At 41.5% G+C, this 72089-nt stretch overlaps 1 protein-coding gene across 2 annotated transcripts; it reads right to left on the bottom strand.

The window, feature by feature from the left end:
* Nucleotides 1–5125: 5125 nt before the first annotated feature.
* Nucleotides 5126–46190, bottom strand: BUB1B (BUB1 mitotic checkpoint serine/threonine kinase B). Of its 2 annotated transcripts, none has more exons than XM_089521967.1 (23): nt 46108–46190; nt 44837–45042; nt 43472–43531; nt 43240–43384; nt 41150–41346; nt 39052–39230; nt 38772–38968; nt 37380–37474; nt 35370–35596; nt 33801–33913; nt 30454–30596; nt 28367–28419; nt 25575–25659; nt 24925–25027; nt 22683–22957; nt 20161–20315; nt 18994–19128; nt 17704–17816; nt 15929–16090; nt 14978–15120; nt 13370–13541; nt 12786–12892; nt 5126–5685 (listed from the first exon to the last, which is right to left on the bottom strand). In XM_089521967.1, exons 2-23 carry the CDS (start codon nt 44974–44976, stop codon nt 5496–5498), a joined length of 3189 nt encoding a protein of 1062 aa, XP_089378093.1. In that variant the 5' UTR covers nt 44977–45042; nt 46108–46190; the 3' UTR covers nt 5126–5495. The 2 variants fall into 2 exon arrangements, with proteins under 2 accessions (XP_089378093.1, XP_089378094.1); XM_089521968.1 differs by lacking the exon at nt 46108–46190 and adding an exon at nt 45990–46083.
* Between the last annotated feature and the right edge of the window lie 25899 nt (nt 46191–72089).

Below are 72089 nucleotides of genomic sequence, written 5' to 3' on the forward strand. Positions count from 1 at the left end.
TCCACTTGATCTGATACAATCCACACAGACAGTATCAATACCAGTGTTAACTAAAATATGTTAATAAATATGGACGACAAAACACTGGCCAACAGACATTCAATATTCGTTCCCGTCCACAAAAAAGGGGACACAAAAGACTGCAGTGTCTATAGGACCATAGCATTAATGTCCTACACAAGCAAAATTATGCTTAAAATTCTGTAGCACAAGCTCCTGTCATATATGGAGAGAGAAATCCCAGAGGTGCAAGCAGGGTTTAGGAAAGACAGAGGTACAAGGGACCACATATTAAACATACGATGGCTAATGGAATTCCAAAAACAAACAAACAAACAAACAAATAAATAAATAAAATCAGCATGTGCTTTATAGACTATAGGAAAGCCTTTGACTGCATAAATCACAAAAAGCTGTTGAACGCTTCAAAGACATGGGAGTGCCACTACATTTGACAGTCCTGGTGGTAAATCTGTACTCAGGACAAGAGGATACTGTTAGAACAGAATATGAAGAAACAGACTGGTTTTCCATTGGCAAGGAGTTTGGCAGTTGGCAGTTCCACACTGTTCTAAAAATGTGTTGTTTCTTTCTGGTGTCATTTCTTTTCACTGTTTGCAGTGGTAATGTCAATCAACTCTCGCACCTGTGTCAAACTTACCTTTGTTGTTGTGGTTGCTGAATCTTAGTTGTTGTTTAGTTGCTTAGAACGCTGCATGGTTTAGCTCTGCCTTCGGTTTTGGAACCTCTCTTCCCAACATGGTGGCCAGAAGCAGTAATCTGTAGCTTCCGGCCCAAGTGAGCAGGTGACTCAGGCCTGAAACAGGCAGGCAAAATGACATGGCTTCAGGCTGTGTTGAGAGTGTGCCATTTATGTGATGCATGCCCTGAATGTGGCCTGAAGCTGCACTGAGGCTACGCCAACTAAAAAGAACCGAGCCAAAAAGGAGCAGATAGAACTCGTTCCTTCCAGTGGCCTGGTGCCACGTTCCCAGCATGAAAGGCACCAACATGGCCTCATACCGCTCCTTTGGGCCCATCTGTTTTGGGCATTAGATTTTAGTTTTAGTTGTAGTTTTCATTTTCTTTACCTTCTCAAAGGAAGTAAAAATCTGATTTGCGTAATCCTTTGTTTTCTTTTGTTTTGGAGGCATTGACAAAGAACCATAAGATTCACTATTGCTGGTTGAAATAAATATTCTTGTCAGTGTTGTTTCATTATTTCCTTCAGAAGCTTGCTGTGTTGTATCCATCGGAGCAGTATTAATTAGTTTTCCTGGACTGCGATCTGCTGGGGAGCAGTCAGCAGATCCATTTCTGGCTGTTTATTCTCTGTGCTTTTTTTCTTTTGGCAAAGATGTACCACCACTGTGAGATTCTTCATCATATGTTTCCCTTTTCGTCTCAATATTTTCCATTTTATTTTCTCTGCCTAACTGTAAGATGTTTGTGAGTGAAGGGCGATCATATCTTGCTGGCTAGGCAGAAAAATGAAAAACTCATGTGGAGGGAGAAGACACCAACATATGTATGTGGATTGTGTTGGGCTATTCCTTGCATGCCAGCGGATGAAGCTGGAGTCCAAGTTCTTTTCTGTTTGTGAACTGTGAGAGCCAGCATGGTGTCGTGTTTGAGTGTTGGACTATGACTCTGGAGACCAGGGTTCGAATCCTGGCTCAGCCATGCAGACCCACTGGGTGTTCTTGGGCAAGTCACACTCTTGGTCTCAGATGATGACAATGGCAATCTCCCTCTGAAGAAACTTGCAAAGAAAACACTATGAAAGAGTCTTAGGGTCACCATAGATTGGAAACAATTTGAAGGTGCACAACAACAAAATATGGATTGCTCCTCCATGCCATCCAGAGGATGAAGAAACTAAAAGTAGGGCAAAGTGTGCCTGCTCTAGTCTAATATCAGAAACTTCCAGAGACATGGAAATAGCAGTGCAAATCTCACTCACTATCATAAAGAGTGCATTTGTAATATAAATAACCCCTCAGTTGTCTACCTTAAAACTAAGGGATAAATTAGGTAGCAATTGGTGTTTGAGAGCTTCTTTAAGCTCTGGATCAGGACTGTGGAAGACTCAAAGGGTAAGGGGAAAACCTTATGGTTTTCATCAGGATTAATTGTCCCCTAGCTGCTATTTCATAGGCAAAAAGCAAACTATAAGGCAGAGTGACTAACATTAAATATAATTTGGCCCAAGGTACTCATTTCACCAACCTCAGAACTCTACAATTAGCAAAAAAGTTAGTACTGTTACTATATTGCTGTTCAAATAGGCTACTTTGAATTGTTTACACTCTCTACAGAGCCTGGCATGTTTTCAGTGGTTATTTATACTGAAGTACCTACTACTAAAGTATATGAAGACTCTAGTAAGCTAATTGTGGACACTGTTATTTCATTAGGTGAGATCACGCATGGTGATGAGTTTACAAGAATATGGCTAGGAAAATTTAAGATGCAATGATGTTCATGTAAGAGCTAGGACAGGTAAGCAAAAATGCAACAGCACTCCCAATAGGCTGTATTTGTTGCTGTGCCATTCCATGTGACATGATAGATCAAATATTTGAATACAAGTAGTTTAGTGCATGAAGCTTCTGGTCATTAGTTGCTTGTTCTATTATATCATAAAATTCAAGTGCAGAAGAGAGACTTCAGCTACATCTGAATTTGAATCCTCTCTAACTACAAGAAATAGGCTCCTTGCTGCTAGAAATATTTGCAGTTTGGATTTCATACGCTTACAGATAATAAAATAATAAAACTTTTATTTGTGTCCCGCTTTTCTGTGACAAGACAATCAAAGTGGCTCACAACACATTAAAATCCACATTTACAAATTACAAATACAGACTTGAAACCCTTAGGGTGTGTGCATCATCTAACAAATCAGGTCCTAAAGTAGTGTACAATAGTTTAACATTATCAGTGCAAAGTCATGTTAATGACTTGTTAAATGTCATTAATAACATGTTAAATGTTGTTTCCTTCAGTTGCAATTGGATTATAGATATGATCAGGTGATCTTAGAAACAATTGTTTGTACATGAGGTTATGTAGATATTGATACTGAACAACACCATCAACCCTTTAATGGCCATTTATTAGATATTAAATTTTCAACAGAGGTATATCTTGCGAGATGTAAAATCTTTGGAAATTATGAAGCCATTGGGGGGGGGGGGGAGGGGGGAGACCTGTTTTTCTTTTTTGAAAAGTTTTGGAAATTTTCAGAAAATTACTACCGTATTTGAAAGTTACTTGTTACATTAGAACATAAAACTCATTACATATAACTTTGGCTTAAAATATCATGTTTGCTTTATTAATATTGTAAAGTATAATCTAATTAAAAACCGAACTTTTAAATTTTAATTTTTTTGCTAAAAATCAAGCTAAAAAGTCTTGTACTGTAAGAAACACGTCTGCTGTAGGGAACCTATTTGGTTTTGCCAGTTTGAGGAACAAGCAACACTCCCCCTCTCGTAAAAAATGAAAACGTTATTTTGCCTCCATTAATTCTCTGTAGTGCCAAGCAGATATAAAACTGTTTCCATAAAAACAGATAAGGGAAAGAAACCAAGATGAGCAACGATCTGCTTCTGTACATAGTCTTCCTCTTATACATTTTTTAGAAATTATTTGAGCAATAAATATGAATACCTTGTCTTAAACATTTCATTTGTTGTTCTAAAAGAAAATATTCAATAATCCATTTTTCCCAGGCCTTTACATCTTTACTTGCTTCAGAACATGTTTGAAGGATAGTGTATACTTTATATACTCTGATTTAGTCCTTCACTAGATCAGATTAGAGTCTTTATCATGGTGAAAAAATACAGACATTTTCAAGTGGTGCTGGATTCTTACAACAGTTTGCATGCAGCTCATAATTTGATCCTGTCATTTCAACTGTTAATAACTTTGCAGACAACTGGATCCATCCCATCATCACTTAGCTTAGTATTAACCACACAAAGAGGCGTAATGATAAATCAGTTTCAATGAATCCAAGGGAGAGCCAAACAAACATTTCAGATCCATCACTGCAGAACAGCTTAAGTATCTGGTGTGGGAGAAGCTGGCAACAATAAATGAATTCCATTATATATATTGAGTTAGACTATGTATAATAGGTATAGTCTCCAAAACCAACTAGTTCCTTCTACCTACACTGAAAGTTATATAGCAACAGAAGCATATTGCAGAGTTATAACTGCAGTATAAATTGTTCAGAACAAACATGCACAGATTCATGCTGTTAAAATTGCCAGATGAATCATAAAGAGTCATGACCACTAATAGTCATGACCACTATGATGATGTGCTATAATCCAACTAAGTTACAGATATAGATCTGTATGATGCTGATGGAGACTGATGCACTCAATATGCATTTTCCCACTAATGCATGTCAGCTGAAACAGCTGCCACCTTAGGGCCAAATTACATAGTATGCACATAATTAGCAACAACATAGGTGGTTGCTGCATCTCAGCAGGGCAGTGAGGAGAAGGTGTAGATTGTCACCTCCTAGATGCTATTTGTAGTGTGTGTCAATATGAGCTCTTTGTTCTGTGCAACTAGTAACCACTGGAAGGACACATCTGGATCAGTACCGTGGTGGAGCAATACCCCCCCCCCCCCCCGGTTGCTGTGCTGTGCCTTCAAATTATTTCCAATTCATGATGGCTCTATCATAGGGTGGTGTTTTTTTCTTTTTCTTTTGCAAGATTTGTTAATGGGGGTTAGCTGAATGCATAATTCACTTGAAGTCACCCAGTGGGTTTCCATGACAGAGTGGATTCAAACCCTGGCCTCCAGAGCCACAATGCTTAAACCACTGCACCATGCTGGCTCTGCACCCTCAGGTTGCCTGCCACTTAAACCATACAGTTGCTAACTATGTAAACATTATCACATATAGTTTTGCCCCAGACATAAATCAGTTCTAATCTTTTCTTATATCATTTCTAAATAGTTTTAGTTGCTATGTCTATCAAAATAAAAATGGCAATCTAAATTGCTTCAAAAGCCATCAACAGCACCAGATCTTTGATTCAGCTATGTTCCCCAGAAAGAAGATAACAAATTGTGAAAACTAACTGAGATAATAGAGGTGGTTGCAAAACTTTTATTGAACAATGATTACAAGGAAGAGAAAACAGACAATAGGTTTATAACATAACACAGAACTCAGGTTATCACAAAATGATTGATACTGAACACAACTCAACAGCTTTGCACAAGGAAGCATTAATGGTACAGGGAGGTTTGCCAAAGAACAGAAACAGTATATATAGTTAAGGCATCAGCAAAAATTCTTTTAACAAGTCATGGACAAATTATGAACATTGTTCCAATTTTTTTATACACCTGGCAGTGAAAGAGAAGGAAACATTAATTTTTACTTGCCTCAGAATGGTGGTGGTCAGACAACTAGAAAATCCAGGATATACTAAAAAGATATTTTCTGCTGCTCAGAAGATATTTCCAACATCAAGAACGCCTTCCAGCTTTGTCAAGGAATTGCAGAGGCGTTCTGGGAAAGAACTGTCAAATGCACTACTCAGTTCCGCCCTCAGTTCTTTCAGCAGAGGCACAGTAAACTCACCATTTGCATTCAGAATTTTCTCAAAGAATTTACTCCATAAATCACTGTCAACAAACCTAAAAACAGAATGAAAAGCAGTTTATTGAATATATCACATACTGGAAGTGTCACAATTCTTGATGAAGTTTTAATCTCTATTGTCTTGGAACACAATATTTGAATTCCTAGTTAAATTGTTTAGTTAGCAAATTTCTGTCTCAATATTTAAGACAAATTCTCTTGGGTAAGTTATCAGTAACAAAAACATGACAAATGGTGGAGATATGAAAGGGAAGACCTGCTGAATTCTACAGGGCACACTGCAACTCCTAAAATATCTGCTGTAGTCAGAACTGTTACCAAGTTCACTTAAAGCTTTTAATGCCATTCATTCAGAGCAAATCTCTCTTAAAATGGGCAAGCTGCAAACTTTATGATCTACATGCTTACTTATAAGGATGAAATAGTTGTGGATTTAAAGGCAAAATTCAATTGTCAACAATGACTGGATATGCACATTTGGGAATTATGGTTTCCAAACAAAGAGTTGTCACCTTAAAAGGTGGAATGAATGACCTGAGCATATATGCACTATTTTATACAGCCAGTTAAAACTCTGAAGATTATCTAAGTACAGTGGACCCTTGTTATATGCTGGGGTTTGGTTCCAAGATCCCCCGTGGATAACAAAATCCATGGATGCTGAAGTCCTATTAAATATAATGACATAGCAAAATGGTGTCCCTTATAAAAAAGGGAAAATCAAGGTTTGATGTTTGAAATGTATACTTTTTTTGAACATTTTCAAACCGTGGATGCTTGAATCCGTGTATAAAAAATCCGTGTATAAGAAGGGCCAACTGTACTAAGAGCAAGCAAGTTTTCTGGAATAACTACAAAAGTTAGATGCTGAAGAATTTGCAAACTCTTCATTGTTTGCTTCAAATGCCATGCTGCCTCCTTTGATCTGTTCATCCAAATTATGTGACCTGCCAGATGTTGGGAATACAACAACCATCAACGCTGGAAACACTACTCTAACAAGATGCACAGAATAACATGAACCCTTTATTTTTCAATTCTCCTGACTCATAGTTTTTTGTGGGTTTTTTGGGCTATGTGGCCATGTTCTAGCAGAGTTTCTTTCTGATGTTTCGCCAGCATCTGTGGCTGGCATCTTCAGAGAAAGATGCTGGCGAAACGTCAGAAAGAAACTCTGCTAGAACATGGCCACATAGCCCGAAAAACTCACAAAAAACTATGGATGCCGGCCATGAAAGCCTTCGACTTCTCCTGACTCAAATTGATATTTAAGTGGTAACAATAAACATGGTATGTGTAATTTTATATGAAGTATTGCAACAAACTTCATGTTTCTTTAAAGGAATACATACATATTAATAAGAAATCTGAATTTTTACTCTAGTTACTGTATATACTCATGTATAAGTCGAGAAATCTGAGTCAAAAAATTGACCAATAAACTTAAAGCTGACTTATTCATGGGCCAGTGTAAGTACTATACATTAATTCCTATATAAAAAAAGGAAATGTCCTCTGGTAAAGGCAAGCGCGTAATCTGTCCTGGAAGCATTGCCAGCACCCTTTATTCTCTCATCCATCTGGCTTTTAGTATGAGCAGAGATAGTTATGCTTGCTGGAATTTTGTAAGTTGTTTTGCAATGTTTTCCTTTGCTTCATCCTTTAGATCAGGGGGAGGTAACCTGCGGCCCGGCGAGGCCTTGGGACTGGCCCCAGCCTGGTCCTGCCGCCGATTGCCGCCGGGGCCTTTGGGGGGCAATTGTCTATAGAAGCCTCAGAAACATGCATTTATATTAACATTTTTTTAAAAATCAGCAAATTTTTTCGCATGTCCTCCATTTTTTTTTTAAAAAGTGTCTTCCATTTGAAAATGTTGTCCTACATTTGTCCTGGTTTATTTATATATTTGATTTTTTAAAAAAATTATTTAATTATTTATTTTTTGGCTTCAGCCCCCCAGTTGTCTGAGGGACAGCAACCCGGTCCCCGGCTCAAAAAGGTTGCCTACCCCTCTGCTTTAGATTCTTTGTTTCATGCCCTTGACTTATCTATGGGTCATATCAAAATTTGAAATTTTGGCCCCCAAAACCTGCCCTTGACTTCTACATGAGATCGACTTTATAGTCGAGTATATACAGTTGGCCCTTCTTATACACGGATTTTTTTATCCACGAATTCAAGCATACACGGTTTGAAAATGTTCCAAAAAAGTATAAATTTACCTTGATGTTCCATTTTTTATTAGGGACACCATTTTGCTATGTCATTATACTTAATGGGACTTGAGCATACACGGATTTTGTTATACACGGGGGATCTTGGAACCAAACCCCAGCGTATAACAAGGATCCACTGTACAGCATTTGTATTCCAGAATGTGCGACAAACACACATGAGAAACTAATGAAGATTATAATGAGAGTTGCAAGGAATCGAGTTTAATTTATGCCTTAAGGCAATATACATTATATTTAAGTAGGAGCCTTCATTTCTAGTTTCAAGGATTGATTACCCCTTTTTAATACATAAAATACCATAGGTAATACTGAATTATTAGTCACTCTCAGCTTATTCAGCCCACAATACTTATATGTAAAGAAACTGCTCTTCCTACATGACAATACTGTATAAAGATTATATGAGCAGCACTGGAAATCTTAAAGCACCACATTCTGGTAAATAAGTGCACAGAAGATTCTACCCTGCTGTTTGGTTACTAGTCTGTGCCAGTGGTATCCTGAGGTTTGATGTCACCTGATGTGGCGGTGGGGTGGGGGTTCTGGCTGGAAGGGGCAGAACTTCTGCCCCTTCTTGTCATGGCTCGGTTTTCCATGGGAGAACCGGGCTGCAGCAAGGAGCCTGACCAGCTACACACTTCTCCCTGCCCCTCCTTGCAGCGGCCCAATTCTCCCAAGGAAAACTGGGATATGGCAAGGATGGACTAAAAGGCATGCATGCACATACTCAGCCCAGCCCCTTGTCATGGTGCCCCCCCCTCCTTGCTGCTGCTCATTTCCCCTCGGGGAAGAACTGGGTCACAGCAAGGAGGGGTGGGGCGCACTTGCTTGCTCAGCCTGGCTTCTTGCTGTGGCCCAGTTCTCCTGAAGCAAAGCAAGCCGTGACAAGGAGCCAGGCCAAGCGTGCAAGCCCCCTTGTCCCTACTTGCTGTGGCAAGGAGGGGTGCACAGTCCTGTTTCTTGCTGCGGCCCAGTTCTCTCAAAAAAACCTGAGCCACGGCAAGGGGGGACACACCAAGTGTCCCTCCTCAGGGGTGTCACCTGGTGCGGTTTACTGTCCCCCCCCCCCCACACACACCAGTGACGCTACTGGTCTGTGCACTGAAAAATAGCTAGCTCCTTCCTCCATTTAAGCAAGGAATACAGGATACAATGCACCCGTGCCATGCATGGATGCATTTTACACAGCTTCCAGCGTACGTGGAAGCCGCTTGGGGAGGGAGTGCGCGTACCCATGGCACACACGCACCACTCTGCCACATGCATGCACCCCATTATTTCCTATGGGGCTCGAGCACAGGCGGATTTTCCCTTACGTGAGGAGATCTGGAACGGATCCCCTGCATAAAGAGAGGGCCCACTGTACTAGCTTCAGCTCTTTTATCTCTTTAATGCCTTCCGCTAATAGGGCTGGTGAACAAGGCAGGTGTTTCCCTTCATGTACAGTCAATATGGACACAAGACTGATGAAGAGAGATCTATTTCTTCTCCATCAATCAATTCATTTGCCCTCACAATGTTCTTATCATCGACAGCTACAAGAAAAAATGTAAAACACACGTAGTGTTAGCATGAACTAGCAACTGTCATATAGAAAGAATTGGTCACGTTAACATGTTTGTTTGCTTTTTCTTTTGTCCACCTAAAGCATTCTGCCCACCAGCTGTCAAGGAAACCTCAGTTACCAGGCAAAGGATTAAACAAGTGGAAACAGAAAGCATAATAATTTTAATCTGTGTTAAACAAATAGATTTCATACTTTTATTTCTACAAGCCACTTAGCTAGGCAGAAGCAATTTCAACTAAAACACCTTAATCAATTTTGTCTGTTTAGCTCAGGGGTTGGCAACCTCCGGCCCATGGGCCGGATGTGGCCCGCGGAGGCCTTTCAGCCGGCCCCTGCGCACTCCTGCCGCCGCTGCCGATTGCAGCTTTTCCCTGCTCCGGGCGTCGCCATTTTGAGAAACAAAATGGCGGCGGCATAGAGGCAAAGTCTTGCCGACCACAGGAAAGGGTGCGCGAGACTTCGCCGCCATTGGGGGCTGCCTCTAGGAGGCCCGTTGCGGTCGCCGGGGCCCTGCTACAGGGCTCCGACGGCAGCAGCGGGCCTCTGGGAGGCCCGTTGCCATCACTGGGGCCCTCCAACAGGGCTCTGGCGGCGGCAGCAGGCCTCTGGGACTTTTTTGCTGGCCTCTGACGGGGTTTGGGGCCCCGTTAGGGGCTGGCAAAGAGGAGGAGGCCTCCAGCGCTGGCAGCCCCCACCAGGTTTTTTGCCGACCTCTGACGGGGCCTGGAGCCCCATCAGGGGCCGGCAAAGAGGAGGAGGCCTCCAGTGCTGGCGGCCCCCACCGGCTCTTTCCCGGCCTCTGACAGGGCCTGGGGCCCCTTCAGGGGCCGGCAAAGAGGAGGAGGCCTGGCCCCCAGAGGGTGGAAGCTCCGCCCCCCAGCATGCGGCTCCACCCCCCGGCTTCGGCCCCTCAGTTGTCTGAGGGACAGCAACCCGGCCCCCGGCTCAAAAAGGTTGCCTACCCCTGGTTTAGATAGTAGTCTTCCATTTGTGTAATCCATTAGCTAAGACAGAAACAATAGTTCCTACACACAACTGTTTTGGCCAAAGTATCCATTTTGCATTATTCTGAACATTTTAGTCACAAGCATACTTGCTCCTTGCAAACTCAGCACATCCACAGCATTAGCTAGTTTCATGAAGTGTAACTGTTACTGCAAATGATACATTTAAAGCCTTTCTGTGATAGCAAAGGGCTATAAAAAAGCACCTTCATTCTTGATCTCTCCTCTACAAACACACATATGCACACACATCCCTTTGTTTTCTGAAGAGCAGCTGATCATTCTTACTCTCAGTTTTCTATACTGGAATAGGCTTAACTCTTTCAAATATAAATTGTCAGAACAGCTGACAGCAAAAGAGCAGGAATCAACCTGAATCCAATAAATGTCTAAACATCACATTGATTCTACTAATAAAGGTGAAAAAAACAATAGCCTGTAAAATGTGAATATAGGAGAGCAACCATGTGGACCATCCTGTACAATTACAAGCGAAATTTGAGAAAAGATTGGTATAGTACTAATTTGAAACAGTTCACTAGAACAGTTAATTGTGGTAGTCTGCGCAGACAAAGGGTAAACTGAAACCAGTCTTATGCTGATAAGACTTTTAGAAACTAAATGGGATGGTTTTTTAATGTGTTAGTTTGTGGTTTGTAAGTAGCCTGTTAATGAATTTTAATGGCTTTAAGTAATTTTTATATTCATGTCTATGTAACTTTTATATTTCTACTTTTTCTTATTTTTTTTTAATAATTTTAATCTTTTCTGTTTCTAATAGTGGAAACTTAACCTCCTGAAATTCATGGTACAGTCACCCCTCCTTATCCACAGATTCAACAATCATCAGTTTGAAAATATTAATATATACATTCCAAAAAGCAAACCTTGACTTTACCATTTTATATAAGGAACACAATTTTCATTGTATTTAATGAGACTTGGGCATCCACAAATTTTGGTATCCACAGGGAGGTCTTGAAACCAAATCCCAGCAAATACCAAGGCCCCACTGTATATGTTTTCAGATGTTCATAACTGCAGTGCTTACACAGTTTGCAAATTATTTTAGTGTGTGTTTGTGTGTGTGCTCTCTCTTGTCTACATACAATACACTAGCCACTACATTATGTCAGCACAGAAATAGTATGTGACTCTCAAAGCACTTTTTCTTGAATAAATCCTTTGGAAATGGTGCAGCCTAAACTGCACAGTTTGCCCAAATGTTACAGATTCTATATCTGAACCAGACTATCACTCCCCACTTTTTAGTACTGGAATGGAGCAATATCCCCAAAGCCTTTGCAATGACAAGGTTTCAGAGAGATCTATCTACTTTGACACCTAGAGGAATGCCAGCAAGCTGGGAGGAAGGATGGATAAAAAGGGCATGGACTGATCACAGACTGGTCAGTCTAAGACTTCCTTCTCAGCTGGCACTCCATCTTGTATGCAATGAAGATTATTGCTGAGAGCTTCAACACAATTTTTGTAAGCACCAATGGTGTCATGGCTGATAGCATGTGGCTTCCAACAGCTTAGCTAGTGAAGATTCAATCCATCAGGCCAAAGTATTCAGCAGTTGTGTTTCTTTGGCATATCTGTTTTAATTGTCCATTGAACTACAGTGTGCATTGACTAAGAAAACAAAACATTAAAATGTGCTGAAATTTAGTTATACAACCACAACAGTATCCATTTCCTTTTGAAAAAGCCTGTCACCATTCGTTCACAACTTTGTAATTCTGAACAAGAAAGCATGAACTATAAATATGTTCCTAACACCTATGCTTCCTCCCACTTGCCAATCATTTTCTCCCAGATGTCTTTAAAAACTGGATTGTCAAGTTTAGAGGGATATATTTTGACATAACACACGGAAGAGGCAGGTGAAAAAAAAAAAGACAATGCTGTTGGTAAATTAGGCAGCATATTAGTTTTTTGTCATTGCTTCTGGAAATAAATTAGGTAACAGGGCAGTTTTACAGTGCTGAGAGGAGATACCAAGGTAAATAAAGAATGCTCATCAGACATGTTTTTATGCTATTCTCATGGCTTTCAGGATTACTGAAGGTACTTTTTTTAATCAATCACATCCCTTTTAACAAGTTCATCCATTAAAAATTTCAGATATTGAAATAATGTTCATATCAATATCACAAAATGCAACTATAATTGTAGGATAAAAGTGACTCCCACTTAATGCATATAGCCCTACTTTTATGTCATTTCTATTACCTAAAGATATCATCTCAATAGCTGTGAATGGAAACAAGGCAACAAACAGGTACAGCACTAGGATGCTTGCTTGTATGTGTAATACTCACTGGGACAGGTCTCTGTTAGTTTTCCAATAGCCTTTTTCCTGATGAACTTGCAGACTTTCCCCAAAAAGGATAATATGGACTGTGTCTGCAATGCCAAGTAAGTCAATCTGAAACCACAACAGCATCCATCAGTCTTGATACTGTCATCTCCTGAAGTATGACATGTTTTATCTTCCCAAGTCACACTGTAATTTTTCTTTTAATTTTTAAAGAAACATGACACCATATGATACCTCTTCTGGGACCTTCTAGTCAGTGATGTGAAAAAAACCAATTTGTTAAGAAATGTTTCTTTTAGATGTAAAAGTTAAAAAATAGAGAAGCAAGCAGAAACATTAGCACACTATCGAATGATAGCAATTAGATGCACTTGGGAATAAAACATCTAGAATTCAGGCAAAAAAAGAACACAGGCTAGAGTGAAGGGGTCTCTTTTCACCCCAAAAAAGACTGCATGATTTGCACCAGCAGCTCAACAAATTCAAACCATATGTTCACTGCAGAAAAAGTCAGCACAAATGTTTTACATGAAAGTAGGCAGTCTGAGGTCCTTCTGTTGTATATTTCTTATGGTATGTTTTCACCTGGTAAGGAGGAGATTTTTCATCAAGGATCTGTTGCCCATACTGCGTCTGAGCTATTGGAAAGCCTCTCAGTGAACTCACTCCTGATTGAAGCTTCAAGTCTAGGCTGTGAGAGAAATCCACTAATTTCAGAGCACTGGCAGCCTCTGCCATGGCAAATGGATTGCAGATTCTGAGGGAAAATGTGCAAACACACAGTTTTGATGTCTGAATTCAAACACATAGCCATATTAGTCTGAAATGCAAAGGGATCTTGTAGCATCTTTGAAACTAACAGAATGAAAGAAGCTGGTGGCATGAGCCTTTGTAGACCTGAGCCTACTTCCTCTCCAGGGATGTAGCCAGGATTTTAGGAAGGGAGGGGGTGCAGACTAAGTGCCACCATTATAATGAGGCTTGGGTGCACCGGCGCAGCAGCACACACCATTCATTTTTCTAATGGAAGGGGGGGGGGGTCCGGACCCCAAGAACCCCCCCCCCCCCCCTTGGCTACATCCCTGTCCTCTCTTACATTATATTCATACTTAGTCATATTACTGCCTCACTCTAGTATTTGCCTTAAGAAGTGGTGCAAACCTGTTTCAAAACAGCAGCTCTTAGAATTAGGAGATGAACACCCTTACCTAGAATTATAAAATTCTCACAATACTAACACATAGTATATTTGTTAGCCTTGAAAGAGCCATAAAAATTATTATAATTTTTGCCACAAGATAGAGGGGATGACAAGAGGCAGAAGCATGGAGGGTTATGTGGTAAAGCAATTATTTAAGTAGCTTTGTGAATTTACTTGATAATTACACTTCACTTATTTTTCTAACAAATTGTAAGCTACAAAATATTATGCATCTGAAAGAGCGTGTGTGCTTTTAAGTTCTTAAACATTGTTCATAGGTTTAATTTCACAGTGAAAATGACTTTATCTTTACATTTACAATATACTGTCAGTCCAACAGGGCCAGGAAATTAGTTCATTTTATATAGGTCAATAAAAAGTTGTTTCAGGCTATTTACTGCAAAAGTCTTCAACAATGGGATTCCATGCACTAACTTTGTGTGCACTTGCTGAATTTTTAGCACTAATTAGACTGCATTTTCAAAAATGATATTTCCTAGGAGCACATATACAGCAGTTCTGAATTAATGCATGGATGGGAGGAGGCTTAAGACAGGTTAATGTATCTGTTTCCAGGCTGCAGAGGCAATATTTATACACCGCAGTGTATTTCAAAGTATTCAGAGCTTTCAGATGGGCCCAACCTCAGCTACTGGGATTTTCAGCCAAAATAGCCATGAACAGCAAAGGAATGAATGGAAAAGTCAATACCAACTTACTATCTAACACTTTCCTTATACTATTTGTTCCAAAACTAGCAAAGAATTAGCTAAGAAGAAATATTTTTAAAGAATACGTTTTAAGAGATTTCCTTGTCAGCCTTTCTAATGGCAACTGCTGTTCTCTTCCTTTGTTTACACCCCACCCTTTCCTGAAGAGTTGGGGCTCAGGACAGCTCCCAAAATATGAGCTGGATCAATTCAAAACATTATTTACAAAAAATGTAAACCTAACAGCAAAAGATTTCAGACCATTGGAAACTGATAGCCAACCTGTCTCCTAAGAACAATGATGCTGGATGCAAATTTCCATGAACTATCTCCACTTCATGCAATTTCTGTACCACCTCTAGGAGATTGTCAACAATCAACATGACCACTTCTTGTGGGATAACATTACAGCGGCAGATTATATCCTGAAAAAAAGGAGAGTACCATAAGCAACTGTAGACGTTTACTACTTAGAACAATTGTTCGTACTTAGGGTCAGTCACAAAACACTAAAAGTCATATGTTTTAGGAGTAAGGGGTGAAACAGTTTGCATATCTCGACCTCAGCTAGCATTGGGCATACACTTGCAATTTGCCTGGGCAAAACTAAGAGGTCAGTCCTGGCCAAGAGTGTTCAAAAATATGTATGAGCCATCAAGCTTGGGAAATTGCAAGTTACAGAGATCTACACCAAGATAATTACTGACAAGTTAGGGCTAGTGCACAGATCCAAGCCCTCTTGGTGTTCTCTGTGCATAAACTGCAATTTACTGCATGAAGAGGTGAATGGTCAGCTGACTATCACCATCATCAGATACCATTCATGTACACAGGACTGAGAGAACGATTTCCTGTATTACTATATAAAGTTTATAGTCTAGAAACACATGCAAGAGAGAAAACATAAGAGGAGGGAAATCAAAGCAAAGATAAACAGGGGAAGAGTCTATTATTACTGCCATTTGTTTCTCCTGAAATAGAGGAGGGTATGAGGGCTACAAAGTCCTATAACAACTCAGCTGGTGAAACTGCAGAAAGCGGTTTCTAGCTTTGCCTATGCACTGCCTTTATTCCTTAGATAACAGCAAAAATACATAACACCATATAGCGTAGGTAACTGGAACAAAAACGATAGTCCCTTTCCAATAGCGTAGGTAACTGGAACAAAAACGATAGTCCCTTTCCAATATGCATCTCAGTTCTACCTTTGTACTTAAGATTGTTCATACTGACCTGGAGTGTAATGCAGTTTATCTCATTATGTAAAGTCACACATCCATTGTGGTATAAGAAACAAGTGCAGTTGCCACTGAAATTCTGATCAAACCCAGCACCTAGCCGCTCACGTAATTGCAGCAATATGTAAAAGTCCCATGGCACAGGTTCTGAGTGCACCTGCAAAAGAGAGGGGAAGGGATGCCTAATTATAGTTGTGACTTCCCCATTGCCCAAGTTTAAAATGTTAATTCACAAAGAATTAAAGGATTCGTCCAGTGCTGGCTGGCATCCTTTATGTAGCACGATTTATCTTGAGCTGACACGGAAAGCCTTAATACATTCAAAGACCATTCTGACACTAGAAAACTATCAAGATAACATCAGCATTCAGACTGCATTCTTGACTTATTGCCCATTAAAATTTTGGAGAAAGCTTGGATCTTCCCCATTACAGGTGGGATGTAGGGGTGTCTTAACATCTTAGAGAGGAGTTTTACAAGGCTTGAATGAGAAATAATGTTCTTCTTGAATAAGAGGACTCAAAATAGGGGAGAGGGAACAGTAGTAGGCTTACTTTTTTTATTCCCCCTCTATTTTATTTATTAAAACAACAAACTAGTATCATTCAAACAAATTTACAGATTTCCTAGTATTTTTTTCTTTGTATTTTTCTATATGTATATTTATATATATCTTCCTTGCTTTAGACATGAGGTTTATGTTTTGTACTCTGTCTTATGTTTACTGTATGATTTTTTTTGTATCTAATGCTCTTGTTGTAATCCACTTTGATTCTGTGAAGAAAAGGTAGAATAGAAATAAATCATTATATTATTATAGTAGCAGACTGGCTTATAAAGGAAGTCCTGAATTTTGCATTACAGATATACTTGAAGCTCCTGCCAAGTTTCATCAAGGAAAGTGCCTGCTTTGAGTCTTGCACAGGGAGTTTTGAGGTATAAATCAAATGAATGAATTCCTGCCAGAATGAGAAGTAGCATTAAGATCTATTGTACATTTAACTGAGCTGCTGATTTTCCTTACAGTGAATGCCTGAAACAAATTACTTGCACTACACACAAAGATTTCTCTGTTCCAAGCCTCACAAACTGCTCCAATAATGACTTACCTGACCTCCCAAATAGTGTTTAAAGCCAACACGCAGAATTCCTAACAGATAAGATGTGAGAAAAACTTTTTAAAAAAAATTAAATTGTCTTCTTTCACACAAAGAAGATGAGATAGAGAAAATAATGAAACAAGTGAAACACTAGGGAGGAAAAAACAGGCTCCAGCAGTGCTCTGCTCTGGACAGAGGCAGGGAATAAAACTTAAGAATGAAATTAGAATAATTGCCAATTACTGTAGGACATTAGTCATAGGATACATTGCCTCTCTGGTTGCTGACAAATCCCACACTTTGTAAATTCTGACACTGCACTAACTTATAAAAAAATTGTTACCAAGCTCTTAAATAAACAACAATTTTGGTTTTACATTGCTGTTCATTAGTTCATTGGTTTTTAACTATTTTAAACTAATCTAATGTTTTCTTTCTGCTTTTTGTAATGTACTCTAGTATTTCAAAATGCAGTGTTTTAATACTGTATACTCTTTGTTTTTACTTTGCAAGCCACTTTGGGATATTTGTAATTGTTACTTGTTCAGAACAATAACAAGAAGACCCCTGTGAAATAACAGATAAATGGAAAGGTTTGCAGAAGATACAATGAAGATGCTGTGGTAAACAGTAAACTAAAGGGTGGACCACAAAGACTACACTGATGTACCTTTATTAATAATGCTGTTGAGATCTCATGTGCAAAGTTGGCTGGCAAAGCAGAGAACATCTTGTCATCCTCAGTGATCGAATACTCACGAGTAATACAGTAAATGTCATTCCCTATTGAAACGGGATTAAATTGAAAAAGATTATGATTTAAAAAACACAGCAAAAACAATCTCTAGAAATAGTTTTATACTGCACAGCTATAACCTTAAGAAGGCTATTTTGCAAACTCTAAGGCAGGGGTAGGCAACCTTTTTGAGCCGGGGGCCGGGTTGCTGTCCCTCAGACAACTGGGGGGGCCAAAGCCAAAAAATAAATAATTATTTTTTTAAAAAAAATTAAATATATAAATAAACCAGGACAAATGTAAGACAAAATTTTCAAATTGAAGACACTTTTTTTAAAAAAATGGAGGACACGTGAAAAAATTTGCTGATTTTTTAAAAAAATGTTAATATAAATGTATGTTTCTGAGGCTTCTATAGACAATTGCCCCCCAAAGGCCCCGGCGGCAATCGGTGGCAGGACCGGGCTGGGGCCGGTCCCAAGGCCTCGCCGGGCTGCATCCGACCCACGGGCCATAGGTTGCCTACCCCTGCTCTAAGGTTTTCAAGACTGGTAAGGGAAAGGTATTTAGAAATTGTTCACTTTCAGTTACTAGGCTAGATCTAGTATTGCATGAGTGGGTGTGACTAACAAGATTTTCTCTTCCTCAGCACCCCTCAATATTTGCCCCAGCAGTTCCACCCAGTTGAGATATAATGAGGCATGGGAGATTTGTTCTATTAATAAATGCAGTTTTGGTTGTAGGCAGCAGTGATAGAATCCTTTTTTAAAATTAAAAAATCACAATCTCACCTGTTACTCGCTTCTAATACCATATGAAGACCTTGACAGTATTTCTTAAGACCAGCTAACTGAGATAAATAGTCATTTTAAAGTTTGGATGGACCAACTGCTGGAGCCCAAGGTCTATCCTGGTATTAATATTCCACTATTCCTCTTAAAATCCCTTTTAGACAACAGCAGCTATGTTGTCATGTTGCAAATGGCACTAGTCCAAGGGAAAGTGAAGTGTTCTACATTCAAGGGAGTACCAGATAGGTTCAAACAATCATGCTTGCCAACCACCATTCTACCATTCACACAGCAGCCATAACAAGCTTAAACATTATGAACTGGAGAGAGAAAAATAAAAATACTGTACTAGCTTAAGAAACATGGCAGGCAAATCAGCCTATAAGCACATTACAAAGAATTCCAGCATAATCAGACCCCTAATCATGCTTACCCAACTGGAGTTCTTTTTCCAGTTCCACCCAAGGCATTGGCTGCGTCTCCAATATAAAGTCAGGAGATTTTGTCAACAACTCCGGAAGAGGTTGCAAGAGCTGTTTGCACTGTTCCATACAGGTTGGAGAGTAATCTGAAGAAAAAGGTAACATATCTTCCAGGTACAATGTTTAACTTATTTTCTGTCCCAAACTATTATCACACTTCAATTTAATAATTAGAAATATTCCTTCCAGAACTGGTCAGATATGTATCAGCAAGGTATACTTTGTTGCCTTAGTATTTAAGATCACTGATCTGTTAACTTCTCTCTTTCCAACACTAGCTAGAGCTGGTTCCTTGCTGTCATTTGGTGATGCTATATGAAATACACTTCATCTTGCTTAACAGCTTTTAAGGTAAAAGAACTTTCAGGGCTTGCCTGAAGGAAGACTCCACCCTTCATAACTGTCATCTTCTGGCCTGCGAGGGACTTGACCAGGCAGACCCAGCTCCATCAGGGCTAGCCTGGAAGAAGAGAGTCCTCCCTCCATAATTGTCATCTTCCGTCCCGTGAGGGAGTTGACCAGGCAGGCCCAGCTCCATCAGGGCTAGCCTGGAAGAAGAGACTCCTTCCTCCATAATTGTCATCTTCCGGGCCTATGAGGGAGATGACTAGGCAGGCCCTGCTCCATCAGGGCTTGCCTGAAGGAAGAGACTCCTCCCTCCATAACTGTCATCTTCCGGCCCATGAGGGAGTTGACCAGGCAGACCCAGCTCCACCAGGGCTAGCCTGGAAGAAAAGACTCCTCCCTCTATAACTGTCATCTTCCGGCCTATGAGGGAGTTGACCAGGCAGGCCCAGCTCCATCAGGACTAGCCTGAAGAAGAAGAGCCCTCCCTCCAGTCCATCCGCCTTGGTCCAGGCCTCAGAGGGAGAGAAGAATGCTGGACCTGATCCCCTTCCCCACCACCATTCCCTTCTCCTTTTGTGTCGTGTCTTTTTAGATTGTAAGCCTGAGGGCAGGAAACCGTCTATTGTCCCTCTGTAAGCCGCCCAGATTCCCAGTGATTGGGTGGCATATAAATAAATCCTATTATTATTATTATTATCATTATTATTATGTTCATAGGACACATATAATGTGCATAGAGTAAGAAAGGAAATAATCAATTGCATACTCACTAGAACCATTTTCAGCATCACTGACAATTTCATCAATGGAGCTATGAGCTAACTCCAACTTCTCTGGGATTTTTTGAAATTTAATAGAGATTTGTGATGGGGAAGTTGAAGATGCAGAAGATCTCGTATCTTCCTGACTTGCCTCCATAATTGGGCTACAGATAATTGGGAAAGACAAATTAGGTTTTCATGTAATCTTCAGGCATCAATCAAGTAATTAACACAGACAAATGATTTCAAATCAAGTTCTTTTAGTAAACAGTTAAATTTCTTTTGTTTTTACAACAAGGAAAACATATTAATTCTATTTTTACAAAACCTCTCAACATATCTCAAAGTAATAACACCAAGTTATCAAATACAGAAGCTGTTCAGATGCTATTGCATCCAAGGATTCTATTCCTGGAGACTGGGAATGGATCTCAAGCAATATTCTATTTATTCTTTTCTTTAATCCATTTATGCTATGTTTTCCACCTCATTGCCTATAGAACTATATTGCTTGTAGAATTATGGGGTGGAAAGAACATCCAGACATTTACTCCATCACAACGTAAAACTTGTTATACAGTGCGCCCTTCCCTTACGTGGGGATCCATTCCAGACACCCCCCCCATTAGGGAAATACCGTGTATGCTTGGTCCCTATTGAAAGCAATGGGGCTTGTGCCTGCGGTGAGCGCACCATTGCATCTTCCAGTGCATCGATTTCAGCGTAAGATGAAAACCGCATATGGCGTGCCCACGTATGACACAGGTGCACTGTACATTTCTCCCTTACTGGTAAAATGCACAGGCTTAAATACAGTCATTAGTCTCAAATACAATAGGCCCAATAAATCAATGGGTACTTGGTAAATCAACACTTACATCAGTTCCATCAAGTCAATAGGTCTGCTCTAACTGGCGGTAGAAATTGGATTTGGGCATCACTTTCTAAAGCTTAAATCTATTTGCTAATCCCACCTAAAGTAGTCCCAGTGAATTAAATCCAACTATTAGTACCAGCTAGAGTAGATCCACTCAATCAATGAACTTATTTAAGTGTTGATCCAATAAATGACCATACATCCTGTGGGTTCTGTTCTAGTTGGACCTAACTGGATTTAACTGAATTAGATATTGTTGGACTACAATTCCACCATTCCTCATCATTTGGCTATGCAGGCTAGCACTGCCAGGAGCTGTAGTCTAACTACAACTGGAGGGATCCATGAGTCACATCCCTGGTCTAAATGAACTACCACCTTTCCAGAGGGTCTTGGAATAACTGCCTTGCTGCTTGTTCCTATTACAGCTCAGTAACATCTATATGCAACTAGCAGAGATGAGTCGGTTGCATCCCATTCAGTTGCCTTTCTGGCTCACTGGAGTCACTGAAGCTAGTAAAACTCAGTAGAATTCCCACAAATGGGGTATTGTCTGAATAACAGCAGATCAGCCTACTCTCTTCCTTCCTTCCTAAAAATGGATGACAATTCACGTTCAGCAACATGTACTAGTATTTTTAATTCTACAGAAACATTGTGAAATCAGGGTACCCAGTAACCAACAGAACCTCAGATCCTTTGACAGTGAGTTTCTTGTTCTAGTTCTCTCCATACCATCTTATTATCAGCACTCCCCTTTAATATATTTGTTGTTTGCTATATTCTCTCACACATTATTGCTTCCCTCCTTTCTCCAAGCAGCCAATGCTTGGGTAACTGGATTTCCCCTATCCTTGATTAAACCAAAGGTGAACAAGGTGTGGCCTTGAAATAGCATGCAACCCCCAAGGCTCTTTCTCCAGGCTTCAGATTGCCTTCTTTTTTATATAAAAAAGGGTGATTTGCCTTTCCTGGAAACCCCCAAGACCAGTTACTCAGCTCTTAATAGACTTAATAGAATAGGCAAAACGTCAGGAAGAAAATTTTCTAGAACATGGCCACATAGTCCGAAAAACCCACAAAAAACTCCACCCATGGATGCCAGCCATGAAAGCCTTCGACTCTTAATAGACTGTTTTTGGCAGTCTGTATAGCCTCAGATGGACTAGGGGCAGTAAATCAGCCAACAGACTTGGCAAATTTGCCCACTCTTGGCTTAAAGTACCCTAAGTGGTAAGTTAGGTTGACAGACAATGACTGGCCTAAGGTCTTACAGTGAGCCTCACAAGAGAATGCAGCTATGAACCTGTGTCTCTCTGGTTCATGTTCAACATTCTAACCATTAGACTACAAAAGATTATATATTTTGAAAGCTCTACATGTTAGCAGGCCACATCTCCATCCTGCTCATTTTGAACAGGTAAAGATTTTTCGACAATAACACGTAACTGCACACATATGGCGATGAGGATATTGAGTTCTCTTAACCTAACAAGTGTCAGCAAACTTTGGCAATTGCATGCATTGGTTTCAAACTGTGATGTAAATAGACAGAGCTGACTGAGGAATCACTGAGCCCATCAGTGGTTCAGTGATTCAATGTCCTACCCTAGATAAAAACACATGAACAATGCTGATCACTGATCTCAGTTACCTCAGCTTTTTCACAAAGAGGGCTTCAGCATACTGATCCTCATTCACAACTGTTTTCTCGCTAAGCAATGTAGTCTTAGATTCTGGACATTCTTCCTTTGGTTTGTCATCAAGCTGACTTCTCTGTTCTGTGATCCCATGGAAAGGAGTTGATGCCAAGTGAGCAGCCCTAACAAAGTCACAGGTATCTTCAGGATTAGGACAGAGGGTTTTGTTCTTGTATGAACCCATGAGTATTGCATCTTCAATCAAGGGTTCAGTTTCATGAAGTTGATCCTAGAGGTAGGAGATATTAGTATAACCATATGAGTTGTGTTCCCATTTGTAGCACAGGATGTATAGTTTATTTAGAAATATCAAGCTTTAGGTCAGAAAATAACAGTTATGATAATGTTTACTATAGTGACTACTTGTATATTCACAGCAGTTTGTTTTAAATACTTTAATTTGAAGGACAAAGTTGGATTTTGTCCTTCAGAATAAGATTAGAGTGAGAATTCCAAATTCCCAGATGGACAAACTCTTTATTATGACAAAAGGATCACAGAAGAATAAGCAAGCTCTTCAGTTTCCAGAAATTATCAGAGTATACCAAGATGGCCAAAATGTAGCCCTTTAGAGTTTTCAGGCTACAATTTCCATCATATCTCATTAATGGCTATACTGGCAAGGACAAACAGAAATGACACCATCTAGAAGATTACACTTTGCCATCTCAAGTTATGATAGTATGAAAAGCAAATAGTGCCCCCCCCCACACTTTCAAATTCCTCCACAGTAAGCAATCATAATAGGTCTGATTTTTTGTTTTATTTTATTTATTGTTCTCAGGAGCCTTTCTTCCAGACAACAGTCAAAAGGAGCCAGAAGTATAAAGCATCAGGCCGACCAGCTTATTTATACGTGATTGGACTATATATAATGGGTCAGATCTAACTTCACATGAGCAGACTTCCACTTAGATTATAAGACTTTTGCCCTCAACCCCAGCTCCCCAAAAATCTGCTTGAAATCATTCCTCTGGGACAGATTTTGAGGAGAGAAAGTTTCCATTCTGCTGACAGTAGCAGTTATATTAGCAGGGCCACACGATAAGGTGAACAATTACCTAACAGTAAGGGCTTTATCTTATGGATGAGCAGGACATCATACAAAACTGAAACAGAAAAACTGGCATTGGTATGAAACAGACAGCCCTAGAATGGCAGATTGGGGCCGCCCTGAAGCTGCTCGCCCTGGAACTACGGCAAGCACATGCCACAGCCCCAATCCGCCCCACTGCCAGCCCAAATAGGAGTGGAAAAGATCTGCTCCTATTTGGGCTGATAAAGGGCCGCCTTAGGCTGCCCTGGCACAACCCCAGGGTGGCTTGAAGCTGCTCCAGGAGCATACAGTGTCAAAATGCCATGCTCTTGGAGCGGATTGAGGCTGCCACGATCTCAATGGCATCCGGGAGTCTTGGGAGCATGCGGCATCAAAACACCATGCTCCCAAGCTACCTGGAAGCCAGCATTCCAGGCCATCTGTTAGGCCCCATTTAAAACATGAAGTCTCTTCTCCTGCAAATTTTGGAATCAACAGCTTCCCTACAAATGAAACTTTTGGCCGGACTTTACTTTGTACACTATGGGGACAAATATTTTTCAGCATCCATATTTACAAAAATTAAATATGCACAGATGGTAGGAAAACAATTCGCAGAGGCTCTCTGCCACTTGGTTCATATTTCTGATGAACATGTGATGTGATCCTTAGAGATAAGTTGGTTTCTATGCTCATACAAAAGAAACATAGGAGGGTCTCGAAAACCAAACTATACTGAACAAACTCAAGGAAAACCATACAAAGTGCCAAATATAATATTTTTAAAAGGAATAAAAAAGTAACTAAAGAACATACAGAGAATAACTGCTAATAATATAATGAACTAAAATCACATACTCCCCCCCCCAAAAAAAATCAAGATAGTAACTAATAATTATATAAATATGTACATTCCTGTATATGGTTATATCATTGTTAGTTACTTTCTTTTTTTGGTTTATGTAATTTGAGTTCATTATATTATTAGTAGTCACCCTCTTTATGTTCTTTAGTTATTTTTTGAAATATTGTATTTGGTATTTTGTATGGTTTCCCCCAAGTTTGTTACGTACAGGCATCTATGCATATTATCTTCATTGAAAAAGTAGAAGAGCATGCTATATACACATGTCCATAACAACATACTAGGAAAAACTTACAGAATTTTCAGGGGGTATATTTTCCTTTGCAACAATACTTTCTGAAGGTTTACGAACAGCAAGAGGGCATCTGGCATGCATCAATAAAGGGCCAGTAGAAAGTCTAAATGAACAAATAATACATACATAGATTTTTAATGACAACACATTTTTCCCCATTCAAAAATTTCCACAGCTTAGACCTGTATATCCTAAAGAAGACATGGGGGTGAAGAAGACAGCCACAATGGGACTGGGACCGCAACGACCACACAGCCCACTCTCAAAGTGGGCCACTGCCACAGTTACAAGCCATACAGGCTTTAGCCCCTGAACACGGCATTGGTGCAGTTTCTGGCCGCTTTGGGGGCATGCATCATGTAAACATCATGCACCCCCCAAAGGCCAGAATTTGCCTTATTTAGCCCATTGTGTTTCAGGCCAAAGAGACATCTCCTGAAGAAATGCCACTTAACAAGTACTTTTATAAAATAATAATAGTTTGAGCATTAGGAAAAAAATTAGGGACATATGAAACCAAATTTAAGAAATGGGACTACAAAAAGTTAGCCCTTGATCATGAAATTGATCTGACTGTTAAAAATTCTCTTCAATTAAATTTTTTCAATTAAAATTGAGAACACACACTCCCATGCTTCCTTTGTATTTACCTGGCACCCTCATATACGAAAGCAGATGACTCATCAAAAATAGAGAAAGGTATTGAAGCACTGAGTGCAGGAGGGATATCAGAATCTGGAAGAGAAAGACAACGAAGTATATTAGCCACCTGGGAAGAAAACTGAGGAGATATTTTGTACTGAATATAATAAGGAAAGTATATTCAAGAAGCCTATTTCAGGCTCTGATCTTCATAACTATTGCCCACTATCTACAGAGCCACCTCCTAAAAGTAGCAATGGCTGACGTGTAATTTTTATTATTAGAGCAAACATGAAAGCAGATAATGAGAAAAACACGGCAGTCACATTTTCAGTGTCACACTTATATAGAGCTGTTAGCGTCTCCCAGCACAAGATACCAATCTGGTTCAGTGCTTTACTTGCCAAAATACACAGGAACAGGGGAATCCACAAATTTATGCTTTTATTATGCTTAAATTTGACCCAGGCTAGATCAAAAGGGGATTTAGGTTTAGTACCATCAGTAAACTAACAATTCAGCTCTACACCTTATCATCAGAATCAGAAGATGATGTGCAGGTGCTGGAAATGGACTATATGCTATAATACTATAATGGACTGTATGAAGGCAAAGAAACTGAAGCTGCATTCTAATAAGGTGGAGGCTCTGTTGATTGGTGAAACTGCACTCCTCGTGAAGGAGCAGGTTTGTAGCTTTGGAAAACTCCTAGACCCATGATTGTCACCGGGGGCCCAGATGGACTCTGTACCTTAGAGTCAGGTTTGACTTGCTCGTGAGCTACAGGCTTTCCCAGACAGTAGTCTGGCAAGTTAGTGAAGCTGGTAACTTCCCAACTAGACTACTGCCATGCATTCTATCCAAATGAAAATGACCTGGAAGCTTTTATCTAATACAAAATGCAGTGCCTGAACAGCTGACTAGTACTCTACACCGAAACCATGTAACACCAGTTTTAAGCAAACAGTGCTGCCAATATGTCTCTTGTCTGCATTGAAAGTTCTGGTGAAAAATTTAAGGCTATAAAAAACCTAGAACCTCAATATTTGAAACATGGTCACTCCCTATATATGCCTACCCAAGAGCTGTGATCTGTTGCAGAGGCCTCCCTCTGTATTCCAGAAACTGGAGGAGAATACAATGTGGAGAGATGTGGGAGAGGGCTTTCTTTGCTGTGACATTCCAGTTACAGAATGTCCTCCCCTTATAGGCCTGACTGGCTCCAACATTCATATCATTCTAGTGCCAAATCAAAATATGGCTTTTTATCAAGGTTTTTTGGGCCTAACTGATTTTATCCAAATCTGTATGCGTTACGGTTTTAACAGGTTTAATGAGCCTTGTTTAAGTGTTAAATGGTTTAACGTGCTTTTAGCCTTTTAAATTATTCTGTTTTAAATTATTTTAAATTACAGTCGCCCCTCCTAACTTGCAGATCTGAGATGCATGACCTTGAATATCCATGGAGGGGCGCACCCCATTCAAGCCTAGGAGGCTTGAATATGTGCAGGTGTCCATTTTTGCAAGGGGGGGTCTGGAATGGATCCCCTGCGAAAATAGAGGGCAAACTGAATTTAAAATTATTTTATTGTATGTCACCCTGAGATCCTCAGATAAAGGGTAAACTATAAATATTTGAAGAAATAATTAAGTTTTTTAAAAATGCCAAGACGTACATTCAGTACAGGTAACAAACTAGTAAAAGGACTTAATGATAACATCAGGTTCAAAAAATTTATTATATTCTCTGTATTGTGCATAGTTTTTGCTGACTGATGTTGTTGACCTTCTGGTCAGTTTTTAACTTGTATGTTTTGTTTTGTTTTGTCTGTTTGTTTGCTTTTCAATTCTGCATTGGATTTAATACTTTTTAAGGAGGGGAGGGCACAAGGGATTTTATATGTGCTGTATTTTTAACTTTGTTAATCACCCCGATTGTTCTCAGAGGGGCGGGATACAAATAAAACTATTATTATTATTATTATTATTATTATTATTATTATTATTATTATTAGTTTTTATAACATTCATATTGTATTTTGTGCTTTAGCTTCAATGACTTGATTATTTTGGCTAGACTTTTCCAGACTTTTGACATTATACAACAGCCTTTTGATTTTGGCAGAACTGCAAGCGAATACAACATTTCAAATGTACCAGCACCATTAATATATAGAAAGTTTACAGTCCTGGGGTTTTCAGTACCTTTCCTAATACCGTAATTTCAAGCACAGAGTATGATGTTTTCATAACTGCCCACACACTGAGATGTTTTGTTTTGCTGTCAATGACACAGCCAAATGAAACAAGACACAAGGTTGAGATGATAAATACTTATTAGGTGTCATCCGATTTCAGTGGGACCCCTAAGGTAACAAAGATTAAAATAAGTCTGGTCTCCTTACACAGGTGGATAGAAGTATCTGCAGTAAACAGTTTCTACACAATAATGGCCATCAAATTACTTTCAATTACACTCAAAGTTAAATTTATCTGAGTCAACATTTAAAGCAGGCGTGGGGAAAATGTAGCTTCCAAACTGCTGCTGGCCAAATCTCTTTTGTGACTTTCTAGGAAAATTAAATTTAAAAAAACCCAAAACTGGTGTCATGGTTTGTTGTCAAGATTCAGTGGGGAGGCACAAAATTCACTAAGGCATAACAGAAACTATTTTAAGTAAAATAATAAGCCTTTTATTAAGTAGTTTTAACTAAAAACTTAGAAAAGTAACCCTAGCTCCATGGCAGCTGCCCATTCCTGATTCAGAGACTTTTTGAAGGAACATACAAATGGGACTTACCACTAGAGGAACTTGATTTCTTATGCTGAAAATTTTCTTCCAGCTCCAGATTGCTATAAAAAGAAGTACAAAAACTGTGTGTGGTTTTTTTTTTTTTTTTAAAAACAGTATCTGATAAAATAGAGAAAAAGACCTAATCATCAATCTACCACATTTTTCCAACTTTGAAAAGTCTTCTGAATTATTTTCTTTCAACTATCCTATTTTTCAGGAAACAGATTGGTATAGTTTTTAAAAGGACAGGTTGCTTACCTGTAACTATATTTCTTCGAGTGGTCATCTGCAAATTCACACAAATGGGATATTCTGCGCCCGCACAGGGCTGTTCGAAACCTTCATAGTAGCGTTTTGGCAGTAGCCCCGTCCACTCTCCAAGTACCTTATTGGTCGGTTTCCGCCTAAACCTTCAGTTCCATGGATGCCAAAGCAGCAGCCCAGGATCAAAGGAGAGGCAGGGCACGACTCTGAGGGGAGGATGGGCAGGATTTGTGTGAATTCGCAGATGACCACTCAAAGAAATACTGTTACAGGTAAGCAACATGTCCTTCTCTGTAGTGTCTGTGAATCACACAAATGGGTTAGACTAAGAAACTTCGATTAGTGGGGGGGGGGGGGGGGTGTGCCATGCCATATAAGAAAGGCACATTGGTCCCAAACAGAATAACCATTTGTAATCTGAACCCAAGGGCATGAACCCCCCCCCCCGAAACCGAAAAGCCAAATGCATTCAAATCCTCTTGAGCAGCTTCAAAATGGCACCCATGTTGGGCCCTTAATAGCCATACAGTGATGCTGACCTACCAGCCAATACTTGGGGAACATACCCCATAAGACTGGAGAGTCAGGGACCAATGAGCATTGAAGCAGGGATGCGAGCCAATCAGTTTGACCCCAGAGAATCAAGGATTGATGAAGATCGAAGTTGGGCTGCCAGCCAATCAGTTTGACCTTGGAAAGTCAGGGACCGACGAGGATTGAAGTCAAGCTGCCAGCCAATTGGTTTGACCCCAGAGAGTCAGGGACTGACGAGGATCAAAGTTGGGCTTGTTAGAAAACAAGAGTTAGGGCTGGGATCGAGAAGTCAATGATCACTCCAAGTAGATTCTTTCCCAATCACCCATTTGTGTTATTCACAGAGACCATAAAGAAGTAGTATATTTTCCCAAAATCTAATTATCCCCTTTTCAAGAAAAAACAAACTGAAGGAGATCGTTCAGCAAATCCTTAAATAGGCTGAGCTCACCACTTAATCCCTTCAGCTTGAAGGTGCAGTGGGTCTTAGCCAAGCGCAATAGCTAGATGAGCGGTTGTTCATATAACTCCTCTCCAGGAGTATGAAGGTACTTAGTGAAATGCAACGTAGATGCCAATGGCCATATAATAACTCCTCCTCAGAAGTACGATGAGCCTTAGCCAGGCACAAGAGCAAGGCGAGTGGCCGTGAAACAGGTTCCCATCAACAGGACAAGTGGCCCTAGCCAAGCAGGGAAGCGAGATGAGCGGCCATTTTATAACTTCACCTCAGAGATGCAAGGGGCCTTTGCCAAGTGCGCCAGTGAGGTGGGCACCACTTAAAAATTCCCCAGAAGGACCAAGGAGCTCTGCCAAGCGCACCAATGAGGCAAGCAGACGTTTTATTAAAAAAAAATTCCTCAGAAAAACAAAGGGCCGTGCAAAGGCGAGGCATGCAGCCGTTGAAACAACTTTACCTCAGAAATTAAATTTGTATTTAAGTACGCAATTCTCCCAGAAATCACAGCACTTTTAAAATATAAATGACGATGTTAAAAAAAATACCACCACAATGCAGATTGATCCTCTCAAATAGAAATTTTAAAGTCTGACAGGAAAAAGAATCTCTGAAAAGTTCCTCTAGATGCTGCTTCTGCAGCAGATAAAAGCAACAGAGGGTTTAGGCAGTAAACCAGCCAATAAGGCAATTGGGGAATGGCCAGGGCTACCGCCATAACACTTCTAATAGCTCTAAGAAGGTTCTGAATGGCTCTGCACAAGTGCAGAATAACCTATTTATGTTATTCGCAGAGACCGCAAAGAAGAAGTATATTTTCTCAAAATCCAATTCTCACCTTTTCAAGAAAAAACAATCTGAAGGAGATCCTTCAGCAAATGCTTTGGAATCTGTCAGAGCGCATTGTTCTTCCCTTCTAAGCGGCTTCAGACTCTTTGTCATATTAGGAGAAACAGCTCCAGATTCCTGCTCCACTGCATGCTATCAATATTGAAGAAACAAGGAGAATAATCACTCAGTAACCAGGCTCCATATCTAGTCTCATACACATCAGAATATGTTGGTTATTTAAGGTGAAGGTTCATTCTAGACCACAGAGAAGGAAATATCCAGTATTGGGTGAAGTCTTAGTGCTGCCCCAGCCAGGCAGAAGTCACACAAGATTGTCAATGACATGAGAGCTGTGTGAAGTCAAATAAACTCTTCTAGAACATGGCCACATAGCCCGAAAAACCCACAAAAAAACCTAAGGACAGCTGTGGCTCCTTCCCCAGATCCTTCCACTGCAAAGCACAGAAAAAAGTGACAATAAAGCCAGAGGAAGATATGATTTGCTGTCTAATGGACAGCCCAATGTTGCTGCACTACAAATAAACCTTCTCACTAAGTACCGTAACTGGCAGAGAATTCTCAGAACATAGAGAAGTAGCCAGCCAGTAATGTTATTTGTCTAAGCGCTCACTTGTTATCAAGGAAGTAAAAAATTCAGTATACCAAAGAATGGTATCTGCCCAAAATATAAATTTGCTCCATAAATTCTCCTGTATAAAATGGGTTACAATATTTTTTGAAAAGGCAGTTTTGAAGTATGGTTTGCTGCAAAAATACACACTTGTAAGCCACCTTCTTGAGGTGTGGGCTTGACATCTTTTCTTTCCAACAGGTGCCAAGAAAAATGCAGAGTGTCTAAATTATGTTGTACCGTGAATACTTATTTTTAATACCCTTTGCTTACCTAAGTTTTATCCTTTCTGTTCTGGGGGGTGAGAAAGAGGGCTAAACTAAGTCCTTGGAATATGAAAGAGAGAATTTAGTTTATGAACTAAAGGAAGGTTCAGGTTGAAGTACTTACTGGATATATAAGACGTTTGCTCATGGTGAAAGCTCCCAATGAAGATATGTCTCTAGCTGGGGGGACTGCAACCAAAGATAACCTAAGTAACAGCCATTTGAGTAGAAGCTTTCTGTGATGTTTAAACGCAGCTGATGTTTGTGTTTTAAGGTTTCCTTTCTGAAATTTATGCAAAACTGGATGCCCTTTGCAAAAAATTGCTTGAGGTGTGGGCAAGAATCTAGAGGTGATTTCCTTAGCTTTGAGCAAGGTTAAGTGCCAACACTTGTCTTTTTAAGGTGTTCAGCATGAGGTCTAATTCAAAGTTTGTAGAAGCTTCAGCAGCTCTGAGATGAGCTGACTTGTGGCTGTCTGATTTATGCCAGCAGTAGTAAAGGAAATGTTTCCACATTGTTTGTACACATAGTGAGTTCAACAGGACAAGAGAAAAGAGAAGTACAGTGCGCCCACGTTATACGCGGCTTCCAGCATATGCTGGAAGCCGCGCCAGAAAGACTTTCCCGTGCCCTGGAAGAAGTAATGGGGTGCGTGCTCATGGTGTGCCAGGCACTCACTGCTGGAACAAGCACCATTAGTTCTAATGGGGCTTCAGTTTACGCGTTTTTTTCCCTTATGCAGTGGCGTCTTGAATGGATCCCTCGCATCAGGGAAGGGTCAACTGTATTAGAAGCCTGTCAAATATGAGTCCCTTTCAAATACCAGGTCCCTAAGTAGAGGCACTCTGGGGCCAGATGAAACAGAAGAGAAAAGATGAGATTGCTTGGGAAGGAACCATGAGCCTTTCATGGACATTTGTGCGAGCTCTGAAAATCATAGCCTGTAAGGATCACGTGCAGTCTCAGTCACTAGGGTTGCACAGTCCTTCTTTAGGCATATCTTTCTTAGCATCCTGAAGATCAGTGGAATCAACTGAAAATCATAACTGGGCCAAGGAATTGTCAGAGTGTTCATTACTCATGTTAAAAATTTCACAAGTATCAGTTAGTTTGTCAGATGTGAACCGGTCTGCCTGAATCTGCCTGAACATTCTTTGCTTGCGTGATGAGGGATCTAGACTTCACTTGCCTAAATTCATGGCAGTCTTAATGAGAAAGGCTGTAGTCTTACAGTTGCCCCTCCTTATTCACGGATTCTGCATCCATGTTTTAATCATCCACAACTTGAAAATATTTTTAAAATTCCAAAAAGCAAATCCTGATTTTGCCATTTTATTAACCCACTGAATATAATGGGACTTGAACAGATTTTGATGTTCACGGTGGGTGGGGTGTCTGCAACCAAATCCCAGCAGATACCAAAGGCCCACTGTACTGAGTTTGCCCTTGATGTTTTTTAAATGGTTATGAACCATCTTGAATTCCGAGTTGGTAGAAGGGCAGGATATAAATAAAACAAAACAACCCCCCCCCCTTTGCCCAGAAGAAGAGAACTTCCTTGCTTTCTGATTAAGCATTTCATCTATTTTCTCTCAATGGCAATTAATGTGCTTGGGTGTCCACTCTTAGATACAACAGCATGTTCAACCCCCAGTGACATATTTGACCATTTCTTATTCAAGGAAGACAAAGGAATTTCCAAATAATGATCTTTTATAACTAGTCACCCTCTAGCAGGCCCTACTGAACTGCCACCAAAGTAAAGTGTAGGGGCTGCTAGCTTCCTTTTCTTGTCAAGAACACTGAGCTTCACAGGGCTTTCAGTCATCAGTGTGGATGGCAGATTTGATGACAAGCATCTCTGGGTATATAGGCTGCCATGATTAAAAAGAGCCTGGAGGAAACTTTCAAAATAGCCCTAGTGTCTTTCAGCCCTTGAACATACCAGAGAATTTCTGGTACTTTTTTTTTTTTTTTGAAACTTAGAAAGCTTAGACTATTTAGGGTCTCTCTTACCCTAATGGCCTGGGTAGCACTGGGACCTAACCCATCCAAGTCTCAGAGGGAGAGAACGGCAGGCCCAGCTGCAGCAGGCCTAGCCCAGAGAGAGAAGAAGGGCCCCCCCTCCAGTCCATCTGCCATCACCATGGCCTCAGAGAGAAAGAATAGCCACTAGACTTGATCCTCTTCCCCACTGCCATTCCCTTCTCCTTTTGTGTCATGTCTTTTTAGATTGTAAGCCTGAGGGCAGGGAATTGTCTAATTAAAAATTTGTAAGCTGCTCTGAGAGCCTTTGTAGCTGAAGAGTGGGGTATAAATATTCCAAATAAATAAAATAAATAAATAACCCATTACTGGATGTTCCCTCCCTACAGTCTGAGAAAGTCTTACTACATAGGAATATGATTAAAATTTACTGCAAGTAAATAACCTACCTGAAACCAAGCTGGATATTACCTGTGCATATGACCTTTGCTCATGTTTTTCTTGCTGCTCTCTCACCACCTTCTCCATCTCCTCAATCTTCCTTTGTAATTCAGCTTTTTTCTGTGCTATAGTCTGTAGTTCTTCTATAGGAAAGGAAAGGTATCATATATTCTTCATAGCAGCAGTACAGTTGGAATCAAGTTTAATTCTAACCCATCTCTTCAGTAATCAGGGGAGAAAGAGACTACATGTTAGAAACAAAGGATACCATTTATAAAATGGCATCTCTATTGCACTCTGGAACAGAACTTAGGCTTGGTACAGACTGGCGCTATGCACCGGCTTGGGGACGAAATTAGGGCTCGGAAGAGCGGAGTGTCTGCACCCTCTGAGTCCTACCGCACTGTCCGGACACAATCTTGGCATGCATGCATGTTCAGACAGTGTCACCACGCAGCTCCAGGGCACTAATGGCACATACCGTATTTTCTGGCATATAAGGCGATGGGGGGTATAAGACGACCCCCCACATCGCCCGCCTGCAGCATCCCTGGCCTGCCCTCAGGGGATCTCGCATCAGCTGGAGGGGGCCTCTCTAGAGGACTGAGAGGATTCTCGGCGGCTGGGCTCCCGCCGCCATTTTTTTTTCAAAGGGCGGCGGCAGGGAGGCGGCTCCAGAGCCGGCCGGGCTGAATAAAAGGGCCAGCCCCTTACTTCTCCGCGCCACTGCCGGGGATCCTCCGCTCCTCCAGCAGCTTCAAAAGTCCTCTGCGGAAGCAGCCGCCGCTGCCTCCGCCACCCAGAATCCTCCGCTCCTCCAGCGGCTTCTGCGGAGGACTTCTGAAGCTGCTGGAGGATCCCCGGCAGCGGCGGCGCGGAGAAGTAAGGGGCTGGCTCTTTGCCTCAGCCCGGCCGGCTCTGAAGCCACTTCCCCGCTGCCGCCTTTTGGAAAAAAATGGCAGCGGCCGAGGATCCTCTCAGGCCTCCAGAGAGGCCCCCTCCTGCCGGCGTGAGTGCCGGCTGGCTGAGAGAGGACCTAGCAAGGACCTCAGAGACAGGGAGGTGGGCCTTGCTATTCTCCTGTCTCTGGGGTATAATTCCAGCGCTTAAGGCAGACTTCAAGAGTCGCCTTATACGCCGGAAAATACGGTATGTGTGGGCAAGGACACACATATACATCACTATATGTTCTTTTCCAACTATTAAACAATTTTCATATTCCACCTCTGATTATTGTTCAGAATAAAAATGGCCCCAAGGTAAACTATGCCACTTATTCAGAAGGACTGTTCTAACAAAAGTTAACAGAAATTGTTGCAAGCTTTGCCTGGTTAAAAAACAAAACAAAACCAACAAGCCTTGTCAGGAGAGAATTCTTTGAAGAGATATGCAATTTTATGATGAAAGCATGGAATTTGCTTGACTTCCAGCATAATCCAGAAGTGCTCTGAATAGATTTCTTTTTAAGCCCACATGACACTGACTATGGCAACCTTTGTAAGATATGAATGCATTTTTGTCTAAAACGTTTCTAATTCTGAGTGACATTAAGCAGTACTGGAGGATTTTTCTATTTTTGCCTACATTTCAAACAGATACCTTCTCTTCTCTTCTTTGCTTTCTTTCTGTAGATTTCAGCTCTGATCTCCTCAAAGGAAAATTCATCCACTCCAGCATAAACCTTCTCTTTACAATACATTGGCTGTTCTTTTTTTTCTTGACCATCTTGCTGGTGGTTTTGCACACGATGTAGTGGATCCTCCTCTTTCATAGGCTTTCTAACACTTAACACACAGTTCATGCTAGGCTCTATTTTACAAGGTGTCCTGAGGAAAAAACACAGGCTGCATGAGTGCTGGTCATTGCCTATAAAGCCCTACATGGATTAGGTCAAGACTATCTGAGAGACTTTTGGCAGACTGCCAAAATAAAGCTGCTTCGGGTCTCTTTGGAGGTATGCTATTTAAATAATGCATGGGTCCTACGAGTCCAGAGGTCGCACCAAAGCCACACTCCATTCCTAAGCACTGGAGTGCAGCTTTGGTGCAGCTTCCAGATTCTTAGGATGCATGTATCATTTAAACAGCATACCTCCAAAGAGACCCGAAGCAGCTTTATTTTGGCAGTCTGTAACAGACCTGTATCTCCCCATGCAAACCTGCTAGAGCCCTAAGATTTTCAGGCGAAGGCTTTCTCTTGGTCCCACCACCATCCCAGGCTCGCTTGGTGAGGACAAGGGAGAGTGCCTTCATGGTGGCTGCTCCCTTCCTCTGGAGCTTCCTTCCACAGGAAGCTAGACGGACCCCCTCCATGCCTGCCTTTCTCCCACGGAAGCCGCTGGAGGAGTGGAGGATCCCGGGTGGTGGAGGCAGCGGCGGCTGCTTCCGCAGAGGACTTTTGAAGCCGCTGGAGGAGCGAAGGATCCCCGGCAGCGCCACGGAGAAGTAAGGGACCGGCTCTGGAGCAGCTTCCCCGCCGCCGCCTTTTGGAAAAAAAATGGCGGCGAGAGCCCAGCCTCCAAGAATCCTCTCAGGCCTCCAGAGAGACCCCCTCCAGCTGGCGTGAGACCCCTTGAGGGCAGACCAGGGATGCTGCCGGCAGGTGACGTGGAGGGTCGTCTTATACCCCCCCGTCGCCTTATACGCCGGAAAATACGGTACTTTCAGGCTTGTTTATCCAAGATACTTTTGGCCACTGTAGTGAAGGGCCAAGATACGGGGGCAGAGTCACAAGGGAATGTATGGGTCTTGAATCTAAGACCATCTTTATCATATCTCTGGAACTCCAACATGTGGGGGGGGGGGGGGGGACTTCTGCCAGCAAGAATACTAGGAGTGAAAGATTTAACATTCATGGAATCTTCTGCAAGCATACCATAGGTCTCTACTGAAAGATGCACCTCAACTTAACAGTGCTTTTGTGTTTGGTTGAAGACACTACTTCTGTTTTCTACCAGCAGAGTACTTTACATTGCACCACATCCAGCTTTATATTGGCATTACAGCTCCAGAACCTGCGTTCAAAAGGGTCTAGAGTTTGGTATTTGAAACTTTTAATTACTAGCATTTTCCATTCCAAAAACAAATTGTATTTTAAACAGACATGCCTCTTAATCATGCTACAAGATTGAAGCAGCACACCTGAAAGTCATGAAAAAAAATGGTCACATCTAGTCCGGCACACACTGCAGTATACAGTTATCACACTTGGATTTTTACTTTATATATTAGTTAGTAACTGAAGCAAAATTTATGATCAGTTCTTAACTATTTCAGGTCAAAATGATGTTTTCAGATTATGTATCATACTTAAAGACTGTAACAAATCCTGGCATTTGTTTCTTTGTCTAAGTGTTGTTAGAGCATCTTAGCTTCTTTGAATTTCTAGTCACTGCTCTAAGAAGAAAAAACATTTTCCCCAAGCATTTTTCTATACTTATTACTTTAGCCATGATCTGTTATACAAAACCTCAGAAGGACAGATCCCTCAGCCACACATTTTGAAAAAAAAAAAAAACAACTACCAGGACATCTATTGCCACAACAGATTTTGGAAGGTCGCTTTTCTTCATGATCAAGTAAGAAACACAGATCAAGGCATAAAACTTACATGGCTTGTTGCTGAGCTGATTCATCAACATATGGGGTGAAGCTGGGGACCATAGCAGGAGCAGAAAGAGCAGAATCCATGTTGCTCTGAGGACACTAAAAAGAAAACCTACATCAGTATCTTAGTGTCACTTTCACGCCTTGCTTGTCCTTTGGGTTTTCCATCAGCCAGCCCATGTCAGAGATGGCAACTTTTGGCCCTTCAGATGATTCTGAATTGCAGCTTCCATCAGTATCACCTCCAAATAGGGTTGACAGGAGATACTGAAAACAACAACTAGACAGTTAGAATTGCCCCCACTTCCTGATTTACAGAATGGTCCACCACTATCCTGCTAATGAATCTGTTTCTTAGAATAGCTAGATACAAAACCATGGCTTGTAACTGCACTGGAGGGTAGTGAAACATCTTCTTTGGTTAGTTACAGCAAGTTGAAACAAAAATATATAGAAAACAGTCTCTTTTCAGAAGCAATGCAGAATCAGTTACTCTGATATTAATGGCTTAATTTCAGCCATTCTATCCTAACATTCGGGTATACTTTACACTAGTCCTTCTTAAGCTATCTGATGTGGGGAAGGGCAAATTTTTCCCCCAGTGTGCCAGGGAACAGTACTACATTTGTGCAAATTGACAATAATTGTTTCTTCCTTTCCTGGAAGCTCTCTAAGAATTGGCAGCAGATGGCTTAGAGATTATGTACTGGTCTATAGACTACTACTTTGAATAGCATTCCCTTACAGTACATTTTTGCACACAAAACAGGGTACAGAATATGCTTCTTGATCATGAAATTTGGAAAGAATTAGATATCCCATATCAGAGAACTAAGGAGTGGAAAGGCAGGCACTGCACACTATTTAACCATGTAAGAAGTGGGTCCAGCCCCAGAGGGGAAAACCTCCCAGAAAGAACCATGCTAGAAGAGAGAGATATGCTTCATCTGGATCCTGTGGTACTAATTTGTTTTTTTCAGCAATTGTAAAATAGGTCAAGTGCACGAAGAGAAGATAGCAATTTTCATTTGCTAATCATCAGTTATTTCTTCCCATAATTGCATGCAATGGTGCTATTATCCCTAAGGAAAAAAGGAGATTTATGTTAATCTGATGACTGAACATTTTAGGGAGTTTATGCTTGCAAAGGTACTGCAAGAGCAATTGGAATGTCAGGTCATTAACCAGAAATTGTTCAGGACAAGCACTATGAAATTCTGCAGTCTAAAAACTATCAAGAGGAAAGAAGCTATACTTTATATTAAGCCTAACTCCCCTAAGGATGCTCTGAATTCCCTATATTCTATGAAAACTTTCATGTTTAAGAAATGAAGATGCTCCTACATGGACACCTCATGTTTCAACTGCAGTAAACAGATGTGCTATTTATCCTTACCCTGCCCATGTTCCAAGGCCCAGGTTTCAATTCATTCTCCTTGGCTTTTACAGGTGGAGGTGCAACCCATGGCTGTGGTACAAGTGCTGGAAGCTCAGGTTTAGAAGTTACAACTCTGTTTTCATCAAATACTGCAAATGTTGGGCGATTTGATGCCTGTTGAGATGGAGTCTGCAGTCTCTGCCCTTGGCTTGGAACTTGAAAAACATTGTTGCAAAGTTAAAAATTTACCACTTGCACACAAGACTAATTGCTTTCTAAATAGCAAGACCCAACTTACACTTTATAGCATTTCCTATACGGCTGACTGGGGCTTTCACTGTTTTCTTTCCTCTTCCCTTCAGTTCTGCCAATGTGGTTCTTTGGGGTTCAGATGCAAGACCTCCCACCGGCTCTTCCACACTAGTATCTTCCTCTAGAGCCTCGAAAGTCTGCCGAGACACACGAGCCTGGAACTGCCTAACCATAAAAACAATATCTGCTATGTACAATATGTTATCGCCTTTTCAAATTCTCACAAATCCTCTGGCTTAGACCCAGAGACATTTTAATGTGAGTAGAAAAGTATTTCTACTTGCCAGTTGAGAGTTTTAAGAGCTATTTCAGGGTGGGCCACACCTGCCTTGTTCTGGGTTAATTGGCATTTGAGCCACACTTTCAGAGAATTCATAATTCTGGTGAATGGGCATTATAAGGACTTGTTTTAAGAGAATTAGAACACAGATTAAAGTTAAAATAAAGTCAGTGAGAGAACTGGAAAAGGAAACAGTTTGTAACAAGTGAAGAACTGTACATAATGTAACCATACAATTTGCTAACCTATTATAAAAAGATATAAAGTTTATATTTCTTCTTGTTTACAGAAGAGTGGCTTGAATGAATTTATAACCAAAAATATCATAAGCAGGCAACCAAAATAATTAAACACATATAAAGTAAGGATATTGGGAGCCAGTCACTAAGTCACTTATTGAGAAAGTGCACAGTGAGCCCTCACCATACACAGGCTTCTCTTCAGCGGCTTTCAGCATGTGCTGAAGCTGTGGTACAATGTTATTAATGGCACATGCGCTGCACTTTCCCTCTACCCTGGTACCGGCCAAAAGAAAAAAGAAGAAAAAGAAAGTCACACTCTCTCATCCTGAGAGGAAGGCAAAGGCAAACTCTCTCTGGACAAATCTTGCCAAGAAAAGCCCATGACAAGTGTGCCCTAAGTCAGAAATGACATCAAGGCATACAACATCATCAACAACAACAACAGAGGAGGGGCAGTGGCATGGCAGAAATGGCGAGAGAAGGAAGGTGGTGTAGTGGTGGCAGAGAGAGGAGGAAGGAGGAGCAGGAGAGAGGGCCGCACTTGGCTGTCCTGCAGGATCCGAATTGATCCGATAGCTTACTATCACTAGCAGAGATTTGGATTATTGCGGTTCTTTAAAAAACAACTGCTAAGGTATCTGGTGCCAAATGCACCAATTTAAGTGGGTTTTTCAGGCCCCCCCTCCAAATGCACCAATTGCAGTCAGAACTTCACAGAAATATACCTGCTCTACACCAGTTTATTTCCATAATGTGAATGAGCCATCTTTCTGAGAGCCACCTTGGGAGAAAGATGGCATACAAATGAAATAAATAAATACCATATTTTCTGGCATATAAGACGACCCCCAACTTTTCCAGTTAAAAATATAGAGTTTGGGATATACTTGCTGTATAAGACTACCGCTCTTCCAATGCACATCAAATAAAAATTTTAAAAACATGAGATTTGATTTCAATATGGTAATTTTATTCGCAATGTTTATGACATGCAGGTACTTAGCAGGAAAACTTGTTTTATACAAAGCCTGTTTAGATTGGTCAGCTCTCCCTGCCTGACCAGCCCTCCCTGTCTCCAAGAATACCAGAGCGGTATTGCAAACACAGCTTTTTTTTCCATACCCCGGGCGTCCTGGATGCCTGCAGCTTGCTCCGCTTTTCACTTACACCTTCCCAGTGAGGCGCCCCTCACCTTATCATCAGGACTACGTTAAGTCACTTCTTTCCATGAATCCTGGTGAGTCGCCACATACGGTGGGGATGCAGCCGCAGCCATTCTGAGCTCCCCCCACCATATGCGGCAACAGCAGATTCTCCAGTCCAGCTTGGAGGTTTCAGCACTGCCCTATAAGACAACACCTGGCATATAAGATGACCCCTGACTTTTGAGAAGATTTTCCTGGGTTAAAAAGTAGTCTTACACGCCAGAAAATACAGTAAATGGTTTTTACAAAACAAATTGTTGAAATCAGAATTCTATAATTCAGCATCAGGCTCCAGTTGATGGATGTCAGGACTGTTACACAAAAACTAAGTAAATCAAACTGCATGCCATGTGATACCTGTGATGAGACAGTAGTTTATCCAAAGGCTCAGCTTTGCAGAGGACTCCATCCTGGAAAATCAAGTCAGCTTTCTTGTAATTTCCTCTTGCCTCAAGCTCCTCTGCCCAAGTAATATAGAGTTGTGCCAGTGATGTGCCTATACCCTGGCTGTGAAGATAGCTGTATAGGTCCAGAGGTTCACTGCAACAGTTCCCCTGTGGAAAACAAGAGAATGAAGGCTGTCATGCCCAAAGGAGAGGACCAAATCACACTTTAAGGAGAAATTCAAAAATTCAGTAATCTCTAGCAACGACAGCTCTTACCTTAAAAAAAGAAGAAACACAAGATTCTGAAATCCAGTTACTGCAATTTGCAGTTATTGCAAAAAAAAAACCCACTGCATCACTTTCCCTTTCAAAAAAGTAATGCTCAATGTTCTACAACAAAGACTTTTACTGGATATACTATTAATTACTAAAGGCAGGATTGTCCATGCCACCATCAGGGACGTAGCTAGGATTTTGGGAAGGGAGGTCCAGACTAAGTACAACCATTATAATGGGGCTTGGGCACAGCAGCATGGCAGCACACACCATTCATTGTATCTAATGGAAGGGGGGTCTAGACCCCCCCCCCCGGCTACGTCCCTGCCACCATATTCCAAATTTCTATGTATGGCTGTGAAAGATGGACAATTACGAAAGCTGATAGGAAGAAAATCAACTCATATGAAATATGGTGCTGGAGAAGAGTTCTCCAGATAATATGGAGTGCTTAAATGGTAAATCAAACTTGAGCTCTTCCAAGAAGCCAAGATGACTAAACTGAGACTGTTTTACTTTGGCCACATCATGAGAAGACATGATTCCCTGGAAAAGACAATAAGGCAGAAGGCAGTTCGAATGGAAAGACTACATTCCAAATGCACAGACTTAGTCAAGGAAGCCAAGACCATGAACTTGCAAGACCTAAGCAGGACTGTTGATAATAGGGTGACCTGGAGTTCTCTCATTCATACAGTCACCATAAGTTGAAGTCAATTTGATTGCAGTTAAAAACAAATGCAAATGGTGAAATCCTGTTAGAAATGAACTGATTCTAAAAAGTAAATACAGTGGATCCTTGTTATACACTGGGGTTTGGTTCCCAGATCCCTTGTGTATAACAAAATCCATGGATGCTCAAGTCCCATTAAATATTATGGCGGGGTACAAACCGCCGCTTTGCGGCGGTCTGCCGCCACCGCCGGTAGATCCGTGGGGGAGCCGGAGCCTTCAGACGGCGCGGCTCCCGCGCGGACCGAAAAAGAAGCTCCAAAATGGAGCTTCTTTTTCAGTCGCGTTTGTGACGTAGCGAGGCGCCAGGGGCGCACTCACTACGTCATAAAGGCTGCGACACGTACGGACGCTCAGCGTCCGATACGTAAAGATGGCGGCGCCCATGTGGAAGGGGCGCCGCCATCTTGTACGTATAGGATACGTACTAGGGTTAGGGGGTGCGGAAGCACCGCCCCTTCCTAACCCTAGTACGTATCCTATACGTACTAAATGGCGGTATGTATCCCGCCAATGACATAGCAAAATGGTGTCCCTTACAAAAAATGGAAAATCAAGGTTTGATATTTGAAATTTCTATTTTTTTGGAACATTTTCAAACTGCGGATGCTTGAATCCGTGTATAAAAATCCATGTATAAGAAGGGCCAACTGTATATCTTAATAGCTGGATGATTGAGAGAAAAAAATGAACCATCTCTGAAGGTGAGAGATTAGAATTTAGTTCCAACACCTTTGCATTTTTCTATTATATTAATTACTTCTACAGACATTGCTATAGAAAATCTGGCTTTCTAATTTACTTTTAATTCACACTATATTTTCATTGTCTGATGACAGAAATGGAAACAAATTTACCTAGAGCAAGTGCTCTAAAAAAAATGCAGGCAGGCATGGCCCCTGAGAAAAGTTGAACAATAAGTACAGTAATCATGGTTCGATTATCATGTTGATGTTAATGACAAGTGGTTATATAACCTTCCTGAACAAGGTTTAGGGCTTAGAAAGCTGAAATATGGGCCTCTACTGAAAAACAAAACATGCTACAACTCACAAATTTTAGCCAAAGACTGAGGTAGCGGGGGTCTTGGTAGTATCTCTGCTGTTCATTCAGTGCTTTAACAGCTCTCTCCAACACAGCTGAGAGGTTGCTCTCTTTACCACCTTGAGGAAAGGTTTGCTCAGTCCATTTGATATATCTGTAGATATAAAATCAATTATGAACTCAAGAAAAAGCAACCTAATGTTAAGAAAAAGAATTAGCCATTTAAAAAAGTAAAGCTTACCTATCCCAGACATCCAAGGGATCATCTCCACAGTAAAATCGAATTTCAGATTCAAATTCCCTGAAATTAAAGGCAAAAAATATCTAGTATCTGAACAAATGTCTAAGTAAATATCTGAACACCATGTAGAAAAATGCATAACTTTTTTTCTGAACATAATTTTAAGTTTAAGATTGGATTTTTGCCAGTTTAGACAGTAGAATTTATACACAGTATGTGATTGGCATCCTATGATTATTTAAAAAAATGAGTTTGCCAAATAGTACACTGCCAATCACATAGTGTGTATAAATTCTGCTGTCTAAACTGGCAAAAATCCAATCTTAAACTTAAAATTATGTTCAGAAAAAAAGTTATCACACAGAATTCATAGCCCAGTGGCTATGCTATAAAACAGCAATGGGGAACCATGTCCCTCTAGATGCTTCTAGGACTCCAACTTGTTGGCTCTCCAATGGCCATTGGTAGTCCTACACTGTCTGAAAGCCACAGGTTTCCCATACCTGCTACCATTCATTCACTCAGAACCTTCAGTTAAAATAGATGGGCTAGGAATCTTCTGAAGGCCTTATAAAGCCTCTACCTCCTGGAGGAACTAATACTGACTAAAAGAAACCATTTCCATACAACCAAAAGGATATGCTGATATATGATCACACACCATGTTTAAAATATCGTACCTCTGTTCTACAGTTACATTGGAGCTTCAACCTCAAGAAGAAAATAATTTTTTTTCTGTGCATCTCTCTATGGCAAATGAAATTGCTGGAAACACATTTTTAGTGAAGTTTAAGTGCCAGTGTCCATGCATTTAAATATTTGTGCAAAAAAGATCATGGAGGACCAGGCTAGTCAAGTGTCCACAGATGTTTATGTATGTATATAGACCATCCAGGCCTAAATACACTAAAGACACCAGGTCCCATCTGATCTTGGAACCTAAGCAAGGTCAAGCTTGATTAGTACTTGGATGGAAGACCAGAAACAAATACAAGGTGCTGTAGTCTATATTTCAGGGGAAGGAACTGGCAAAACCACCTCTCAGGATTCCTTGCCTAAGGAAACCCTATGAAATTCATTGGGTCGCCACAGGTCAACAAATGACTTGAAGGAGCATACACACATAGATCAGTCACATCTCACATTAATGATGCAGACAATAACAACTCTCAGTAATTGTATTTGTGCAAATCATGGTTCAGCCTCTGCACCAGGAAGGCAACCTGTGGCTCTCTAGGTATCTTGGATTACAGCTCCTATAATCTCTAGCCATTAGCCATATTATCTGGGGATGACAGAAGCTATAGTCCAAAACATCTAATGGGTCTTTAAGGAACATGTAGAGATGAACCATAACATACTCACCTTTTTTGCTGCTGGATGGCAGTGTGGGTGGAAACATCTTGCTGAGCTAGAGCTTCCTGCAAAGTAGCCATCACTCGTCCTTGCCTCAGAGGCTGCACGTTCTCCTTGCTGAGCTCCCACTCATTCTCATCCAGAGACATGGTAGCCAATCTTTTAGGCTTTCTCACAACACACAGACATCAGCACAAGTGTGTTCCACTCTTGGACTGTAACATGCATTAGAGATGAGGAAAGATTAAGTTGCATGTGTAGAATATAGGCAATCAGGAAACTGCAGCCTGTGGGCCAGATGCATTCCTAACTTGTTTTTTGGCAGCTCCCAAGTCACAAATTGACCACACACACAAAAAAGAAGCCCCCAAAAGCTCAGATACCACTTGTGGAGGCACTGAGGGAAGGGCAGATTATAACCCCACCCTCAAAAAAGCCAAATCCGGGATATGCAATTTAAAGTGACCTCTGTGACTGAAAATTAGATGGTGCAGTCTATTCTGCGACAAGAATGGGTTCTCACCATCCACCCTCTTCCATAACCAAGTGATGAAATAATATTTCCTGTTGCAACCGGTGAAAAATAACAACAACAACAACAATAATAATAATGTAAAATAACAATATGATAATTTTTCCTGTTGCAATGGGTGAGAAATTAAAATAATAATAATGAAAACAATGTATAATACTTAAAACAATAATAATAGTTCATAATAAAAATAAAAACAATAATTTTCCTGTTGCAACCAGTAAGAAGTTAGAATATAATAATAATAATAATAATAATGTGAAATAATAATAATAATATTTCCTGTTGCAACTAGTGAATTATTATTATTCATAATTATTTTTCCTGTCGCAATGGGGGAGAAATTAAAATAATAATAATAATGTAAAATAATTAAAACAACAATAATAGTTAATAATTAAAATTTAAAGATATTTTTTCCTGTTGCAATCAGCGAGAAGTTAAAATAATAATAATAATAATAATAATAATAATAATGTAAAATAGTAGTAATAATAATAACTTTCCTGTCCCAGCCGGTGAGAAATTAAAATAATATTTAATAATAACAACAACAACAACAACATTACAGTATTTCATTCCATTGAAAACTGAGGGGAAGAAGAGTTACACATTCTTTGGTCTCCTTACTGCTTTGAATAAAAGGTCTTTATTGCTGTCCCCAGTTCGAGGGAAAGCAAAGAGGAGGAGGCTGAGGAGGGCTGGGGCCAAAGGGAAGCCCCCCAGAACCAGCCTCGCCTTCACTCACCTGATCCACAGGTTCAGCTTCTTCTAACGCAACCCTCCGACCCTGTTCAAATTGCAACCGCCGCCTGAGCGTGAGCGCTGCCTCCGTCTTATTGGCCAACTCCTGCCTCGGCCGCCTCTGATTGGATGGCAGGAAGGGTCGAGGCCCAGGAGCGCAGCGTTGCATGATGGGAGCTGTAGTTTGTCACCTTCAGCGCTTTAGCTTTGAGTGTGTGAGAAGTACATTGGGCAGGCCCTTCTTTTCCAGGCCATGTCCTAACAACAACAACAATAATAATTGTTGTTATTATTATTATTATTATTATTGTGGGATATCCTACTTTTTTTAAAATTGAATTTCCTTCATTTTGTGGTGGTGCCTCAATCTGGCAAGGGATGGACACAAAAGTTAACTCAGGGTCCCAAGCACACTGCCCTGGCTCAGTGCTACTAGGAAATCCTGGGAATTGTAGTCTATTGTGGCCTAAGAGCTCTCTGACGGAGAAGGCTAAATGTCTCACAAAACTACAGCTCCCAGGATTCCCTAGCATTGAGCCAGGGCAGTTAAAGCGGTCTCAAACTAGTTTACTTCTGCAGTGTGTTTTGGACCTCAGAAAAAAACTTTATCCTCCCATTGTAAGAAACGCAGGCAATTCTAGCCCTATTTTGTGGGAGGCTACAAGGCACTTTCAGGGAGATTACAACCAGTTCCTTGAGGAGCCTCTACTGGTGGTTGTGGTTGTTGTTGTTGTTGTTGTTGTTGTTGTGTGCTTTCAAGTCATTTCAGACTTATGGGGACCCTAAGGCAAAGCTGTCATGGGTTTTTCTTGTCAGTTTTCTTCAGAGGAGGTTTGCCATTGCCTTCCCCTGAGGCTGAGAGAGTGTGACTTGCCCAAGGTCACCCAGTGGGTTTCCATGGCCAAACTGGGCATTGAACCCTGTTCTCCAGAATCACAGTCCATTACTCAAACTACTAAGACAATCTGGCTGGAGATACACCTAGGTGCTGTGTAATGTAAAATGGGTGCCAGCATGGTGTAGTGGTTTGAGCCTTGGACTACAACTCTGAGGACTAGGCTTCGAATTCCCACTCATCCATGAAAACCCACTGGGTCCCCATGGGCAAGTCACACTCTCTCAGCCTCAGAGGAAGGTCATGGGCTCATGGCAAAACATCTCTGAACAAATTAGTATTATTTTAGAGATATTTTAATCATGTAATGTTGTTGTTTTAGATTGTACGCTGCTTGGCAGGTTTTTATTCTTTTCCCCCCCTCCTTATTATATTTGACCCTGACAATGTAAAGTGCTGTGTGCAGACTTTACAGTGCTCTATAAATAAATTGTAATAATAATAATAGTAATAATAATAATAGATCACAACAAGAAAATGCCCATGATAGGTCTGGAATGACTTGAAGGTGCAGAACAATAACAGCAACAAAAATGTGAAACACACTGATTATAGCCATTTTCAGATTGTTTTACTTTAATTGGAGACGAAAAGCTCATAGAATCGTAGAGTTAGAAGAGAGCAAAAAGGCCATCTAGTCCAACGCCATTCTGCCATGCAGGAACTCTCAATCAAAGCATCCCCGACAGATGGCCATCCAGCCTCTATTTAAAGACCTCTAAGGAAGGAGGCTCCACTACACTCCGAGGAAGTGTGTTCCACTGTCAAACAGCCCTTACTGTCAGGAAGTTCCTCCTAATGTTGAGGTGGAATCTCTTATCCTGTAGCATGCACCTCAGAGACTACCACTGCACTGAATAGTGTTCATCACCTCAAAGTAAAAACTTGCAACCTCCTGGGGCAAATCTGTGTTTTGCGTATGAGAGCAATTGTTGTACAGGGCCATCCGTTTGGGATTGAGAGGACAGTGCCAAAGGAGTAGAAAAGGGTAGTTCAAAGTTTACAAAGGGACTTGTTGTATTTTGTGTCTTCATGTCATTTCTGACTTAGGGCGATCCCAAAGTGACTCAGGGAGCTGAGTATATTTAGCCTAGAAAAGAAAAGGTTAAGAGGGGATATGATAGCCCTATTTAAATATTTGAAGAAATGTCATGCCGAGGATGGAGCAAGCTTGTTTTCTGCTGCACCAGAGACTAGAACACAGAGCAATGGATGCAAGCTACAGGAAAAGAGATTCCAGCTCAACATTAGGAGGAACTTCCTGACAGTAAGAGCTGTTCAACAGTGGAACACACTTCCTTGGAGAGTGATGGAGTCTCTTTCTTTGGAGGTCTTTAAACAGAGGCTGAATGGCCATCTGTTGGGGATGCTTTGATTGTGAGTTCCTGCATGGCAGGGGGTTGGACTGGATGGCCCTTGCTGTCTCTTCCAATTCTATGATTCTAAAGCAAATATTTCACCAGTTTTTTCTTGACAAGATTTGTTCAGAGGGGATTTGCCTTTGCCTTCCTCCGAGGCTGAGAGAGAGTGACTTGCCCAAGGTCACTCAATGGGTTTTGATGGCTCAGCAGGGATTAGAACCCTGGTCTCTCTGAGTCTTAGCCCAATGCTCAAACCTTGCTGCTTCAAAAGAGGATACAACAAGGGAAAGGGATGCCTGGGCATTAGCTTGTGGGAGACAGGATGGAAGGTCTGTCAGCATCTCCGGCCCAGCTCAGTCGACTAGCCTGTAACTACACAAAGCGCCATATGTGTTGGTAAACCAGGACAATCACAGACTGGAGGGTCTAAGAAATGCCCTGATTTTAGCCACAAATCCCAGATTCCTGCTTTGCTCCAGGCTGCATTTTGTCAGAGACTGAAAAACTCCCCTCCCTTCTTTCAATTAAAATAAAAGACAGGTGATCATAGTCTTCTTAACATCAGGGGAGGAGGAAAAGGGAGCCAGGGAGGAGGTAGAGATAGCTTCCAGCAGTCATGGATGGGGAGTGAGGTTGGACTTTATCAGACAAGGGAAATTGGAAGTATAATCCAATGGCAATCCGAACACAATCATGGGGCTTAATGTTATTGCGTGATAGACTACCACACGCAATTTTGGCCAATGGGAAGTCAGTCCGAACGCAATCATGGGGTTTCACGTTATTGCGTGAGTGGTGATCACACACAATGTCGGGCAATGGCAAGCTATTTTCGGGCAATGGGAAGTCAGTTCAAAAGCAATTCAAATTCACGTAAATTTGCTGAACTAGCGAATTCACGTAGATGCGTTCTGGCCCCACTTTCTTTTCATTCAAAATTAAGAGAAATTCCTCCCATGTGATAAACTCCGTTGAGATACACTTTCACCTTCTCTCCTCTTCTGTTTGTTATAACGCTTCAGAGAGAGAAAGAGAGAAGGGGTTAAAGATTAAGACAGTTGAGACAGGAAGGGGGGGAGGAAGAAGGAGGGAAAAAAATAAGAGTAAGAAAAAAAGAGGTGTAAATATAAAATATCCACTTCTTTGCACAATATAAGCAAATACTGTATATTGTGTTGTCTCCAGTTCAGATGCCTTAATTTGTGGGATGGTGGTTGGGATTTTGGAAGAGAAATAAGAAGCCAGGGATGGGGAGTGGGATCGGTGAGAGGCATGCAGGGACTAAAGATGGTGGAGGGAGACAACCCTGAAAATACTTAAGACTTAAGAGAGGGAGGTAGAGACAAGAAGGGGGGAAATTCTTCTGGATCTGGTCTGGCTTCTGGCTCCTCATATTGTGTGCCTCTCTCCAGAATGACAAATGTATAAATACACCACAATCCTAAATAGGTCTGCTCAGAAGAAAAATTCATTGGGTTTGCTTGGACTAGCCTCAGAGGATGGCAATGACAACCTCTGCTCTGAAGAAACTTACCAAGAAAACCCTATGACAGGTTAGTCTTAGGGATTTGGATGTCTCTGTTTCAAGTCCAGCATTTTTAACATTGGCCTGTACTAACTTTTAAAATGGTACAAATGTTAAACATAGTGAAAGAAAAAAATGCAACCATTAATGTAATGAATTTGCATAATTAGAATGTAAATTAGAATGATTTGCATAATTAGAATATTTTCATAATATGCATATTAGGTGCCTGGATTTTAAGAAGTGGAATATGGCAACCCTACCAACCCAAAATGTATACTTGAAAAATGGGTGCATGAGTACTGATGTGTACAAATTCCCCAGTTGTGGTTAACCCAGGCCTTGAGGATAGAGATTAATATCTACTTTAGGAGATAAATTATTATTCTGTTGTTGTTGCCATTCTTGTATGTCTCCAAGTCATTTCTGACATACAGCATGGTTTTCTTGGCAAGTTTGTTCAGAATGGGTTTACCTTTGCGTTCTTCTGAGTCTATGAGAATGTGACTTACCCAAGGTCATGGGGAGGAGGGTTCTGTGGTTGAGTGGGGATTTGAACCCTGGTATCTTGGAGTCCTATTCACCATTCATAGAATCACAGAGTTGGAAGAGACCCCAAGGACACGCTCCAGTTTCTCAACATCTTTTTTGAATTGTGGTGCCCAGAACTGGACACAGTATTCCAGGTGAGGGTTCATCAAAGCAGAATACAGTGGCACTATTACTTCCCTTGATCTAGACACTATACTTCTATTGATGCAGCCTAAAATCGCATTGGCCTTTTTCGCTGCCGCATTGCAGTGTTGACTTATGTTAACTGTATGGACTCCTGGATCCCTTTCACACATAGTCTCCTTAAGCCAGGTGTTAGGAAGTCTCTCAATTAGGGAAATTTTTAATTAGTTCAAATTGCTGAGAGGGGACCCTAACAATGCCCTTTGCCAAGACCGTGTCCCGTGGTGTATACGAAAGGTCACCAGGGAATCCCTCAAGAGATGATGCGGATACCAACTATGTCCTGTTAAATTTCTGAAGTTTATTAAAGCAGAAACACACATACAGCAAAGGGTCTCTCTCTCTCTCTCTCTCTCTCTCTCTCTCTCTCTCTCTCTCTCACACACACACACACACATACAACTGATGGAAAACAAAGGGGTGAATTTGGGAGATAAGTTGAGAGAAAGGCACCACTACGGGAAATACGTTACCATAGAAGTCTACTCCGGGTAGGTTTGGATGAATGGAGATTCACGGCTGCCAGAACCTGAGGAAAGATGGCCAAGGGAGCTAAGATCAGAGTTCAAACTGGCGTAGACTACTCTGTAATCTGGTAATAGCACACTGAGGGTCCAAAGCCCTAGGGTTTTATAGGCTGAATCTAGCCTGTAGCGATGAAAATAAAGCTCAAGACAAAGGGCTTGTTTACCTGGGCTTTGTTAAGCCAAGGAGAGAAGAAGTTGCAACAATGTGACTAAAAATTTTTTAAAAATATTTATATTTCCCGCTTCTCCCTTGGGATTGACTAGGTCTGGACACAATCAGGTGGGCAAACAGATCAATGGCTGGGTCGTTAAGCTGATCATCGGCCCATCAGGTGTGAGGCCAAGGTTACTGCCTTACTGTTGGAAGCAGTGGCCATTCTTGTTTGGTAACTCCCAAACTTCCTGTGGCGATTTTCTATGTATTATTTCTAGGGATCCTGCCTCCTCCCATGCAAGCTGACTATGGTGGGTTACAAACCGCCATATAGTACGCGATGAGCGCGTACTAGGGTTAGGAAGGGGCGGTGCTTCCACACACTCCTAACCCTAGTATGCGCTCCGCGTGCACAAAATGGCGACAGCCGTTCCACATAGCCGCCGCCATCTTGACGTAGTGGATACGCTGTGTCCGCACGTCGCGCCCCGGAAATGATGCTGCGAGTGCGTGACTAGTGCCTTGCGGTGTCTCTTCTGGGGCCTGAGAAGGAGCGCTATTTCCGCGCTCCTTCTCTGCAGCGTCCGAGAGCCGCATGGTTTAAAGGCTGCGGCTCCCGGACACTGCAAGCGAAGGCGGAGCCAGACTGCCACTTTTCGGCGGTCTGTAACCCCCGTATGTGTCCTCCTTGCTTTTGGGTTAATGACGGCTCCTCTAGGAGGTCAGTTTGGGGTCAGCGTGAAGTCCACTTATTCCAAAATTTTATTAAAACCCATTCTTGGTAACACAGGTGTCCCTCATCCTATATCCATGCATTTAATTTTTCTGCCCTAAGTGCAGTACCTTACATTTTTCCATGTTGGGTTTCATTTTGTTAGCTTTGAGGTTATTTTGAATTTTGATCCTGCCCTCTAGGGTATTAGCTACACCTCCTAATTTTGTGTTGTCTACAAATTTAATAATCATGCCCGCTATTCTTTCATCCAAGTCATTGATAAAGATATTGAATAGCACTGGGCCCAGGATAGAACCTTGTGGAACCCCACAGTGTCACAGGATTCTGTCCTGAGCCCAGTGCTATTCAACCACTATGCCATCCTGCTATTATGACAATTAATATGAAAAAGAGTAATTTAGATCATATGTGTCTGTGGGGAACTAATTAAACATATCCATTCAATTTTCACATTGTGCAACATTTTGAACCTGCTGTAGTTGCTGAGCCACTTTGGTATAATGGTTTCAATGCTGGATTAGAACTTTTGGAGACCAAGGTTCAGTTCCCTTCCCCACTATCCATAGAAAACCACTGGGTGACCTTGGGCCACACTCTCTCAGCCTTAGAGGAAGGTAAGAGCAAACCTCCTCTGAATAAATAAAATAATAAAATATTAAAAATTATAACCCGCTTTTCTGTAAAAATAAAGCAGCTAACAGTTAAAACATCCCCACACAATATTACATCAGTTTAACAACAACCCCCCTTAAAAAAGGATTAAACATATTACAGTTAAAAATTAGATTTTTTAAAATATCTAATTAGTAGTAAACAGAACATGAGCAGAGCATGTCAGCACAACTGCTGGGGTCCAACAACCACTGTCAGCAACTCCAACGAGTCCTGGGGTTAAATCAGACCCTTGTAGCAGAGCTGGCAATTTCCAGAAGCTGAAGCGTGGCTCCAAAGTCCAATTGGGATGACAGCAACTGGATGTCTTCCAGGAACTGCAGCAATGCAGGAACCTCTGGGGACACACAGCAAACCAATGCTGTAGCTTCTTCTGATAAACCACCAGAGAAACAAAGTCCCCAAAGTGCTCTTTATTCACAGTGCTATAATACAAAACCAGATCTCTAAAACTCCAAAACATACCAATCCAACTCCTACTTCAAACCCACAAGCTATCCCTTGCAACCCCTGTGTTTATATAGTCTCCAGACCATGTGGTCTCCCAAACCCAGTGAGTTCAGGTATGTAACCATGTCATGTGTCTCCTGTGCAGTCCAGACACATGTTTCATCATCCATGGCTACGTGCACTTGGGTAGTGAAGTGTCCTTGAGCCAATGAGCTTCAGCTGTGCTGATCAGCCTTGTCACTCTGCTGAATGCTCATGGCCAAACACACACACATCAAGCATTTCCCTGTGTGCTGTGTTTTAACCCTTCAAATCCCTGACAGAGCGGTAGTATAACACCTGGTGTGAGGGAGTAATCATTCTGTGGCTGAGCAGTTTTATTCAGTAAAGGCCTGCTGGAAGAGATCCGTTTTGACAGCTTTTAAAAAGCTGTCTAAGCTAGTAATTTGATGGATCTTATCCTGCAGGCTGTTCCATAGTCTGAGAGCGGTGGCAGAAAAGGTCTTCTGGGAGGTTGCAGTTAGTCTGGTCTTTAAAGGCTGCAAAGAGGACCTGTGTGTGCGGATGCATTAGAATCATAGAATATGGAAGTAGGCGATTTGTCAAATAGGTTGAACCCTTGCCGTGTATGGTTTTAAAAGTAATAACCAACACCTTGTACTACGCCCAGAAACTAATAGGCAGCTAGTGAAGTGATTTTAGGATAGGCGTTATCTGGTCACTCCTAGATTTTCCGGTGACCAGCCTGGCTGCCGTGTTTTGTACTAGTTGGGGTTTCCAGACTAGGCACAAGGGTAGTCCCCATGTAGAGCTTATTACAGAAATCGAGTCGTGAAGTTACCAGTGCATGTACTACAGTTTCAAGGTCCTTTACTTCCAGGAAGGGATGCAGCTGGCGTATCAGCCAAAGCTGATAACAGGCACTCCTGACCATCACATTTACCTGATTTGTCATCTGAAGCAACAGATCAAGAAGCATTATTCTTTAAGTACCTCAATTTTATCTGGATTCAAGTTTGTTTTTCCTCATCCAGTCCATTACCGTTTCAAGACACTGAGTGAGAGGAGAAGTGCCATTTGTCATCAAAACTGCTGACCGAGACATGAAGAAATATATTTGGGTGTCATCAGTGTACTGATAACACCGCACCCCATATCTAGGGATGATTTTTCCCAGGTGTTTCTTGCATCTTGCAAGAAAACCCTACGTATCTGGAGGCACATGACAACAGCAAATTTGGAATAAATGGCCCAAAGTGCAATTGGTTTGGGAGGCATGTGTGTCTGTGCTCTTTCCTTTAGCCAAGCAAAGCAGCTGTACCTTGAGGAGCTGCTTAAGTTACGTTTTTGGACACTTTTTTTCTTATGCCAGACCTCCTTTTCATTGGCTTCAGAAAAGTAGCACCTTGGTGTCAGTGAACAGAAGATGACAAAGCCTAAGTGTTACCTAATTGGTTCCAAGATTGACTTTGACAGGAGAATTAATTAATTAACTAAAGGGAGCAGTGAGATGGCTTTATGTAACTTTAAATGCTGGGATCTTTTGCCTTTGTATACTGAGTCAAAACACTAGATCTACAGAGTGCAAGGGTTCAAATGTAGTTTTATTGATATAGCAAAGGGGTTGCAACATTCAGACAAAAGCATTCACTCACACTTATGTAAGAGCTAATGAAATAAAGATACATGCAACTGGATAGACAAGTTACGGGTTAGGGTAATATTTACTTGAATCTCAATGTCAGAAATCCAAATCAGAGGAAAAATTGCCGGGAAGATGGATTCAGATTGCTGCCTGGAAAGTGGCTAGCAATCTGAGGAGCCTAGAATGAATTCAGACAGTATGACTGACTGGCTTCACCCAAAACTGACTACAAAGAGAAAGACAGCTCCTCCTTATACCTTTTAGCTTTGGAGGCAGATTCTTGGGAACCTTGGAAGTAGAATTTTCTATGGGAGGAAAGAGCAGAACCCTGGACCCAGCAGGGCAATAAAATGTAGCAATCCTAAACTAAGGGCCGAAAGAGACAGCCCTGACTTGATGCCATCCCTTTGAATGCTTGGTTAGAGGCTGTGGCAATTGCACACCACATCCCCAACCAGGCATTTTGTTGGCACAAAAATAAGTGGCAAAATGCCACTCCTTTTTGAGCCAGCAAAAAGCTGGCTTTGCGGCGCTCCTGCAGCATGTGGCGTATAAACCCTGTTCTGCTGGAGCACTGCCATGTGGTCAGGTGGGCCGCATGATGCCAGCTTGGGGACAGCGGCAGAGTGTGCAGTGTCTAAACGCCATGCTCTGATGCTGCCCCTAAGCAAGCACAAAGGGGCGGTCTGTTTCACCCCAAAGAAGAGGCAGATCTATATGGCCAGATCGACAAGTGCCAGAGCCATCCATGCAAATTATGAAAGAATATATGGATATTTGAATTTCAAAGGGTTCACCTCTCTCTGTCTCTGTACTGAGAGCCTCCCTGCTAAATCTACTTAATTGCTTTGGACACACCATTATCTTGGGATGGAGGCAATTTGGATACATGACTGGGTTCCCCTTCCGGCATGGAGTTTGATAACAAAGTTCAGTCAAAAGCAAAGGAGGCAATTGGGGATAGTAACATAGGCGGGATACAAACCGCTGCTTTGCGGCGCTTCCCCGCCGCCGCCGTTTGCTCTGCGCGGGAGCTGCAGCAGCCAAACCGCGCGGCTCCCGCGCGGAGCAAAAAAGAAGCTCCAAAATGGAGCTTATTTTGGAGTCGCGTTTGCGATGTAGCGAGGCGCCAGGGGCGCACTCGCTACGTCACAAAGGACGCGACGTGTACGGACGCTCAGCGTCCGATACGTCAAGATGGCTGCGCCCGTATGAACAGGGCGCCGCCATCTTGTACGTATTCAATACGTATTAGGGTTAGGGGGGTGCGGAAGCACCGCCCCTTCCTAACCCTAATACGTATTGATGACGTACTATTTGGCGGTTTGTATCCCGCCATAAAGAACAAATCTAAGGAAAAGAAGGTGCTGAGAAAGGCTGTCATGATTGGCCTCATCTTTTTCAGCCATTTCAGTACCAATGCCATTGGGCCTGAAGAGGATGAGCCCTCCCCTCCCTCCTTCCAACTGTCATTTTCTGGCCTTAGAGGGAGTGAAAGGACAGGCCCAACGCCATCAGGCCTGAAGAGGAAGAGCCCTCCCCTCCCTCTTTCCAACTGTCATCTTCTGGCCTGGGAGGGAGTGAAAAGACAGGCCGAATGCCATTGGGCCCGGTCTCGATTAAGAAGCAGAGCCCTCCCTCCAGTCCATCCGCCTTGGTCCAGGCCTCAGAGGGAGAGAAGAATGCTGGACCTGATCCCCTCTCCCCCTCCCACCATTCCCTTCTCATTTTCTGTCGTGTCTTTTTAGATTGTAAGCCTGAGGGCAGGGAACCATCTATTATCCCCTCTGTTGTAAGCCGCCCGGATTCTCAGTGATTGGGCGGCATATAAATAAATCCTATTATTATTATTATTATTATTATTATTATTAAATTGCTGGCAGTTCAGTAAAAAACTTCCTATCTCCACTTTGCCTGAAAGAAACTCTACTTTTCATTTCTGAATTCTTTCCCAACCAGACCTGACAAAATTAAAGCCTGGGACTTCTCTGCACGTAGAACATCATGCACTCTGAGCTACAGCCCTTCTGCAATTCATGGCAATAATACAAAGAACTATGAAGGGTCCCTTAAACTTTGGCAGGTGACAGAGGCCAGTGTGTAGATCTCCAGCCAAAGCTATGTTTTTTCTGGTGCAAACTATTATTAGAAAATGCCATATGGGATGGAAATCAAACTGGACAGGTGGATTTTTCTTCAGCTGTCACTAGACTGTGAAATGACCTACCAGAAGAGATTCAACAGTTGAATATGCTGTCCAAATTTAAAACAGCTTTGAAGACCAGTCTCTTCCAGCAAGCTTATTCGGATGATTTTTAAATTGTTAATTTCGATGCTGAATTTTAAATGAGGACTGTTTTAAATGTGAATGTCATATTTGTCCTTGTAAACTGCTGCATGTTTTTAATGAATGTGTTTTAACTGATGTTGTTCTTGATTGATTTGTTGTTGTTCCCCACCTTGATCCATAGGAAGAGGTGGATAAGAAATAGTAAGTAAGGAGTAACGATAGAGAGCTATGATTAGTAAAAAAATTTTAAAAATGTATTTTCATCTCCTTTTCCTCTCCATCCCAGTTTACTAATGCCTAGCTAGCATACGTTGCTGAAACTAATAGAATGGGTAGAAGGAAAGATGAGAATTTGCTTTTTTGCATTTTTGGCCACTAGGTGTTGCTGTTAGTATAGAGGGTTTAGGGAGAGGAGTGGAGGAGATTCTCTCAACACCATCTAGATGCATCAGATTTCTTTCCCTAAAGAGGAAGATTTAATGCTCTTTTCAAAAGCGTATAGTGTTCCAGGGCTACCTCAGCCATTAGGCAGAATGAAGTGACCACCTCTGGAAGATGATCTGGGGTGTCAAATTGTTGGTGGTTTAATGTATTACTGTGTTTTTATTTTCCTGGATTGGATGGACAGATAGCCATTTGACCCTGTTGCAGCAGAAACAATAAAGAGTCTAATGGCACCTTTTCACACTGGAAAGCGGACCACAGTCTACAGAAGAATTTACCAGATAAAGCTTACTAATGTATTTAATGAGAACCAGTGTGGTGTAGTGGTTTGAGCCTTGGGCTACGATTCTGGAGACCAGGGTTTGAGTCACCGCTAAGCCATGGAAACCCACTGGGTGACCTTGGATGAGTCACATGTTCTCAGACCCAGAAAATCTTGTCATAGGTAGAGTTACATAAGTTGGAAACAACTTGAAGGCACATAGGCACAACCACAATAATGATGATGATGATGATGATGATGATGATGATGATGATGATTATCCCACCCTCACCTCAAAACAGTACAATTAAAAACATAGAAAAATGTTACATGAAAACAGAATTAAATTATCACAACATTAAAACAGGTTGTGTATAAAATAATAAAATTTATTTTAAAAGGTACAAGTGTTTAAAATACATTTAAAAGAATACAAAACCCAGCCAAAGTTCTTTTAAAACCTTCTATTTCAAATGCCTGTCTGAATAGGTGGGTTTTAGCCTGCCGGCAGAAGGCCAACAAGAAGGGAGCCATTCTGGTCTCCCTGGGCAAGGAGTTCCAGAGTCTAGGGGCAGCCACCAAGAAGGCCCTCTCTTGTGTCCCCACCAACCGTGCTTGTGATGGTGGTGGGATGGATGTGTCACAAAACTCTAAGTTGTTATTGTATTTGCAGGGGTAGGGAAGGGACATACACTTGTGGGGTTTCCTAACATGGGAGATAAAATGCCCCCTTCCCTATTCATTCCATTCTGCACCATATTGTGGTGTTCTTCAGCTTTTCATATTTTTTAAAAAAATTCTTTCTTTTCTATAGTGATGTGTGAAAGCCAGCATGGTATAGTGGTTTGAGTGTTAGAATAGGACTCAAAGAAGCTAGAGTTCACATCTCCACTGAGCCATGGAAACCCACTGGTTGTCTTTGAGCAAAGCTCTTCTGAATAAATCTCACCAAGAATTATGAATATTGTTAAATCTCACCAAGAAAACCCTATAAGTTAGAGTCAACATGAAGGCACATAACAAAATGTGATATTTTAAAAATACTGTTGTGGAAACACTGGTAGTAGCTGAAAACATTTTTTAGAAATGGAGTGCTCAATTGACCAGAAGGCTGTTGAATGCAATGGACCGCATTACTTTGCTTTCTAGAAAGAACTATTTCTACTTACGGGAAAGTAAGTCTGTTCACAGAAGTCCTTCATGGACAAAATGGAGTAAACTTTATCTTTTTGGCTGCTCTGCTGGCTGGGGGAGGAGAAATGGGGCTGTTAGGGATGGCCAAGGATCCTAGTCCCCCCTTCTGCTGACATCTCCAAAATGGAAACAAAATATATGCCAATCTGAAAGTTTAGCACGGTGGAACCTTCATCTGGACAGGTTAGCAATCTGTGGATTTGACCACAGATTGCCATGCCTCATATTATTCAGTGGTGATGCATGCACATGGATATGCTGATGCGTCCATGCACATTTTGCTGCAACTGAATAATATGAGGTGCAACCTCCACAATTTTTGCCATGCACAGGGACCCCAGAAGCAAACTTCTGTGGATGGAGAGGGCCCTCTGTACTAATTTCCTTCTCATTAAAGGCAGTGGAAAGGATTAAGAAAGGAAAGAACAGCTGCTCCTCCATCTTTTGCCTTTACTTCTGAGTAGTGGCAGTTGTTGTATCACAGAGGATAGTTCTTTTTTATTAGTATATTGTCTTTCTTAACCCTAAGATGCTAATAGGAAATGGCAGTCTTGAGCAGTTGTATAGAATGAATATTGTAGGGTGATTATTTTTCTTTGGGCAGCCTTTCAGATGACCCAGCCCTCCATTATTTCCCCTTCTTCCAAATATTTGGCAGTTTGGTGATGAAAACATGGAATAGTATTACCCCAACCATTAACTTTTACTTAAAGGGAAAGTGCAGTAATTGGAGATTTTGGAAGAACACCAAGCATCACAGTTCACTGACTTTGCAGCATTTTACTACTTACATGCTTGCATCTTATCTGAAATCACACTGAGAACCTAGTTTGAATTTCATGTTGGTGCAACTCAAGAAGTTGCAACAGCATGAAACCCACAGATTAAAGCAGCTGTCATATCAGTTAATTGACTTATTCATTAGAGGTTTAAAATCTCATCTAATCTGAATTTCCACATAGTACAAATGATAGAACTTTATCACATATACTATATAATCCTAAATAGGAGGAATTGGGAAAAGGAAGTTGTAATACAGGCACAGAATTATGCATAGGATATCAGGTATCAGGAAACTATAATAATGTATGTATATTAATTGGTACAGAAAAAAATACATTATTGCAGTGATTCTTAACCTTTTGGGAGTCATAAAGAATCCAATAGAAGCTATAGTCCCTCCTCCCAGAAAAATGCACTTAATTATATAAAGTTATTTTTTGCTTTTTATAAATTGTTTTACTGTACAAACCATCTTTACAAAGAATTACATCTCATGTTGTTTAATTGCAAAAATTAATAGCTACTGTCTGAAAAAGGAAATAAATTCAAATTCTGCAAATACAGCAAAAAGTAAATTTATTTCTGCTGAAAAGCCCATTTTAATGAGAAAGTGATGTTATTTAGTATGAATAATTATGCAATGATCTTTGACATAGTAACACTTGTCTTTTTTGCCATCTAATCAATTTCCAGTTTTCATTTGATGGCAACAGATGCTGAAACTTCCAATTCACAAAGGAATGTAATAGGAAATGGAACCAGAATTTCCATAACTCACTTTCTGTAAGTATCGGAGCACTAGAATTCTTAAAAACTTTTTGAGTTGATTTTTTTTACTGGTGTGAACAAATACAGGTGATACATTTATATCTAAGCCATAAAATGTTATATGGCTGAGTGTAGTGGTTCCACATGTGGACTAGGTTGAGCCATTTGAGTTTTTCTTACAGTCTCTGAAGGGCTCCCCCCCCCCCCCCGCACAGCCATTTTATACCTCATGGACAGCAAGCAGATTCAGCTATCCCCATAGCAGCACTGAGACCCCTGTGGATCCTGATGGACATTGATGTAATCATGGCACATCTTGCTGATGGGACATAACCATATGTACATACATAATCATCAGTAATGGACTGGATGAGGGCAAACAAGTTGAAACTTAATCCAGATAAGACAGAGGTGCTCCCGATCAGTTGGAAGGCAGATCATGGAATAGGGATCCAGCATGTGTTAGATGGGGGTCACACTTCTCCTGAAGACACAGGCTCACAGTTTGGGGGTACTCCTGGACTCAGCTTTGAAGCTGGATGCCCAGGTCTCTGTAGTGACCAGGAGTGTTTTTGCACATTTAAAACTTGTGTGCCAACTGCACCTGTTCCTTGAGTGGTACATGCCTTGGTTACATCCTGTTTGGACTACTGTAATGCGCTCTGCATGGGGCTGCCTTTGAAGAGTGTTCAGAAATGACAGCTGGTTCAAAGAGCTGCAGCAATGTTGCTAACAGGGGCAGGTTATAGAGAGCACATAATGCCCCCGTTGAAACAACTCAATTGGCTGCCAGTCTGTTTCTGGTCACAATTCAAAGTGCTGGTGATGACCCATAAAGCCCTATGTGGCTCAGGTCCAGGCTATTTGGCAGGCCGTATCTCCCTATATGAGCTGGTCTGTGCTCTGAGATCAACAGGGGAGGCCCTTTTCTCCATCCCACCACTATCTCAAGCACAATTGGTGGGGACATGAGAGAGAGCCTTTTCTGTGGCTGCCCCTAGACTCTGGAAATCCCTGCACAGGGAGACCAGAATGGCCCCTTCTTTGATGGCCTTCCACCAACAGGCGAAAACCTTCCTCTTCAGACAGGCATTCAAACAGAATGCTGTTAAAGAATGGCCTGTGGTATTATATTGTTTTAATGTATTTTAAGTATTTTTATCTTTTTAAAGTATTTTAGCATTGAATTTGTTTTAATTATTGTAGTAATTTAATCCTATTTTAAAGTATTGTTTTTGTATGTTTTTAACTGTATGGTGTTTTTTAATGTTGTAAGCCACCCTGAGTCCCAGTCTTGGGAGAAGGGCAGAATATAAATAAATATAATAATTAATAATAATTATATGCTTAGTTTTTTGTGGGGTTTTCGGGCTATGTGGCCATGTTCCAGAAGACTCTTCTAAAACATAGCCACATAGCCTGAAAACCCCACAAAAAACTATGGATGCCAGCCATGAAAGCCTTCGACTCCACAATTATATGATTCTCTGAATCTTGCCCCCATTCCCTTCTAGGCATAGAATGGCTATGCAAACACACACAACTTCACCAAGTACCACTGATTATGGTGAATTTGAAATTCACCTTGTGCATAATGATGGAGACACATCCATTATGACTCTTTCTAGTTCACCAGGATTGACTACTGTCACTCCCCATTTTCTCTCTTCCTGAGTGGTCCTAGTTAAGTAATACAGCTCTGAGAAGCTTTCCCACTGTACTGATTGATACTCTGTTACCTCTCTGACTATGCATTTGTTTAATTAATTGCTCATTTTGTTCCCAGGCTGTTATGTTGGCCCAGTGTGCTTAAGGTATGCATGAGTGCCTAAAAGGTGACAAGCTTCTGAAGGATGACTCTGTCCCTTTCATTTATTTATATGAGTTGGGCACATGATCCCCTGTTAATTGCAGGCACTGTTAGCTTAGTGTGTGACTTGAGATAATGTGGTGTTAGCTAAAGGCTTCTTACACTAGTATATTAATTCACATGGACACACACACTAGTTGCCAAGAACCACTACCAAAAAGGGATAGTGCTCTGCAAGCAGGGCTGCTGGCACTAGGCCTGGAGCATGATTGGGGGCCCCTCCCTAAATTTGGGAACAGAAGTCATCAGACCATTGTGTGGTCTGTTCAGATGACAGCAGATCAATATTTTGGTAATAGAGGATTCCAACCTTTCTTTTATAGTGTATTATTTATTTCTTTACTGCATACCAAGAATCATGATTTAACAAAAAGAATCCAATTAATTTGAAGTCAAAGGCTTTCATGGCTGGCATCCATAGTTTTTTGTGGGTTTTTTGAGCTATGTGGCCATGTTCTAGAAGAGTTTCTTCTAGATGCCAGCCACAGGTGCTGATAAAACACCAGGAAGAAACTCTTCTAGAACATGGCCACATAGCCCAAAAAACCCACAAAAAACTATAGTCCAGTTAATTCTTTGTCATCCAACTTTTTCAGCTGCTTTTAAAATTTCCCAGTTTCTCTCCCCTCCCACTTTCCCATTTTGTCATAGCTTACTTCAGTTGCAGCAAATTAATTTCAAAATGCAGAAATAGTTTGTACTGAATTAATTCAGCAAAGGGGAGAGGAATGGAGAGGAAGGGAGAATCTTGCCCTTCCAAGTAGGCTCCGATAAAAGCATACTTCTGCAGCCTCTCCTAGCTACCTTTTCCATCACCTGCTAGCCAATCCTTTTAACTGGAAGTTCCTTGTTAACTTTTCCCATTTTAGCTACAGTTTGTTGATGCTTGGCCACATTTGTCCCAGTTTTCATCTTTGAAATGTTATGTACTATGCACTTGGGCCTTCTAGGAATGTAGGAAAAAGCCATCCTCCAGACTAGCCTCTATGTCCATCCCACTCTGTATTATTTTCTCTGTATGGTGCTGGTTCTCAGTAGCCTCAGACAGAAGGGCCTTTTCTATCACCTGTTGGCCAATCCTTTTAACTGGAAGTTTCACAGATTAAATCAGCTACTTTCTGCATAGACAGCCTGCGTCTTCTCACTATAGTTTCTCTTCAGGAAGGGTCTTTCTGAACACTAATAAATTAGGCACTCCACTTTCCCGGTTATCTTAATCTTTTATTCCGGGTATAAAAGTAACAAAGAATGCATACAGAACAGGGGAAAGAAAACATGAGACAATGCTGTTCTCTCATATCTTTCCAGGGCCACCCCTGCCATTAAGTAGAGTGAAGCAACTGCTTCAGACATAAAGTACTACAGTCTGTGCTGGCCAGAACCTCTGTCCATTCTTTTTGAGCCTCATGGTTACTCCCTTCTGTTGTATCCTCTAATCTCTGCTTGACTAGAATATTCATATTGAATATTCACCCTATGTTGAATATTCACCTGCTTAGAGAGTAGCCATGTATAGTATTTTCCTGCACCAGGAGTTTTCAAACCATATTCCAAAGAATCCTGGAGTATCTCATTTTAATGAAAATAATGCCTCTTCTTTGTTTATTTATATATTAAATATTAGTTACAAGATAATTTTTTTTAAAAAAACCCAATAATTAAAGCCATAAAACATCTGATAAAGCCAATAGATGTTTATTAAATATCATTAGGCAATTAGAAAGGAATTAAACCTTACTAAAGGTCTCTCATGAGTCTTAGCTATTTAATCCTTGCATGTGAGGGTCAGTAATTCTGGTAGTTTTCTTCCCACTGTGGGGGAAAATTAATATTCTTCCACTTTGTCCTTATATTTGAATGTCCTGAACAGTTATGGAGGAATTATTTTGCATAGACAAACATGTGGAATTTTGTACAAAAGCCTGTTTTCTGCACACACAAATGTAGATTTCCTGTGCAGAAAACAGGTTTGCAGGGTTTTTTCACCTGTACAGGAAACCTGTGTCCTCTGCAAAAAAACAAACAAAAACAAAACAAAAAAATTCCCCCAAAACAAAACCTACATAGAATAATGCAAAACCTACATAGAATAATTCCTCCACTATACTTTGGGATGTTTGAATACTGAGAGGAAAATGTGCAAGATTCTTGCTGTTTTATTATTCTTCCCAACTGTTGGGAAACCCATTTTTCAACCTGGGGCCAAATAATAATGAATATTCTTTCCATCCCTACAACAGAGAACAAGTACCCACCACATAGTACAAGAAGCAGAAGGCTCTGTTATTCAAGGATCAGATGGGGGAACTGAGGATCCCCACCAATTGTCAGAGTTACTTCAGATGTTGAGGAAATGAGCTTTGCAAGAGGCTTGGATAACCTTTGGATCATTTGTTCCAGTGTATACTAGTACTAACTGGGAGGACTCCAAGCCTTGGGTGAATTAAGGTTTTATTTAGAAAAATGCAGAGTACAATTACGGACACAAGATAGCAATCTAAACAGACACAGCATACAGAGCTAACCAAAATGGAAATATAGAAAAGGGATCATTATGTTTTAGGGGTTTGCAGTGGGGTTATCATTACCTGTAGATGAGAAGATTGTGGGAAGCTGGAGTGGTTCAGTCTGGGAGGCCTGAAGGCAACTTAGAACTTACACAGAGTGTGGGTGTGTATGCAGGTCTGGTTGTGTGCTGTTTGTGTGTGCAGAAGTTAGGGTTGAAACCATATTTATATCTTAAAACTAGCCCTAAGCAATGGGCTATCTGGCCAGGTAACAAAGGCTAAATGACATGTTTGAGGAATTGACAATGAGATTCCAAACTGGTTGATGGCTTTAATTTGAGTGTGACGAAAACAGTGTGTGAACCAGGATATTCCTGAGATGGATGGACGGGAAGTTTGGCTGGGGACATAACAGGGAGTAGGCAGAGAAGTTGGCTTACTACTTTGGGTGCAAAGAGATCCTTTATCTCAAGTTCTGAGAGGAAATGCAAATTATCTGGGGGAAGGAAGAAGCACTTTAGATTTTATGGTTTTGTTTATCTGGATGTAAAAATATGAGGATCCCAAAATACTGTGCAGGATATGCAGGGGTGCTTAACCGTGCATTTTTCTAGAGAGGGAGTGTTGCCATTGGGGTGCCACCATGGTAATGGGTCTGTCTACAGTAACCAACACCAAATTTCAGAAAGAGAAGCTTCCTGAAGAAAGATGTCAAAAGCAGACCTTAACTAGTTGGCAAGTGCATGTGAGAGACAGTGCTTTTTAAGTTGACTGTCAAAACAGGCTTACAAGAGAATAAATGCCACTGATCTTAATAGAATGTACTTCTTAATAGACATTTACAGTCAGCCCTTCCCTTACGTGGGGATCTGTTCTGGACACACAGACCCTGCATAAGGGAAATACCACATATGCTCAAGCCCCATTGAAAAAAATGGGGCTTATGCACGCAGTGCAGTGCCCGTCTGTCGCAAAGCTTCTGTTGCAAAGCTTCAGCGTGTATGGCATGGGTGGACTGTACTATATAGGCTACCTAGGTTCCAAGCTGTTTAGTGCATTAAAGGCTGAAACTGGAACTTTCGATTAAGCCCAAAAACAACAGTGTATGCTCCAGGCCACATTACAATTTCGTGCAGCATAATGGTTAACCCAACAGCCCCAACTGAATGGCCACCCTCAAACTTCCCAGAATCTTCTGTGAGCCAGATATGTTCCACCATAGGAGATGTTTGGCAGTTTATCTATAGCAACTTCATGTGGAAAGGATTGCCTCAGGCATGGGAAACATTTGGCTCTCCAGGTGTTTTGTCCTATAGCTCCCACAATCACCACTGGTCACACTAGATAGCACTGATGGCAACTGCATGTAAAATCATTGTGACTGTGTGGCTTCAAGTAATTTCTAACTTATGGTGACTCTAAGCCAAACCTATCATGGAGTTTTCTTAGCAGAATTTGTTCAGAGAGAGGTTGCATTTCCCTTCCTCTGAGGCTGAGAGAGTGTGACTTGCCCAAGGTTGCCAAGTAGTTTTCCATGGCCAAGTGGGTATTTCAACTCTAGGCTCCCAGTGTCCTAGTCCAACACTGAAACTGCTAAACCACACTGGCTCTTAACATTAAAATTAAAACAATGGGAAGGCAAAAGTTTCCCCATCCTGGGCTATCTGAAGGTACAAAGTAGAAAACATTGCTATTTAGACTTGGCAAATGAGTAGTTTTGGAAACACAGGCTAAAACCATTTCTTTGCTGTTTTGACATGGGAGATGAGAGGTCACTGACCTTTGCTGTCAGATATCCCCTAACCCAGTAATCCAAGCAATGTAGTTGCTGTCTTGCTTTAAATTCCCTTTTTCATATGCTCCACATACAGGAGCACCGTGGCTCCGTGGACTAATGTTCAGCATTCCCAAGGGGGAAAGGTAAGCTTCGCTCTTTGCTTTCCATTCAACATGAAGATGAGATGTATATCTGTAATCAATGAGGAGTTAATTACATTGAGGATATGTCTGCAGTGTAAATAACACCTGCTGCCTCAGCAACTAAATACTATAAATAATAACCATACAAGTGTGTTTATACAGCCACAAATTCTTAGTAGCATGGACACAATATAGGTTGCACAAACATGTACCCTCCACAGCCACATCCCACTCTTCTTACATTGTATGCTGGGTTGTGTATGACATGCTTGCAATGCATATGGATGAACCAAAAGATACCCACCAGGATCTCGTTTTCATTCAGAGGAGACAGCTATTCTAATTCTAAGTAGGCTGACATTATTTGCTGGGGTAAATAATACTTTAAGACACAAAGCCTCTTCCCAGAAGGTTGCTGACTTTGTGTAATTTCTGTTAAGGTGGTCAGGTACCACTCAGAAGAGCAGGCGATAGACAGATGAGATTAGATTTTTAAAAGCCAAGATCAAGTGGCCGTGTTCTGTTACTGGCTTCCAGACAGCTGAGATAGAGCTCAGATACAATGATGATGTGTACCCCGGAAAGGTTTACAACTGACATTTGTCATTGAGAAGCCACTAAATAAACCATTTTCTCCTTACATGATGGTTTACTACAGATGCTAAAATATCAGGTATCATCTTTTGACTGACTTTTCTAGCTACAGTGATCCCTTACTCTCAAGATCTTGTGACTGCCCACTACTCACTATCATCTTAATATATCTTGGGAAAAGTAAACGGATCTCCATAGTAATAGGAGTTTAAAAAATAATAATTCCATAGTGCTTTGCCTATGGAACTAAATTTTTGTTAGCCATAAGAAGGAAATGTGCATAATCTGTTACCTGCAATGTCCCTAAAATGGCTTGAACATTGTGGCACACAGGTAATATGGTGAACCACACAAATAAACAGCTTCAAAATGGACAATTCCATGGAAGTACTCTCATATCAGTATTTTGCATCTAATATGAAAAAATTAACATGTCAAGGAAGAATTACACTGAGAAACTTATGCCATATTAATGTCTGAATAAGCTAATGCTAACATATGATGGGACATGGGAGTACCAACACATCTGATAGTCTTGGTGAGGAATCTGTCCTCAGGACAAGAGGCAACTGTCAGAACAGAACCTGGAGAAACAGAATGGTTCTCAGTTTGGCGAAGGGGTCATAGAAGAAAGAGGAGTTAAAATAGGAGGAAGAAATATCAACAATCTAAGATATACAGATGACACCATAAAACTAGCAGAAAATCTCAGAGACCTAGAAGAACTACTAAGGAAGATCAAGGAAGAAAGTGAAAAGGCAGGCTTACTGTCGAACATAAAGAAAACAATGACAACAGAGAATCTGTACAGATTCAACCAAGACAATGAAGAAATAAAAATAGTAAAAGAATCCTCATACCTGGGATCAAATATTAATAGGAACGGGGATTGGAACCAGGAAATGGGAAGAAGATTAAGAATGGGAGAGAGTGGGAGACTATGCAAGAACTAGAAAAGATCTTAAAATGCAAAGATATACAATTCAGCACAAAAATTAGAATCATACAAGCAATTGTATTATTCTCTGTTACCATGTATGGATGTGAGAGCTTTACAGTTAAGAAAGAAGATAAGAAGAAAATCCATTTGAGATGTGGTCCTGGAGAAGAGTGCTGAGGATTCTGTGGACAGTCAAAAAGACAAATGAATGGGTCCTAGAGCAAATCAAGCCAGAAACCTCCCTGGAAGCCATAATGACAAAACTGAGGCTGTTGTACTTCAGACACATCATGAGAAGGCACGACTCATTGGAAAGGTAGAGGGAAGTAGACAGAGAGGAAGGCCACAAGCCAGATCAATGGGCACAATTAGGGAGATCACAGTATGACTTTGCAGAAACTAAGGCCCTCGACAGACGGGCCCTTTAATACGTCCTGGCAACGTGCTAAGGTTGCCTTGGGGCGCCATTTCCAGATGCCCTACAACCCTAGGACGTCACTAGGACGTCATCGCTGTGCGGTGCCGTATACACGTGTGTATACAGTGTGACATCAGTGCTGTGTGCTGTCCAGATGGGCATGTGCGGCAGCAATGTCTAAATGTCTCACAAAACTACAGTTCCCTGAGTTTCCTAGCATTGAGCCAGGGCAGTTAAAGCGGTCTCAAACTGGATTATTTCTGCAGTGTGTTCTGGACCTTTGTAACCAAAACCTCACTCCCATGACATGCTGGGATAGATGTGAACAGGACATAAGATACATATGACAGTTTTGTGGTCTGTATGTTACATTAAAGGGCCAGCAGTACCAGTAGGCCAACACATAGCATAACAAGCCAGAGGTGTGCAAGAAACCTGATCAGAAACTTCTGTTTTGAAAAGATGTTCAGTGACAAAAGTGGGTGAAGATTGATCAAATGAGTCTCACATTGTCACTGGCATCTCGATTGTTGAAATCTTGGCATCCTTTCCATGGAGGCCAGCTCTTGGCTGCCCCTTGGCATCCCCAAACAATTGCTCCGTGAGGTTGTGTTCAGACTTTGGACTGGTGCCTGGTTTTCAAATCCAGTGTTCTTTGTGCACTGCGTGAAAGTCCTTCTGCCTTCAAGGATTTCCCTCTTTCACTCCCCCTCCACCCCAGTCTCATATCCCTGGTGTCACTGTTCAACAGTAGGCTGAGACTACAAAGCTTTGGGCCAACAGCATCTCCATTACCTCTCAGATAACAGTCAGTTCTCCTGATCAGATGCAGTCTCCACAAGTCCCTGATAACATGGTATGCATTCCAGATTCCACTTTAATTATTCACACTAGGATTGTACTCCAGTATCTTTCACTCAGATAGTCTCTAGCTTACTTTTCTTTCTTGCTTCGCTTTTAAATAAGACATGCTCTCTGCTAAACACAGAGAACAATCTTCAGTATTTCTTCTAAGGAGGCTTTGGTTTCTAACCCCCCTCCCTTAAAAATCAGTTGAGATGCATTCCATTCCTGTATGAGAACACAGTTTTGGCTATAGATACTTATAAAATAATTAAGTTTTGCCTTCTAATATTTGGTGGCCCATCTCCCTTTCACCATCTTGCTCAAGAGTGCTACAAAATGGGATGGGGAATGACAAACACACAAGGAAGGCTAGAGTTAGGGGTTATTTGAATGGTTAAAATAATCTGGTAGAATGTGGTTGAATCTTTGTTGTTCACTTGCATTTCAAATGCATCTGATTAAGTTTTGGGAGGGCTGCCAAAACACCCGCTTAACCCAGGATAATCAAAGGCGGGTTATAGACCGCCGCTTTGAGGCGGTCTGCCGCCACCGCTGTTTACTCCGTAAGGGAACCGCTGCAGCCAAACCGCAAATGGAGCTTCTTTAAGCGGCGCCTCTATGACGTCGCGAGGCGCCAGGGGCGGACTTGCGACGTCATAGACGCCGCGACACGTGCGGACGCACAGCGTCCGATACGTAAATATGGCAGCGGCCGTGTGGAACGGCCGCCGCCATATTGTATGTACAGAATACGTACTAGGGTTAGGGGGGTGCGGAAGCACCGCCCCTTCCTAACCCTAGTACGTATTCTGTACGTACTAAATGGCGGTCTGTAACCCGCCAATGTAATTTTTTCCTGAATTTTTCGAAAAGATTCAGAATCTCGGCTGTGTGACTAACCAATGTGAATAGACCCAAGATAAAACACTGTATGCCTTGAATGTGTTTCGAATACATTCACATCATCAACTCCATCTTTGAGTGTTGTCACATGTGAACAACTGAACTCATAAAGATGTGCAGAGATGTGATTCCTTAGTGTGAGCAACAAACCCAGAATGTGTGAATGAGATTATTTGAATAGTCACACTACAAAAAAAGTGTGAATGTCTCCTTAGTTAACAAATGGAAGTGCATTATTAGGTATTTTATTCACAGCCTGGGACAACTGTGCTGGCTAGGGGGGATTTTGAGAGCTGTGGTTCAAAACACCCTAAAATTTCTAAGTTCTAGATCTAACTTGCACCACATTTTGGCATGCTGGAAAGCCCCCTGATTTGGCTTAGACTGTTTGGAGGTCATCCATGTCACCACAGGCCTGAATCACTCCATTGCTGGTTTAGAAGCATCCCATTCCTTGAGATTTCAGACCAAATATTGAGGTCAGGGGATTGGTCCTTGTGATGCCGCAGGGGTGAGTTGGGGGAGAACTACACCTGGGCCAGCTGATTATGAAAATGGCCATAAGAGAAATCTGGGTAAAACCCAACAAGTGTAATATGGAAATTCAGGCGCGTTACAGACCGCCCGTTTGGGGTGGCCTATAACCGGCCCTTTCCCCGCTGGATCGGGGCCTCAGCTGCCACAACGGCAGCCTCTGAGGCCCCGATCCGCTGCTTTCCAGGCCACGGGGAAGCTGCAAAAGGCTGCTTCCCTGCGGCCTGGAAAGGGGTGTCCTTGGGGCTTCAAGCTCCAAGGACACCCGGCGGTGGCGGTGCCGCTTGGTTCCTTTCTCCTCTGCGTCCCTGGTGCAGCCATGTAAAGGCTGCGCCCAGTGACGCAAAGCTGGAAGGAGCTCCGAAACGGAGCTCTTTCCAGGGCTGCAGAAAGGGCGCCCTAGGCGCCCTCACGCGGCCCCACTACATCACAAACGCGCCACCCCGTTTAGAGGCAGCGGGGTCGTGACGTAGTCATGGCGGCGCCCATGTGCATAGGGCACCGCCATTTTGTACGGACTCGGTCCGTACTAGGGTTAGGGGCGTCAAGAAGTGACGCCCCTTCCTAACCCTAGTACGGACCCAGTCCATACTTTTATGCCCATTTGTAACGGGCCTTAGTCACAATCCAGCACCTTTTTGCTTTGCTCAGGTTTTAAAGCACTGTCACACAAAAATAAAACATTTTGCTTCTCCAGCATCTATTGACACTCAGATTTATCTTCTTGGCTGGAGATCCAGGGAAACCTAGCAGTTCCTTGAGACTTCAGCTAATTTCTTGAGACCTAGCAACCCTAAACCTCATTTTGAGAGACAAAAACTTCATATGTCTCTCCTCCTACTATAATGGGGAAATCAATAAGTGGCTGCAAACCTGTTTTTTTGTCAACATCCATGGATGACATTTGCACCATACTAATAACTTTCTCAATCAATGATTTTCTAAATGGATGAAGCCTGCCAGAGTTCATGTAGGCTCAGGGATTTTTATGAAGGTGGATCTTTAAAGTCTGT

Source organism: Sceloporus occidentalis, unplaced genomic scaffold (genome assembly GCF_023333645.1).
Source record: "Sceloporus occidentalis isolate IW3139 unplaced genomic scaffold, rSceOcc1.0.p SCAF_4, whole genome shotgun sequence".
Lineage (NCBI taxonomy): Eukaryota > Metazoa > Chordata > Lepidosauria > Squamata > Phrynosomatidae > Sceloporus > Sceloporus occidentalis.

Bases quoted from the DNA above. Each gene is read 5' to 3' on its own strand.
- BUB1B (XM_089521967.1), bottom strand. From the start codon at position 44,976: ATGTCTCTGGATGAGAATGAGTGGGAGCTCAGCAAGGAGAACGTGCAG. The intron at 41,347-43,239 runs GTGAGTTGTAGC...TGTTTTCCACAG, and splicing joins TCAGTCTTTGGCTAAAATTT to GGGAACTGTTGCAGTGAACC. The intron at 25,028-25,574 runs GTAAATACAAAG...TTGTTCATTTAG, and splicing joins TTCGTATATGAGGGTGCCAG to ACTTTCTACTGGCCCTTTAT.